Here is a 65,312-nt window from a genome sequence, read left to right as displayed (position 1 = left end):
AAAATGATTTTCCGAAATAACTGGCAGGACTGAGAAAACAAGCTGTGGAAGCCCTAACAGCGACAGCTCAACAGCCCGCAGTGATGATGTATGGGTGGTTCCTCCAGCGGTGCCCACAGCCCAACGGCTCCATGCTGCGCATTGAGGCCTCGCAGCTGTGCTGAGCCACATATGGAATACGTGCACCGACACACTCTTGCTAGATCATGCCTTTAATTTGTGTAGCAGAAATGCATTAATTTCCTGCCTGTTTCTTCCTCACAACCACGGATGAGGATGCTCAGTTTTCTCTTCACCCAGTGTAACTCCTGTCTGTATTGTGACAAGATACACTCTTGTACTGAGAGGTGAGTAAGTGCTGGGTGTAGGTGTGATAATGTGTTAGCAGTTTGACCATAAGTATACACAGATGCACTCACTTCAAATAGAATTTCATAAGGATGATAGCAACCTTTCTCTCCTACCATGAAAAGTATCTAAGCATTCAAAACCTATCTAGAACAAGTCACTTTGGGAAATCTAATAACTTGGGGGCCTTTAAATTACTCCATGTATAGGAGTTGATCATCTGCAGGTGAAATTTATTTAGAAATAATGTTTTCAGTAGCAAATGTGGGAAATCGGATTATGTGGCTAGGTTGTATGATCTTTTATAACCATCTAGTGAAAAAACTTGCACGATACCTCAACTGTTGAGGCAGTTTGGAGGCATTTTTTAAACCAGCCCCTTTTCTGTTGGGTTTTTTTTTGTGTGTGTGTGTGTTTTTTTAATACCTGCAGCAAATTTAATGTCATGAATATTTTATTTTTTAATATGTTAAAAATGGACTCTTGAGTGCAACTGAAAGTGCTAATAGAACTTCTGCTGCAAACATATCAAGTGGGTTGGATCTCAAATACACTGGGGCTTTGAGATGGCATGTCTCCAAGTTCACAACATTTCCTTTAGTCTCAAGAATGGTCCCTGCTTTAAATTACTCAAGCTCTGTTGTACAGACATGTTAACAGACATGTTGCACAAGAACAACAGAAAGTTCGAGATTTTAGATCGTTTGCCAGTTGAGATTCCAGTAAGATTTTACAGGCACATAACACATGAAAAAGTCATCCTGTGCATTATCATTGCTGCTTTATTAGAGCAACGCCTACGTGCCCCACCCTGAGTGAGGATTACAGTATTTTTGAGACTGTGAATATAGGAAGATGGTTCCACACGTTGGGTTTATTGGTTTAATGTACGACACATAGGGTAGAGAAAAGGAAATATCATCAGTATTCACTGATGGGTAATCACTCTAGGAAAAGATCCTGTTTCAGGTTGGTAATAAGTGTTTAGCTGTGTTTAGCACATCTGCCCATTTACAGGTTTACTTGGTGTTTACACGTAGTACTGCAAAAACATGACTTGTCCAAGACCTGGCAGGAGGCCCCTGACGGAGCTGGGAACCGCAGTGTCATCAGTCACTACCCAGTGACTATCCAGTACTTCTATTGCAGAAACACAATAGTGATGGATATTATGTTATCCACAACTTAATGATCGCAAACAGGAGTCAGACTAAAACCTTTCTCTCAAAAAGTGCACATCTGTTTCCCTTGAGGAAAAGAGGTTATCCGTGTGTTATTGATGCTGGCACGTTTATGGCACACTGTGGAGTGTTTCTCATACTGTTCAGTTAAGCTCACTGGTACATGCACATAGCTAGCAAGTTCATTGCAATATAGTTTTTATTAAACACTATAATGCTATTTTTTTTTTAATTCCTTTTGTGATCAGCATAGTTTGGGGAAACAAAATAAAAGAAAAATGCATAGGAAATTATGCACTGGGTAATAAAATTATTGAGCTCTATTTGCTGAACATACTGCTTCCCTTCAGAGAAACTTGTTTCCCCAGGGAACCTGAAGAAAAACGTGCTTCCTGGTTTTATTTTCTGCAATGTTTCTGTGATGACATTTTAGTGATTGGATTTCCCCCCTCCCCCAGTTTACACCATTTTGCCTGCACAATTGAAAGATATTCTTTATGTATTGTCTCATTCATTAATCCTATATTACCAGGAGAGCACTAAGGCTCACGCATCAGCAGTGACAGGACAAGAACATGTTACATTCTTCTATGGTCATCATCTGCAGTAGCAAAGCCAAAGTGGAGAGTAGAACTTTGGCTTTAGAGACTCCAGTTTGACCTTCATGGGTTGTCCTCTTCCAGAGTGACAGGAGCATCACAAAACTTCCATGTAACAGCTTGCTGGGCACAGCAGCTAGGCCTCTTCTCCCTAAACATTGCAATGAGTAACTGAGATGTTAGTCAACAGAGTCTTAATGCATATACATGTTACCTCCTTCTCTCATTTTTCTGAAATCTGTTGATCTTCTTTAAAGCCAAATCTTGACGCATGAAGTACACTCTGCACTGTCTGCATATTCTTTCTTGCCTAAGGCAGGAGGGTGGAGTGTTTTTATGTGCCTAACCACTAACTGCTGCAGAAATTTTTTAAATCCTACCCACATCAGCATGGGCCTAGGGCTGTGTTTTTGCTGGCTGCATTTCAGTCCTCACAAAATGTTCTGACTTGCTTATAGCCATGTAAATATATCAAGGGAAGGGCTTTATAGACAAGATTCCTGGAGTAAAGCCAGTTTACTACAACAAAACCTGTCCTTGGGAGATAGGTTCTGCTCGCATAATGGTGCAAATGTCCAGTAATTACAGTGAAGTCACTAGAATGACATCAGCATGAAGCTAAAGCTAAAGTAAAATTTTTTTGCCTTTTCTGCTTTACAGCTGGGGCTTGCTTAGACTATTCCTTATTTTTTACTTCAATTTTTAAGGTACCTGTCTTGAAAAGAAAAACTGACATAATTTATTGTAGCTGAGGGGCACTGCAATTTGCCATTACAAAAGATAATGTAAGAGGCAGCAGAGATCGGCTTCCTAGTTCTCGCTGCTGCATGTGTGAATAACCAAGTGGGTGAGGCACAGGGCTAATAAAAGGGAACAGCATAAAACTGTCTCTTACTTTTGTGTCTGCTCATGGGACTTTCTCTGACATAGTCATGCCAAAAATTACAGTTTGAGGTCTTTACGAGACTGTAACAGACAAAGGAAACAATAAACAGACCTTCAGTGTTCTTGTCTTTGCTGGAGAACTGATTGCTCATTATTTTAAGAAAATTCAAGCCTTTTAAATCCAAGCCCTTGCCCACACTAGTCCCTGGTACAGCTTTTGTCATCTGTGATGGTCTGAGCATACTTTGGTGTGTTTGGATTGTACTGGAGCTTGGAGAGTTGTTTCATTTTCTCACATACTTAATACAGAAGTTCATTTCATGCTGTGCACGTCTAACTCTTAGGTTGCTACTGAAATTGGTGAAGCTGCAAAAGCAGACATGGTTTATTTGCAAGGGCAGAGGAGCTCATTTAAGGGCAGTTGCCCATAGTCTAGACACCTTGGGTGGACCCAGTGGATTAAACTGGGGTACCAAACAAGTCACCCAGAGAGCAGGTAAGCACAGGTGGAGATGCACACCTTACCTTCTTCCTGGACTCCTGGGGGTTTCACTGTTGCTCTGAGTGTCCATCATCACTTCAGCAGCATCACTGGTTATCGTTTCGTTTTAGAACAAATAACCATTCTGCTGAGCACACCTCCTTCCCTACCAAACTCAAGCATCAGTGGGCAGGATTTAAAAATACACTTCCTCCCTGTTATTAAGAAACAAATGAGGTCATTTACCTGAGGCTAGAGAAAGCCTTATAAAGTAAAAATCTAGAGGGATGAAATACAAATGTGGCACTCATGGGAGTTTTCCATCTCTCGATAACTGCTCACAATAGTCACATCTAGAGGGCTGACATTTCAGTGTAGCTATGTTATCAGGCACCGACCACGCTTCTGTTGCAAACCAGGCTCACAGGTTAATACACTCATGTGAGAGCTGGCTTAAAGCTCTCTCATGTTTTTCTGTCGGTTAGTAACACAATGTTTTAAGTGTGCATAGTTGTTGTGATACGGGAGATATGTCTGTGTATTATTCATGCAAACAAAATCACGTCTAAGGACAGTTGCCTCAGGACTGTGGGCAGGCAATTCACCAAGAATTGTGAGCGGGTATGAAACTCTCACTTTTTAATATAAAGGTTGAAACAAGTTCTTTAAAAGTCAAAAGACTTAAGGTACTCACAGACAATGGAAACTCAATAAATACTTGCTTATCACCCCTCCTGTCAAAATGCTCTGCTATAGGGAAGGCAACAAGAATATCTTTCCTTTAGCAAGTAAAATGTGCAGTGAAGCTTTTTGACTTCTCATTTCTTGAGTCAAATATGCTGTTTATGCCAGTTACAGCTCATTTCAAAATGGATACTTCAGTGTTTGTGAGCTGTATTGCTTTTGTTCCAATTATTTCCAAGGTGATTTCAGTGCAAATTTTCTGTTCATGTTCATATCTGAAACAACTGTATTTTGAGTTCCTTTCTCCACATAGGCATACAGAAGGAGCTTTACTGATGAGTGTGGTAATATTTTCTTACAACCTAAATGAATTGAAGTTAATATTCTTACATTATTTTTACTGTTGTCATGTTGCATTACTGCAGAAGGGCAGCTTAGCCCTTGTGATGTTTGAAGTTACTGAGAAAGTTCTACTGAACTGGAGGGAAGCAGAACTATGCTATCCTGATGGAAGCTAGTGGAAGTGTGGCATATGGAGTGAGCTAATGGTATGATTTCCTGTGGTGCTGAGATACTGGAATTGCAGCCGACTGCATTAGCATGAGTATTCCACACTGTTTTTAATGTGTGAGAAGGCAACCAGTCTTCCTCTCAACACATTAAGGAAACTGTATTTCAGGTGAAGAACATTTCTCTTAAATGGAGTCCAGGAGTGCTCAACTGATGCTAAGTGAAGACAGAAAATTCTTTGGTCAACCACATCAGCAAGTGCTACCCACTTTAACTGGTGACATTTTCCCATTGGTAGCCCACATGGCTTTGAGGTTGTGTCCTGGCATCAGTGATCTCCATCATAGATATCAACAGTCAATGAACAAGCTCTCTTCATCATCAGCCTCTTTGATGGCAGCCATGCCATAACATTTCAAGTAACACTCCTGTAACTGGAAGTCTCCCAGTACATTCACAGCTGAAAGAGTTATTCTGGTTTTGATATTTTAAAGTTTATTGCATTTTTTCTTTGAGTTAATTACAAGCATTTTATGGGTACTGTATGCCAGAATAAGCTATTTCATCACTGTTTGGTGATAACTCAGCACATGGGTATGTATTGACAAGTTTTCTCTTGAAAGACTTCACAGGAGTTAGATCAGCAGAGAGGTCACCCTGGAGTTTTAGCTGTCACGTACCCTGCCTTTTCTTGAGTCTGTGAAACCAGGCATCACTAACCTTAAAACTGTCCATGTTGATGTCTGGATAGGAAGTCCTATGTAGGATTCATTTTTCTAGGATCAACAGTGCACATATGGGTGCACCCTACTTGATCATGTGTGATACATGGGTACAAAGAGTAATCGAGAATATCGTCATCTACTCCATGCAGTTTATTTTGTTGGGTGGCATCTTTCTTTTCCATTACTGTAAGGACTTCTGGGTCAGAATTTTTTCCCTTAAAGCAGAATTCTCACTTTCTAAAATCAAGCCCAGAAGCTGTGAAACTGCCTCTGGTCTAACACTTTATTGTCTTAAGCTTTTCTCTCAAACCTAGAGAGATGTGCATTCTCACAAATATTGCTATAATGCAGGAGCTAGTACTCCTCTGCATTACCAGTTAGTGTGCCTGTCTGTAACTGCTGATTTTCTAAAGATGTGTTAATATAAAAAAAAAAAAAAAAAAAAAAAAGACAATAGGCAGAGGTAGGAAATGGCAGAGGAGGATCTCTTCTCCAGACAAAATGTTTGTGCCAGTACCTGTTACTGGAAGGTCCTGGTGTTTTGTTGTTGCTTTCTCAAGGAGTTTCAGGTTCCACTTAGAATAAATGAATAGCTCTCTTCACCGATCTTCAGCTTCTCAGGTACACCATAGGTACGTCTTGCAGGTGAGAAGTACGAATATGTCTCAAAATCCAACACTGGTGAGATGCTGAAAGTTGATGCAACAACAGAGTCACCGCATAGCACTGCTGGGAAACCTGCGAGTGAAAATGCTGCCCTTTCTGCTCAGTGCTACAGGCAGTGAGCGTCCTTCAGTTCTGCCAGTCTTGTTATTTCAGATGTAGTATGGGTTTTTAACGGTCAACCCTGCAGTCTAATTTTGACATCAGGCAACAACCTGAGGTATAGGTCTCTCGACAGTCCAACAGGCAGTGGAGAAGTTCAGAGGACCTCAAGAAGCTAAAGAATTCATAGATTTTCCTTTTATTATGAACCTGAGTCCACCAAAGATACATTGCCATGCGTATTGCCAAGTCTCAGAAGCAGGCCAGAATGGTGAAGTCATTCAGTGATGCACTCTTAAGGCCTGGGCGTGTCACCAGAAGCATAGGAGCAATACCATTGAGGAAGAACAAAATAGTATGGACGTCACTTATGTATCTGTCTTACACAGAAATACTTATTCACCTTTTCTAGGTAAACCTATGTGCAAGAGCCATCCTCACAGATACAACAGAGAAGTTGCAATGACTTATCCAAAATGTGGAGGATCAAACCCCACACCCTGAATCTCCATCATAAACTCTATTGCTGCTATTAATTTTTGCTGGACATATTTTTGAAACAGCAAAACCACATGGGCCAATTTCATCTTTAGCTTAGCTGATTTCATGGGAACTGATGATTTTGTATCAACAACTAATTTAATTTAATTAATTTGTAAGAGTTTTTTTCATCTGCGTAACTTGGGTAAAAGGAAAGGAATAGTGGTAGGAAAAGTGGAATAAGATCAAATACTCCCCAAATGCTTTCTTTGTGGGAAGCAGCTAAGTGGGGGATGCAGCCTTCTTCAGTGTTTTGGCTTATTGAAACTATCACTAGCTCACAACTGCAATCTAAGATTCTTGTTACATTTATGCCCCACAGATGCAGCCATGTTCGAACTGATGCTGTAAGGATTAAACTGTGACTTAATGTCACTCTTAACCAAGAGGTGGTCACCAAATCAGGAGGCACTTTCATGAAGAGATGGGTATGTGTTCAAAACCACTGTTCACAGTATTTCCTGAATATTTGATGCAGAAATAGTCTGTGAATATTTCACATGCACACAGGTAGATAACAAACAGTTCTCTTGTATTTGATCATATGCTTGTTTATTGCTAAGTTGTTTATGTTGGGAGCAGTGCCTTGTGATTTTTTATTGTACACTTACTTCTATTGCTTCTAGATGCTGGTCTTTTTTTACTGGTTTGTTATTGTTCAGTTGTGCAGACACTGTGCATTTGTTTTAGGGAAAGCTGAAGGATTCTACTGACACTGCAAATAGCTACAGTAAACAGAACAGAATTCTAATAGTTCCTTTAACACCATTACAACCATAGTTCACTGTCCTCCCTCCTGTGAGCTGATTGCTCTTGACTCTGGCAGTTGCTTAGCCTGTTTCCATTCCATCTTCTTCCCACTTGGTCTCCGTCTGCCTAAGTTTTCATTATAATATTTTATTTGCATGTATTGGCTTGTTGGTTTCTTTATGCTTGGCTTGATTGCATACATTTGGCATGAATTAGCTACCACAGATGCTATTCTATCTGCCACGTTTTGTGTACTCAAATGGCGGGGATCGAACCTCTTTATTCTGGAGGATGGGGGTATATGTGTATATCAATGTCTCAGTAAGCATTAGGTTTTGGACATGGTTGTTTATTGGCAAGGGATTTGCTTCTAGACGTATTAGGAACAGCACTTTCCAATACACACTGTTAAAGAAATAATGTATGAAACTCTAAGTTAAGCACTGCCTCCTGGTCAGGTAGATGAGGTTCACAACAATTTGACACTGGTTGTCCTTCACCAGCAAAATACGGTAGTTTGTACCTGCAGTTACAGGTTTAAAGACATTTGCAAAACTTCCAGATTGTTATTATCCAAACAGTAATTAACCAAAGTGTCATGTAATTAAACTAGACCAGCATATGTTTGGCAGCTTTGGGCGGCACTAAGAATGAAGTCCCCGGTTCAGCACAGTACTTAAACATCCATGGAGCTTTAAGCATATGGATAGTCCTCATGAACACTAGTGGTAGTTCTCAGTGATCAGAGGTCTAGGAAACAGTATCTGAGGAAAGGAACACGAAGAGCTTACTCTGCTGTTGAAAACCCTGATGGCATACATGACAACAACATTCAAATACACGAAAGGTGATGGCAAGAAAGGAGGTAAATTACACTGAGAATGGAAGAGAGGAAGTGATCCTTAGCTGAAGTAGGAGATACTTGTTTTGGAACTTCAAGACATTTGGTAACCGCAGGTATGGTGAGATATGGACCAAATCACCTCAGGAGGCTCTGAAACCTCATGGAAATTTTAAAAAGTCTTTTAAAGAAAAATCTATTTAGAATAGTTAAGGTGGAGCTGGTTCTTGGGACAGAGATTGGACAAGATACCTAATTGAAGGCCTTTTCAGCCTTATTTTCTACAGTTGTATAGTTTTATGTGCTTAAATTTGCACATATACATCAAAATAAATGCAGACTCTCACAGAGTTCTTTATAGTCTTAGGCAAATGGTATTCTGTCAGAAGGGGGAGCAATGGATCAGTGTTCTTACTGGGCTCCTTGTTGGTGCTTCATCTTTCCAAAAAACGGGATTTAGTGAATTCAATGTACCAAGCTCCAGAAAATACAAACCCTTGCTGGTGAGGGTTCTTCACATTAGATCACCACCTATACTGTGTTTTATCCAGTATTTTTATCTTGCCATCATACCTAACAGAACAATTTTCTTAATACAGATTTGTTGTAGTGTGTGTATATGTGCGTGTGTGTGTGTAAATATTTTATTCTGAACTTTTTGATTTATGCTGGAAAGTAAAACATCTTCAGGTGGTGTCGTTAAAAAGCCTTCAGCTCACAACTTTAATCATGGATGTTATTAAATCAGAATCCAAAGAGCAGTTTCTTTGCAGGCACTGGCTAAGGAAGGCAGCCACCATAACATGCATCTGACAACCCTGTGATAACAATAAATTTACCCAGAAATATCCATGCCAGCAGGAATATCTGAAATACGTAACATATGGAGTGAGGATGAGCCCAGCGTGCCTTGATTTTAATAAGAGAAGGCTGTGTGTTATCACAGGTCTCACAAACTGAACTTCTGATGGAAGCAAATTAATGAGAATCTGAATCTCCGTGAAATGAAAATTTTGAGTAGCAACTAAAGTTTCCAGCCAATGGTCTTGCTGAGAAGAAGTGACACACGGCAGACCTGGCTTTTGGGAAAGGCAATACTTCTGTGCTTTGGATAAGAAACAGGATTTTTCAAGCAGTGACATGAAAACAGAGCTGGGCACAGTCAGAAGCTTCAGAGCCAAGTCAGAAATAACTGCCAGAAACTGGAAGCGGAGGAAACTTAAATAGCTTGGATCCAAGTTTTGAGTGTTCATTTGCACATGTCTTACTCAGAACTATTTAAAAAATAATCTGCTAGTCTGAAGTCAGTGTTCAAGCCCTGGTATAAGCAAAGCACCAAAAAAGGCTTCCTTTTTCCCCAGGGTTCTGCCCTACCAGCTGTACAGCTGGAGCACAGTGTACTTGCCATCATGCCACCGTTTCTCCATTTACTTTTGATTTGAAAAACCTTCTTGGCACTGGAAAAAAAGATGGTTTGTAAAATGAGAATCTTTTGCAGGCAACATTATGTGAAGGAGTGATGGAATCACTGATGATCATTACCGGGGAGAGCAAGTAGTAAAACAGTAACTCTGAGCCTAGGGGCCAGATTATGTAGAGGCTTTTCCAGTAAAGCCAGCTACTGCTCATTATCTTTCTCTGAATATTCCTTGTTTATATCTTTGTTGTTTTACTCATTGCAACTGAAATTGTAATATTCACCTTTTGCAAAAATGGTGAGCTATTCCAGGAGAAACCCCACTGTGCCAGGTAGTGTGACTCCAGCCAGTTTAAGATCATCTTTTCCTTGTAACCATTGGGAGAAATGTGTGAAAGAAGTCAGCAGTTAAAATGAAGAAGCATTCATGCCTAGCTCTATAGAAATATAAGCCTGGCTGAAAAGAAAAGCTTCCCAGTCAGCTCTGGCATATTGGAGAGCTACAGTTGTCACCTTAACATTGTCGTTTTGATTGTAACAATGAGCTACAGATTAGTTAGATGAATTGTGATAGATGCAGAGACTTGAGACATCTGAGTTCTAACTGTGAATGAACTAACTGTAAGACCGTCATGCATGAGAGCTGCATGATTTCTATAGAAATTACTATTATTCTTACTATTATTACTACTAATACACCAATACACATGGATAGATACTCCACAGACTGCATTGTACCTCTGTGTTCTTACAGAGCAGAAATAAATAATATCAAAGGACCACAGACCTGCACTGATCTGTTCTTGCTTTTCTGGGCCACAGATCTTCTCTTTGTTTATCAGTCAACAAACCGTTTTTGGTTGGAATTAGCATATCACTTGTGGTGTTGTATGACAAAGGTGTGTCAGGCTAGAGATCTACTTACAGAAGCATAACCTCTAATGAATAAAGCAAGAAGCTTGGGGAGGTATGGGGGAATGGAAGCATAATGAAAATAACCATGAATGATGCTGAATACTGCTTTTAACCCACATAAGAAGAAAGCTGCAAACTAAAAGATGTTCTAGATTAAAGAACAGTGAGGGATCATAAAACAGATTGAAAAACACTTGTTAATGAGCTGCCAGCTATGACTTTTAACTTCTATAATATCGCTGAAATATTTACTCTCATTCTAACTATTGATGAATGGTGTCTCTCTAACAACTCTGTAATTCCAGGCACAGTTTCCAGCTTTTATGTATGCCTGTTCATAATTAACTCAGAGTCAAGGCAATAAACAATGTGCAGTGTCTGGTTTATTTTAACCCTTGTATCTGTTTTTTCCAAATGGTTTCTGAAGGGAAGTGTTGAGTCTATGTTGTGACTGTTCCCTGTGGGTCTGTGTAGTGGGTTTGCATGGCAAGGTTTTGGTAGCAGGGGGGCTACAAGGGTGGCTTCTGTGAGAAGATGCCAGAAGTTTCCCCCACATACAACAGAGCCAAGGCCAGCCAGCGCTAAGACAGACCCACTGCTGGCCAAGCCTGAGCTAATCAGTGATGGTGGTAGTGCCTCTGGCATAACATATTTAAGAAGGGAGGAAAAACAATCTGTGCAAAAAATCTGCAGCGGAAGAGGGGAGTGAGAATATGTGAGAGGAAAAACTCTGCAGCCCCCCAGGTCGGTGCAGGAGGCCGGAGGGGCTCCAGGTGCCAGAGCAGGGATTCCCCGGCAGCCCGTGGTGGAGGCCATGGCAGGGCAGGCTGTGTCCTCAGCCCTTAACAGATCTTAACAGACTGACTCAGCTTCAGATCTGCTCAACAGTATGACTCCTTTACTGCCTGTTTTTAGGGTGCCTGTACAGACACCCTGCTATGGTGTTTGTAGCTGTTATTACTCATGACAGTTTAAAACTTGATGACTTTGGTTGTTCTACGCTTTGTATCTATCATCTTTGTTGAAGGATTGAAAGTCTGACGTGTAATCATTCAGTCCATCCACTTCATTCCATTTCCTAAGAAATGGGTTGATGAATTTGAAATGGCTTAAGATTTTTGTCATATGGATTAAAGACATATAATTAGGAGGAGAAAGCTACTGTAATGGTATACAAGTGATTTAGAACCTGTGACCAAATCCAGCACAGCCTAATTTGATGTCTTCCACCATAAGCCTCGCATACCTCTGTTGAGGAGGAAAGCATTTGCCCTGCTTTCAGATCTGTGTATCAAAGCTGTGGATGCAGTATTGAAATCAGAATATGAGTTCCTGGGCTGTATTGCTTTAAAGAACTTTGATCAAAGTTCTCTTTTTATTCAAGGTGCAATAAAAATGAAGTATTTTTCATACCCTCTCACATATTCTCCCTGCATCCTTGCCATAAGCCAGCTTTGGACTTTATAGCCTCTTTGCTTACTGAAAACAGCATTTTAAAAAAATCCTTGGAACTGTTATATCAGTCTTTTATTCTGGACTCAGCTTTTTATTGGTGCTATAAACTACTTACTTCTTATTTGCTATAATCCAGTTCTTCATTTTGTTAGTATTTACTGAGCTGAAGAGATTTTGGATGGGGGGGTGAGTTAGAAAAGGCGTACATAGTAACCTTTGAAACACATACTGAAATTGATAATGTAACTGGTGTAATAGCTGGCATTACTAGATAAATGAATATAACTTATATCATGAATAAATACTTATCAAAACAGGTGTTATGCACAACATACCCCCTCACTATAGATCTGATGGTGCGTTTGCTTGCCCAAAGGAGTGAATGGCCTTCCAGCAGAAGTCAGTAAAGACGGTGATCTTTTTTTTGGAAAAGCTAGTCAGGAAAGCTAAAAATCTTAGTGCTTGTAAATGAAAGCTTCATGTATTGAATCAAAGGGTACAAACAATGCACTGTAATTTAAATGAACAGTTTTAATTTTCTAAATAAAGAGTAGCTCAAGACACCGTTGAAGTGAATAGACCAGGGAAAGGTACTGAATTTGAAAAACTTCAGTACAACAGCACTCACAACTCCACTGCCAGTCATGTGAATTGAAATAACACCTTCCCTCCTGTGACCACAAAACTTGGGAATTAATAAATTTCAATAGCTCCTTGGTAAAAAGAGAAGATGAGGAAAATTTGTGAAAGGAGTAGAAAGAACACAGTTAATATCTCCGTCTTGAAGAGGATAGTTAGCAGTTCTTGAAGAAGGGAAGAGAGAAAAAAGTGATGGAGGCATAATTTCAGGAATGTAAGAGAATGTTTCCAAGGAAGAGACACCTCTGAAGAAGTATTACTAGCTCTCAATGAGATTAATGCATTCTTTACTTCAGTAATTTTTACAGTGTGAGAGAAAAGGGTCTCCAAGGCACTCCTCAACCTCAGTACTGAGAACATGTAGAAAGCTTCCAGCTGCCACGTGAGATACATTCTGGAGAGTGGTTGTACCAAGAGTCTCATGTCCCGTCTTGTGCTTGCAGTCCTGCAGGAGATCAGCAGTCTTCTAGCCATGTATAGTGGATAATACTATTTTATAACTCTGGAATGTATCCTCTAATAAAGGAGTGCCATTTAAATTGGGGCTTTGCAAGCCTGCACATGGCAGGTGAGGCTGTGTGCCCCAGGAAAAGCAGGTGCAGCATGACAGCAGCCAGGGAGAAGCATTCAAGCCTTTCCGAAGACCAGTTCAGCAAAGAAATAGCATGGAGATAGGAATAAAAAACAGTTTCACATGCCTTCATGCCACAAGCAGTTGTAGCAAGTGGTATAATGTTGCCTTCAGAACCAAAATAAAATCCAAATTGCTCCTTTACAGTTTGTGGTGTTAATCCAGATCTAGACAAATGGCAGCAGAAGGCAAGCATAATCCAGCTTTATGCTAATGGAAAGCAGTCTTTTAATTTAAATCTCTTTTGCAATACTAAGATAAGCGTATGTTTGGAAATTGATTTATAGTTTTGAAGCACCCAGAACAAAAAGCTGATGTAAGCTGAAATGCCCATCCCTGATATTGCCCATGGATCTTTACTGTGATAAGTGCCAGTCCATGCTAAATCCCTAACAATCAGTGGCAATAAACAGGGCTCACTATAGAGCATGTTCCCTTAGAGGGAGCGCCTCAGTAACCCATCAGGGACTTGTCATGCTGTTGTTTACTTTGGCAGTGAAAAGTGAGCACCACCCTGAAATGCTTGAGAGCCTAATCACAGGAAGTACCTTCCTAGCAAAGAAGGAGAAGGATTATGTTGACAGGGTCCATCTGAGGAAAAAAAATCTTACAGAAGTCTGTAGTCTTCCATTCAAAGTCTGACTCAGGAAATTTGCTGAATGGCCTCAGTCTTCATCATGTCATGGGCCTGGGGGATAGTCAGAACTTCCCAGGATTTACAGAGCACAGCTGTCCTAACATGTTTGTACCAACCCACTTCTTTTTCCCCTCAGAAAAGTTACTACCTAAGGTTGACAATTCCCTTAGAAATCTCGTTATTTTAAAGGAAAAAAATTCTGAAAGCCCCTTAGGTCTAGGACAGACTGTCTGATCAGAGATTTACAGAGAACAATGTGTAAATCACAAGTTTAAATCACTATACAGGTGTTTGCATATTCCAAGTGAATATGTTCACCACTGGGCTGGCCTTCTTTTGCTTCTCCACAGAAAATCAAAATGGCTTGATTTCAGTTTGACCCAGCTTTCAAACTAAGGGGAGACTACAGTATTAATGTAGTGCCAGCCAGTATCTGCTACGTCATTTGGTCTCAGGAGAGTTGAAATACAAAGACAGAAACTCAGAGAGACAAGTTACTACTCTTGAGTCTAAGCTGTGAAAATCTGGCAGAACTGAGTGAAAAAACAAGCTTCATGATTGCACAGGAAATACGTGTTTTTAAAATGTTTTTATTTGCCTGTTAAAGGAGTGGAAATACGGTTTTGTGCTTTCACTTCACACACACACACATAAAGAGTGATCCCAGAAAAATGTTATATGGAAACAATGTCCAAACATTTCCACTGTTCAGATTTGGAAAATCAGCTGGTTTATGCTTATCTTATAATTTCTGAGTTTAGATTGTACCAGCCTCATTTAGCAGTGACTTTCTTCAAGTTCTTCCTAGAACCAGACTACTGCTTGAAAATGTTAGCAAAGAGCGTTCATAAATGGGCTCTACGTAAGAAAATGTTTTTAGATTAAATGCACGGTTTTCTTGGTTTGATTCTTAGTTGGAGGGATTTTCATTTTAAATTATAAAAATCAAAAAGAAATGTTGAAAGATGTTCTAAAAAGCTTTGAATTATTATTTTTAAAACCATTTTCTTTGGGAAAATGTGTATTCCCAGTAATTCCTCTTACTGCCCTGGAAAAACAAGAGGAAAGGAACAAAAACATTTTCCACTTTTTGTCATTTTCAAATTCTATTGTAAACAAAAAAATCTTTTTCCTGTAAATTTTTGTTTACAATAGTGGTGTGAAAAACAAAATTGATGGAGAATTTTCAGCAGCTAATAATTTTGCTCCATCATTTATCTCCTCTACTGTAAACAATGGGGAGATAATCCTGATTCTGGATCTGTCTTTTCCCCTTCTCCTAAATGCCATATACTCTTGAGGAAAAACCCGTCCCTTTTTAAGCCACAGAAAATCTGCAGTAATGTTGCTGGAGTACAAAACCAGATTTGGCCCATTGCATTCAATGTTCTTTTTGTTTTCTAACTGAAACTTTCAACAAAGGCAGTTTCATGATCAACATACACATGTGCACAGGCACACCAACAAATGCAGGTATGCCATCCAGGGATTGCAAAAAGCCTATTGTGTGCAAACATAAAAAATGAAAAGCTCAAAAACTTTATATGGCTTTCTTTTTTTTAATGCCTTTATGTTTCCTAAACTGGCAGACTGGCATGCCATATAGACAAGTAAAGTAACAGACAGTAAAGATCTGTGTTAATAGAATAGGCTGAGCTTGAATCATCATTTACTTTCTACCCTGAATCCAAGATTGCTGGGTGCTTTCCATGTGTTAGGAAAAAGCCCCGCAGAAGTGATGAAACCAGACATACTGCACTTCATGTGCTGCATGTTCTATGCTTTTAACGTGTTTTCTGTGATCTGATACAGTAGTTCCCAGCCTTTTCCAACTTGCAGGCTTCTAAAAACTTTTAAAGGAGGGGAAAATCCCTCCATGGTGGAGCAGCATTGTTTGGCAATACACTTCTTTTACTTACCTCAGGTTCCTCAGAAAAACTGTAGCTGAAAATGGTGGATGAAATGTACTTCATCCACAATGAGCCCCAAAATGTCAGGTTACAAAACAGGATAATAAGCATATTGAATCCATTAAAATCTCCCTATACCTCAATTCCTTTTTTCCCTGGGTGATCATTTGCTTTTGTGCTAAATCAGAATCCTTGATAATTGAAGCATGTTCTCTTGGTGACCTGCAAAGCAGTATCATAGATAAATTTGCTAGAAGATGTGCTCATTGTTCTTGCTTCTGGTGCTGGGGTTCCCCCACTCAGAATCAGCAGCCCTGCTGTCCAAGAAGCTGAGCATGGCACTCTACACTTTATTGACACGAGTCTCTCGGGAAGCTCCCTTTTTCTCTTTCACCTGTCAAGGCTATAGTCTACATAGACTGCAAGCACCATCTCAAGTCTAAACCTGTCACATCCATTAAGTCAATGACTTTCGCTCCACATACTTGGTTTTGTCTTGGTCTAGGACAGGGGTCCTCAAACTTTTTAACCAGGGGGCCGGCGCGCGGATGAAGTGGCAGGCAGTCATCTGCGGCTGCTTGGTTTCCACCCCCAACGCCCGGTGGGGGGGGTCTGTAAATACCGGGGGCCAGATTGAGGACCCTGGGGGGCCGTATCCGGCCCGCGGGCCGTAGTTTGAGGACCCCTGGTCTAGGAAGACAGTAGTTGGAGTTCGTTATGGCAATGCAGCGTTTAGGATGAGCCAAGTTCTGGAGAAGACACAGTGCAAAATCCCTAGCATATTGGTTAGAAAATTAGGAGTCAGAAAACATAGGGATGGCTGCTAGGCCTTTTGGGATATGTGAAAGCTAGTGACACCTACTTATATTTAACTGTGCATGCTAAACCAATCTGGACTGTGTGAGCAAAGGTTTGCTGGCCACTGCTTATGCTCTGGGCCTGCCCCCAAGCTGCGCTGGAGCTCAGGCTGATGCTGTCTTCTAGCACAAGGTTGTGTGTAAACAATGTGGATAATGAGGAAGTCTATTAGGAAAGCAAAGTTAGATCCTGACAATATAGCTATGGCTAGAGAGCTTGGGGATGGGATACAGAAGATGTACCGCAAGCAGTATAGACTCTTGCAGTTCAGCTGTCCCTGCAGCAACAGCTCTGGTGGTGCTTTATTCACATATTGCTCCTGCAGTGATCCCCACTGCTTGACCAGCTTCCGTGGAGTGGGTATGAGCTATGGGTTTTATGCACAATCTTGTGTTTAATTTCATTCTCTGTGCCCAGGTGCTGTCAGATGTTCTTGCACTACATACAAACTCACCTGACTGACAGAGCATCAGTGGCACTTCTGTTCCTAAAGTCTCCTGAAAATCCTCTCTGGCTTGTGAAATAATCCTTGATCCAAAAATGATCCTTTGAAACTTAGTAGGGAAAAGGACTTGCAGGGCAGGAATGCAGCTGGGGAAGGGGAGAGCAAAACAAAACTGCACTTGGAGACTCTTCAGGCACCCTCCCATGCATTTCCCATCCTGCTAATGAGAATCCCTCGCTCTGTACAGGAGGCGAGTTGCTCCAAGCTGTAGTTAGGCCCAGCAGAGATTTTCCATCAGGACTTTTTGTTGATGCGTGTATTGAATTTTCTGTCAAGACAGCAGACAGAAATCAGACTTATTTGCCAGCACTTACTGTTTTCTGAGGCAGATCTCCAAGATCAGTGTTGTCTTCAGCTTTTGTGCTGTATGCACTGTTGTACTGCAGTTCTCCCTGAGTTGCTTTTTGTAATTGTGCTTAAACTTGCAGGCTTTGGACTGGCAGCAGGTAGAACTGGTTGAATTGTTTGTTTGAAATATTAATTGCTTGGAATTTTGACCATGGGTATGGCTGGTGAGGAATTCACAAATCAAATCCTGTTTTCTTTAGAGCTGCCAGAAAGGGGTTTTTTTGCATGCTGGCAGTTCTCTGTAAACAATTTGCTTTGACTTTTCTCCATTATTTATGTTGGCAACACCACAACGAGGTCATCTGGCATTGGTTGTGTCCCTTTGCTGCCTGGCTAACTGAAACATTTGATGTGCAATGTTAGAAATAATGCATTTTCTGGTGCATATGTTTTGTCTAAGACACTGGTGCTAGGACTATTTTAAGGGTTCACAGGTGGGCTTGCAAACAGTCAGTAGTTTTCTAAAAGCTAGGAGATAGGAAATTATTTGATCCTGTGAATCAGGCTTTGCATTCTCTTAAATAAAATATTCAAGGACTCAAGACCAAGCAGATCAGGCAGTGGGCTGATTGTAACTAGTGGCGTCAAACAAGAGACAGTCCAGCTCATAGCTCTGCTGCTGTATGCAGCATATGTTATAGGCAACTCTTACCTAGAGAACAAAGTGAAAGGTATTATTCATCATGCCAGCGCTGGGAAGGAGAGGAGTCTTAGAGACGAAAGTTACTTAGTTTAAACTTGCAGCAGTACCCCTCAGAGCAGCAGTGATCAGGACCATCTGCTTCACAGCTGTGTTCCCTGGCAGATGCTGTGGGTTGCTCAACAGCTGGAGTAGCTCCCTAATTGCCATGGAGGGGGAAGGGATGTGTGTGTGTGTGTAGCCAGAGAGAGAGAGGGAGAGATGACAGCAAGTCACCTTTGCAAGCAGGTCTGTTAGCATCCCGGCTTTGATGCCATTAAAGGTGAGTCTGACATGTGTGATAACTCCTGGCTTTGCCAGCCGTCTCCTGCTGTATAGCCTCACCTGTACCAAGATAAAATGTGCCAAAGCATCGATGTGCCTAAAAAGATGCATGGAGGACAGGGGGACTTTAAGAGGTCACAGGTGTTTTGTTTGGATGTCTGTTACCAAAGCTTACATTATCACGAGCAGTCTCAGACACACAAGACAGTGCACATGTCCATCCCCAGCCCTTGGGCTGGGCTGTTTGTTGATAGATATTAGGAAGTTGTATTGCAGAGCAGTAAGACAGTATCAGGGCCCTAGTGTCTGTACAGGCTTGTCTCTGAGCAGAGGTAGACAGCTGTCTACAGCTGCTGAAGAGTCCCACTCCTCCTGTCTACATGCTAATGGTAAGAGCAGCAAGCCCAAGTCTTCAGCCACCTCCTCCCAGTCTCTGCCCCCCACCAGAGCAGCCCAGGTTCACTGTACTCTCTGGACCAGTACAATTCAGTTTGTCCTACACTGTTAAGTGTTGTATAATGCTCTGTATGCATATATAGCTTTATTGTAATTGCTGTTTGCACTCTGATAAACCTTAGAAGTTGTAGCAAGCCTCCCATTGTGTGAAATGCTATATAAAGCCAGAAGGGGAGAGGAAAGGCAGATCTTAGCTGTACAGTTTTTATATTAATCAGAGCAAACAGCCAAGACATCTTCTCTTAATCACTGAAGTTACTTGAAACCTGGGAGATTGAGTTAGCAATGGTTTTTTGTGTCTTGTCATTACTCACCTCCCAGTACCCCAAAAGCAATGATCAGTACCCCACAAGGCTTTTATTCATGCCCGAGGTTACTCACAGTGAGTTTTTCAAGTGATGTGCAAACCGTGGACTCAGGGCATTGAGTCAAGGTTGTGACTCAGGAGGCTCTGGTTGGTTCAGTAGGTGCCTGGCTCCATTGTGTAAAACCAAGGCACAGGGGGAACTGCAGTTGCTACACAGAAATAGGTGTGGCGGCTTCTTCCCTGTGTGAACCATCCTTGTGTGGGCCTGCACTATTCCTATCAGCTTCTTGGCTGATTCACTGCCTGTGTGATTTATGCGTCGATTGAGACAGAATTAATAGACCAATGTACACCTTACTCTGTGCTCCACAGCTCCCTTTGAAGTTGAAGATAACAAGTTATCATCACTTGGCTGTTTCCAAACCATGAATGCACCTTAAACTGCTAGAGGATGGCCATGATAAAACCAGCTGGTTTAGCTTTGAGCCTTTATCTTTAGGCTCCCCTTGCAGAGTGAGGAGTGATTCAGATGTGCTGTAGCACAGCCTCCTTCCAGGTGCAGTAAATGTGCAGTGTAGAGTTCTGCCTCATCATCTCAGCTTCTTCGGTGCCAGCATCAGCTGCTGTAAACTTTTGGAACATCTTTCACCAGAGAAAATAGTACATTTGATCTCTATAGCTGCCAGATGGAGGCATCATTTGAAAGCTCAGAGTATGCAGCTTCTTCTTGTGCTGGGAATGGGGAAAGCAGCAAACTCTTCATCTGGTAAAATATTTCCAGGTACACTCAGCAGCAGCGTGACTCCATCTCTACAGAGACTCACCTTCTACACAAAAAATTGAGCAGGACAGATGTGGGATGGGAGGTGTTATCTCCAGGAGGAGCTCAGGACGCCTCCCTTGCTCTAACCACCAGTCCACACACCACCACTGTTACTGCAGAAGTGGCAGCTGATGACCTAAAGCTAGGTCTGCTGCAGTTCATTGCACTGTGCCAGCTAGACGTGTAACTTCCAGTGGCTCTGAATACCTGAGCCTGACCTACACTGACTTCAGTAAAATCTGAAGCAGCTCAGGACTTCTCTAAATTACGTCCTTGATGTTGACACTTGCACATTAGGAACTTGAATGAACTGATCAGTGTGTTTCATCAGGCAGCATCCTCAACTTCATCTTCTCCTAGATTAACCTAGATTTACCTAGATTACATTTTAAATGCAGTCACTGGTTCTCAAGATGTGATTTATTTTCAGTTTCCTTTTAAGGCATGTCATAGCCCACCACCACCTTCTTTTTCGTTCCAGTAGGAAGTTGGCAAAATGTCATGAAGAGATGCTCCATGAATACTTTGTTCTCAAGAGACATTAAACCAGTGTTTTTGTCACTGATGACATTACAGGGATTAAAATACTGTAATTTTCTTGTGATGGCTACATTTTGTTGATACATATATAAAGAAAACTGGTAGACAAAGGTAAAGGAGAGCAAAAATTGATCCAGTCATGAGAACGCTGCCTTAAAGTGAGAGGTCCCATCTCTTGCTCCAGTGAAATCTGTGTGCCATTCGAGCAAGTGTCTCTTCTACTGGTGGGTCTTACAGAGCTAGAGTAGTCCAGTGCGTTCAGTGTTGTCTTCTCTTGAACAACTTCTGTCTGAGCAGCCAGGCTGTGTCTGAGGCACGCAGCTGTGCATTGGTGCTGCAAGCAGACATAAAAAGAGATGACCAAAGTGCACGTTTAAAGTGCAATTCATATTAAGAGGAATATAACGTGCCACGTTCAAAGAGTGTGAAGTTCAAAAGGCTAAAGCCACTTTTATCCTTTTGGTCAAGGCTTAACCCAAGTGCAGTTTGGCCAGGTCCCAGGCTGAGCTCTACATTGCTTAATGACTTAATTACCACATGCAGCTTGTTTAGACAATAAAACGTCCTTTCATTAGTGTTCAGAAGGCAAACTCATGGATATTTTCTGCATGCTGAAAGGAAATTATGCTTCATAAATATTTGTTTGACTAAAGATAAATACAGATAGGAGATGCATTGATGAATTCTGAGGAAGTCTTGATGCCCATCAACAAACACAGAGCATAACCTTTGGAGTGGCAATGTAGTACTGTAAACCTTTGGAAATGTCCAGTACAGAACTTGAAAGAACAGAGTGCAACCTTGACAGTAGGCAGCTACAATCCCTCGAAAGGTCTGCAAAAATATGCATGAAGCATCAAGTTCTTTCCCGTTCAGTGGTACAGATCTGTTAAAATCTGTGTAGGGTGAGAGAAGCCAAGGTGAATACTGATTCTTATAAAGAAACACAGGGCACTTAATGACAGTGTCACATTCAGTAGGAGGAAAAATCTTTACACAGGGTATAGTTAAGCTGTACAAATATTTGCTGTAGGACACTACATACTGAAATGTTGTACAGATTCAAAAGCTGTTTGGACAAATTAATGGAAGATATCCATCAAGGAATGATTGAAGTGCTGCTGCTTTTGACTTAGGAAGTCTCCAGTGTACACCAGGAAAATATCTGCATATGCTTGTCCTGTTCACATAGTCTTTCCAGGGCTGTTAAAATGGGCCATGGTGGAAGACAGGGTCTTGAGCTAGATGGAGTTTTGCTTTGACTCGCCGTGGCTGCTCTTCTGCTCCTGTTCCTATCCAGTGAGAATTCTGTAGATGGTATACATTTATTAATAGTGCTAACTTCTGAATAGAGCATAAATGTCTATGAGGTTGGCAAGGCAGTTCAGACCACTGACTTGAGTGATTTTCAGCCAGTTTGTGCTAGCTGGGAGTTTAGCCCCTTGTACTGCAAGCAGTAAAATACGCTTAGCTTGCAGCCAGCTTTGCAGAGACACCAGCAGGTGCTGTGTAACTTCCTGCAAGAAAATGCCAAAACAGATCTCAAATCATGTGTCAGAAAGTACTACCCTAACCGTTCATTTTCCCTGACATAAGCCTTCACACTTTTGTCTGGGATCTAAATAGTTAATCTACCTAAGCAAATAGGTAGGAGCATTTTTTTCTTTCAATAAAGTTTGATTCCTGGAGGCAGATCTTTTTTTCCAGTGATTGTCAGATAATTGGAAGGGTAGGGTGAGGCAGGAAACCACGACACGCCTTTGTTGGGACTTGTTTAAGATCACGGGAATAGAAGAGCAGAAGACGGGCGAGAATAAAACAGGTTAAATAAAGAAGAGGTGAACATTTTTGGATGATCACTCAGATTCCACACACCTTTGGAAGGACATGATATAAAGTGTAGGTGGCAAATTTTGGTAGAAAGGAAACGGTTGAGGAGAAAAACAGATTTTCAGTTCAGTAACCAAAGTACTTCAGGTAAGTTACATTGCTAAAAAAAAAAGAAAAGAAAAAAGTATCCTTTATTTTCTGTCTTCCGGATTCCTTGAGGAACAAGGCTGTACGGTCAGGCAAAATAGAGGAGATTTTTCTATGGGGAATACAATGTAAAAATAAGACTGTGTAAGAGCTGTGCTATTTTAGTTTTGTGTTTGTCACTGAATACTGCCCTTTTAAAGTGAGTATCCAGTGAAAGGAGTATACCTGATGGGAGATAAGAAATGTGAAGGCAAGCTCTGGGTACATTTTTAATGCCTTTTGTGAAACTACCCTGCAAATAGATGAAGTTTAGCTGAATGTTCTCTGTTCTATAAGGGCACCAGCATGGTGAAATGCAGATCATCTGCTGGTTGTTTTTAAAACCGAGCAGATCTGAAGTGTGCTGGAGGAGTAATGATCGTAAATTGGAGCTTCAGATGGTGGGTGCAGGGTGTAATACTAAGGACTTGATCTCTAGTCCTGAGAATGCCTGGAACAGCTTCTGAGTGAAAGCTTGTGTTGCCATAGTCAAGCTTTGCTTTGTCTCAGGCAGGTGGGTTTATTTATCAGCAGTGACTCATTGATTATGAACTTTGAGCCACATTTTTGTCGTGGAAGATTAGGACGCACTGTAAGGTGTTTTTGAAGCTTTGCCACGGGAAGTCAGAAAAGTCTGATTTGAGAATTGGTTTGAATCCTTTCTGTAGCGGGTCTAGCAATTTGGACATAGTGGCATTAGTTAAAAGTCCTGTCTTCTTTACCTATCTTTGGACTGACATGTAGAGGTGACTCTGGGGAAGTTACTTGTCTTTCTGTAACTAATTTCTTCATCTGTGAAATGGCGACAGCAGCGCTTTCCTGTTTTGCAAACATTTTTTGTATAATACCAGATTGTTTGTCTCCCTTTCTGTGTCAGAGACAAAAAGCTTGTGCAGGTCAGAATGGCCTTGCTTTGGCCCGTTTCTCTTTGGGTAGCACAATTAAGTAGGGATGGTGAGGACACGCTTTTGAAAGGAAGGCACCTGGCAGTGCAGAGTAAACCTGGGCAGCACTTCTGATTGTGCTTTGGGAAATGGGTACATATTGGTGTCAAAGAAGCCAGAACAGCTTGTGGGCAGAGCGGAATTTGGTTCCTACAGCGCATCCAAGCTTTGGCTGGGCTTCTAACCTGCTTCCCTGGTATTAGCATCATTTTAGTGAGTCTACAAAATGAGCAGATTTGGAAGCGTGATTTGGTTGCTTTGACTCTGACTGTGTTGGGTTTGGTAGAATAACTGGAAAGGAACAGCTTTTAAAGCAGAATGAGAAGGTCAGACTCCTAGACTGTAGGGTAAAAGAGAGATAAGGGGCCATTTTTCAACCAGTTCTATTAGTCCTGGAACAGTGGCACCTGAAAGGCTTGATTAAGAGGAAGGGGCACCCTAAGAGACATTTGATATGACGGGAGACATGGCATTTGCTTTTAATATTGTCAGTGACATGGTTTGGAGGTATCTACTGAGTCTCAGAGTATTTGTCATCAAAGGGTTCCACTGACATTAAATATTATTAATTTCAGCACCTGCTGGTGCCTCTTTCTCCTAACGGAGTGTCTTACAGCAGGAGTCTTATTAATGGAGGGAGGAGAGAGCTGAAAGGATGTGCTCAGAGTGTAACAGCATTCTGACATGAAAACTGGAAGGACATTGTGGAGAAATAAAAGAATCTGAAACATGCCTGCTTTCATTTTCCCATTACAATATGTCTTTGTGGCTATTCCACTTGCTTTTAAAAAATGCCTGTAATAAGCTTTATTACCGTTGCACACAATGCCTAAATTCTAAAATAATAAGAAGAGTTTGAATGTCCCGTCTCAGATTGGCTTAGTGTCCTTGCCAGTGTGCTGCACTGCAGGCAGGTGGAACAGGGGGTGCAGAAGGTGGAACAGGGGGTACAGGAGGCACCCTGCAGCATCAGGCTTATGTGGAAAGCACAGATCTAAGCCTGCCTTGCAAAACTGAGCAGCTATTACTATCCTGGTTTTCAGTGCTGTACAGAGAGGAAGCAGTGTGCACAAATGTGGCAGGGCTAGACATCTCCTGGTTCCTGGCGCCATTAAAGTCTGCAAGTTCCCTGTTTTTGTGGGTGCCACAAGTGCAGTACAACCCCTGAGCTTATGTTAAAATGGCCATAGGGTTGCCCTGTCTTATGCTGCCTGCACTGTTTGAGAGTCATCCCACTCCACAAGTTCCCACTTGTTACTCAGAGATGATTGCAGGTGGCTCCTCTGATTCAACAGCGCTGCTGCTTTGCCACAGACATAGCCCACAGCTATGTCTTTGTGAATCCAGATAGGAGCTGGTGAAATGAGTCAGTCCTGACAGATAATGGAAATCCAGCTCAGTCAGCCTGCTGGAGCCTGGGCTGGCTTTTTCATTCATGTGGCAAACACACATACAACACAGATCAAAATGTACCATGTGCTGGGGCTGGGCTGTGGCATGTGGTTTAACCTCTTGCTGTTTTTTTTCAGATTGGTATCAAAGCAAGATACTCCCCTTTCTCAAGGGAAGGGAAAGATGTAGAAGATGCATTCACTCCATGGTGGTGCTGGCCTCTTCCAGCATCCACAACCAGCACCACTTCCCCAATAGTGAAAGGAAGTGGAGCTCTGGGGCTACAAAGCAGTAGGAGAGCAGTTTCGAAATACAAAGCTGTGCTCCCTGCCAAAAACACTGGCAAAGCCAACAGCGCTGACATTTAGACAAGAGCTTCCAGCATCTGTTTTTAGGGAAGGAGCTTGAAAGATGCTTTCGCTGTTGACACAATAAGGAAGAGCAGCAGAGATATTGCCTTTCCTTGGAGTGAGCGACCAGGAACCCTTCCATTGCAGGGGACAGTCACGCTGCTGGAGGAAGAACTCTCCTAATGCGTATAGCTCTGGTCATGCGTATGCCTTGGATAATCCCTTGGATAATCCCTTGGAAATCCCCAGTGTTAGCAAGCACTGTAAGGGTTGGGTAGTATCCTGCTGCCAGGTTGTGTAAGGACTTGGATGTGGTCTCAGGAGCCCCGTTTACAGGGCTGTTTAGCTAGGCTCAGGGTCTGAGGTGCAGCCAGGGAGGGCACTGTGAGCGCTCTCTTCAAAGTTCAGCTGAGTCTGTGACAGGAGGCTAAAGTGGCTTCACTGACACTGTGCCTTCTACACTCAAATTGCTCCTGTCCAGCCCTGGGAATAGCAGGAGCTGCTCAAAGACAGAACTGAATCTGCACTTCAGATATTCCTGCAGATTCTCTGCTGCATCCTGCCTTGTGTCATTATTTATGCATGGGCAGTACAAAAGTAGTATCGAGGGGGCTACTTGGTAGACACTTTGCAGAAGGATAAGTGGAATTATGAGGATCAAACTCAAATGGTAGCTGAATTGGAGGGCATGGTCTTGGGTTCTGCCTCAAGCTGGGCTCTAAAACTGGGATGAAATTTTGTGCAAAGCTTTTTTTTTAGACTTAGCCTGTTAAGTGTGTTGGGTTTGGTACAGCCATGCCTTCAATTTTAAAGAAGAGTCTTCAAATATAGTGAAGAGTTTTGGCCTATTATCACCTTGTGAGTAAATTAAAATCTCTTCCTTCTTATTGTTGAAACATTATCTTAGAGAGACTAGGAGTGAGCAACTGTGTATTTCCTTCTGACAGAAGTGTCTTTTCTAGCTGATGTTTCTTTTTTGCAATCACAATGTTTCTTTGTGGTATTCCTGCCTTGGAACATAGTCATAGGTCTGGTAGAGATTGTAATTTTGACTAGAGAGGGATCCAAGTCATGAAGAAGAGTATACACAGCATTCACAGCAGTGATTACAGTACTGTGTAGACTGACCTGAGCTGGCATTAAATTAGATCAGATTCCAAAGCTGCAGACAGAGCCTCCAAACCATCCCTGCTTTGCCTGTAAAGCAAGATAAAGCATTTCCTACCTTAAGTTCCTTGTTGCCGAAAATAACTAGTTTAAAGGTACCTCCAGTGTTTCTCTGCTTCACTGAAGTCAGTCCTGTGGCTTTAGCATCAATGTACTCTGAGAATGCACACTATTGCTGTCAACAGTATCTTTCCTCAGGTTTTTCTGGCAGTAGTGGAATGGTGCAGGTCGCTTACTCCTACAGCTGCCTGCATTTCTGTTCCTGTACTGTTGAGTCCTGCCCAGAGCAGATATGCAGAGTGGTGTTTGGATCCTGTGGTTCTGATCAAGCCTTTGCAGGGGCACAACTGGAGACCATAGTGTAGTGCCACAAAGTCTGGATATGAATCCAAGTATGAAATTCTCCAGCACTGAGTGGATTTGCTTCAATTGCCCCGATCTTACCTGTTAGCTTTACAACCCCGTCTGCTGTTTCAGCTCTGCTGTGTTGTGCAGCATCCAGTTTTGTAGGCAGGTGGTGCTGGTCTGTTAGCAGTACCCATATGGCTCTGGAAAGGCACAGCAAACTCCCTGACACAGATGTCTTCCAGGCAGTCTAGTCCCCAGCTGAAGGCAGAAAAGCGGTGGGATTTGTGGTAACTGTTGTCATCTCATACTATTCACAGAGCTCTGAGTGCAGCCTCTCTGCTTTCCCTGCAGGTGGCAATGTCATGGATTCCGTGAAGAAAACGAGGCAAGATGGATCAGAAGTTACTGAAAGACGTAAGGAGAATATTTTTTATTTTGAAGTCACACACCAAAAATCCCAGAAATGGATTTTTGTAAGTTTTGTAAGGGACTGAATGCTGACCAGGGGTCCAGAACTAAATACTGCACCTGTCCCTGGTCTCTGCTGAAGTCAGAACAAGGAATAGAACTGGGCAATGTCAGACATTTGGACACATGTAGCATGAGCTGGTTGTTTAACCACAGATGATTGCCATGTAGTAACATTTCCAGCCAGTAGTGCAGACATTTGGATTCTTCTCCTACCTCTGATATGGCCTGTGTGGCCCAGAAAATATTCTTTAGATATCTTGTTTGGCTGTGAGTAAAACAGAGGATAAATTTCCTGATGGCATTATGGGAATTAGCTAGTAGGAGGTTAGTAAGGGGTCTGACCATGGACTTTGCTGTTACAGCAATGGCTGTGGTTCAGAAGTGTCAGAAATAATACTTCCATGTTTTACAGGGATCTTGTAAAGAAAAAGTCTTTCATGACACTGATGTTCTTAGTTACTGTAGAGTTAGACAGGCCTGCAAACAAACACACAGCATTGTGTGCTAATGAGAGTGCAGCCCCTAGGCAATGTGATCTTAAGGAACTTTTCTTTAAATGAGTCAATCTTCTTTGAATGAGTCATGCTCTTCAATGGAAATTAAGTAGAGCATTGGTCTTGTTTGGCTGTATTAATATGCCATTACCTCTGCACCCTTTTCTTTCCTCAGTTATTACAGAGACGGTAACCACAAGACTGACATCCTTGCCACCCAGTAAGTAGTTGTCAGACATTACGTTACTTCTGCTCAGTGTTCTGTGCCCCTCCACGTGATTTAACTGCATTATTTCTGTAAATTCCTGGGTACAGCAAGTCTGAGTGCAGAAAGACTTGCACCCAAAGAGAAGCTATTTTCAGAAATGTCTCTCCCAGAATACTTGTTAGTGGAGAGAAGTAGTATGTGGGGAGCCATCAGGGTATTGTCAGAAACAGAGCTGCACAAAAAAGTCCACTAAGACTGGTAGACCAGACTCTCCAAGGGCTTAAGCCCAGATATAGGGTCTCCAGTGGTGACTGTCTTTTGGGAACAAGGGTCAAAAGTGATGGGTCTGCAGCCTCCACTGCTGGGGCTGCAGTGTATTTCCTTGTCATCTTATCCAGCTGACAACAGTGAGTGAATCTTTTCAGGTAATATCACATATCATGGGCGATTTCTACCTCTGCAGGGAAGTACAAGTACCAAGTAGGGAAGAATCCTACATGCTCTTTATACTACTGTATTCTTGATTAGCTTGCTGCAGCTGGGTTGGAAAGGAATTGCACTATCTCATTTATGATGAGAGTTAACAGGAACATCCTTCAGTCCATGTATGGAGCAAAACTTGAATACAGACTTGCTGGGTCTACAGTGTGAATCGTTATGTGCTCTGCCAAGACATTTCTCTGCAGTTCTGATGTCTCACCAGACATGAAGCTATGCTTGTAGTGAGTGTGAGGACAGCTTTGGTTACCTCCTGCCTTGCTCTTCTTACCCTGAGAGAATGTCTCATTTTGTGCTCATCTCTTCCAGAAGGAGGGAGCAGCAGTGGGCTCAAAACATCATCCCACACTGGAGGGAGCGGAGTGGAAAAGAGGTCTTACACCCATAGCAGCAGCTATGTGACTTCAAGTAAGGAATGAAGACATTGCACAGTGATGAAACAGAGAGCGAAGGCAGCAGAAATGGTCTGAGGAGAGATTCAGGGCAGGGAAGTAGGATGAGCCAGAGGTAAGGAAAACAGGGTATATGAAAGTAGAAGTGGCAAACACGCAGAACAAAGGTATTCCTTCCCTAGATCTGGGTGTGAAGATAGGTGAGTAAATGGCAAAATTCCCATTTTCCACAGGGAAAGCTTGGTTTCAGGAGAACAACAGCAAAAAATGCCATTCCCACCATTGTTAAGAAGTCATTCAGAAACCAAATTTCCCTTCTTTCAGGATTTCCAAATCACAATCTTTCTGACCATTCTTGTTCAAATTACAGTTTTGATTAATCTTTTTGTTGATCTTGCTGAGGTTAGAATATCATTAAAGAATTTCCTAGAAAATATTTTCTTGTGCATGTGTGTCCATGACGTTAGCACTTTCAACAGTATGCCAGATTTTCAGGACATGCTAAATCAGTAAGTGCTGTGTACTCCATAAACTCAGGGTTTTTCTCTAACAGCTTTCTTTGCCCAGCTGTTAGATTGTCATAGTAAAGGCTTCTGAAATATAAGCTTTCTAGCCAGGTTTCTGGCACACCCCTCTCTCTGTCCCCAGTGAGATAGACGGTATAACTATCTTTGTAGAAAACATCCTCCATGCTTCAAAAGAGCTGACAAACCAAAGAGAGTGAAGTTTGGAAGCTCAAGAGCAAAATTAGCCATACGCAATAGATCTGACAGACACCTCCATACCAATTACAGGCCAGAGTGTGGAATCATTTTGCCTCAGGGTAATTGTGAAGTAACTCCAGTGAAGATGTCAGTCTAATTGTCTGGACTAGCACCAGTCTGAGAACTGAACGCAACCTTGCAAACAACTCAGATGACTGTTCGGGATTGCCATCTTCCTTGTTATCTCTTTTCAGTGTGTGGAGGAAAAGAAAGGAATCTGAGATAATGAGTTCTTTAGAGATAATGAGTTCTTGAAGTTTCACAGACCGTTTTCTAATGTCTGCTTTCCCACTCTGCTTGCAGAATGCCTCTAACAGAGGCCTACTTGTCACAGTAGTTCTGCTGAATTACGTGGGAAAGTTACAGAACAAAACAGGGGAAAGTTTGCAAGAAAACACTTTGTTGAGGTTATAAGGGCACAGTCTTTTTGCAGGAGCAGTAAACAATACCCAGTCTGATCCTGCTGTCAGCATGGATATGTTGTACTTTATTACCGGGCTACCTTTTTGCTGTACTCTGATCATACTCCAGCATTAGATTTCATAGAAGAGTATGAACGCATTAGTTATGGCGGCTCAGTTCTTTCTCCCACAGCACTGATGTGAATTAGGAGGTAAATTCTTTCCTCTGTCTAAATAGAACAGCCACTAATAACCTCCATGCTGCCTTGGGCCTGACACAGACCTCCATAACTTCTCCAGAAAATGAACTGACTAAGGCATGACTAAGTGAGAGTGTGGATAGCTGCTTTGGGAGGGAAGTGGACTCATCTCTGCTCTCCTTTATTTCATGAACTGTATCCTTCAGCACTATGAGTTTGGTTTAACAGTCTCCCAATTTCTGTGGCTTGTGTCATTTAACAACGGAGTTTACAGGTGAATCTGTGTCTGAACTAAAACCCAGCACCATCCAGAACAGATTTATTCCTGCTTAGGGGAGGTGGCTCATTCATTCCCCTAGGCCAAAACCTGCTGTCATATATATCATTGACAATATCTTTTTCTTGAAGCCACAAAGATAACCAGTACTCCTCTCTGCACTGAATATTGAGAACTCAGGACATCCAGAGCGTGCATCCAGAGCATACCTTCAGTTTGCTGAGGGCATTTTGTTTTGCCTATAGGTGGAAGTGGTAGATTGAATTCAACATCGTCATCCTCTGGCTACAGACAAACCCAGTCTCCCAGCTCTACTCTCACCAAATCACCTGGCTCAACATTTGAAAGAAAAACCTATGTCAACCGTCATGCAACATATGAAGGTATCACAGAACATGCCATGGAAAGGAGGCAATGTGTAGTGCACATTGTGAGGTCGCATTAATGCAGGATTGTCCCAAACAGCACAAGAATCCCATTGTGGTTTTGCTAGGAAATAAGCCATCAGGGACACATTTTAATGATTAAGTCCTATTTATAGTAATGCTCATTCCTAAAAGGAGTTCTGGCACATTTTTGTTGAAAGACATTAGCAGCTCTTTCATGTAATCCTGCATAGCTCTTTTTTAAAATGGAAATGTTTGTTGCCCACTGGGATTAGACAGTTACCAGGAAGACATGTTTTTAAAGCTTTTAATGATCTTGTGCAAAGTATTAATGAGCATCTTTCTGTTCTTTGCAGGGAGCTCCAGTGCAAACTCTTCTCCTGAGTTTCCCAGAAAAGAGATTGGTATGTTCTTTTTAGAGCTGTTCCTTTGAACATTATGGCAAGGCCATGTGAGTTGGTGACTACAGTGGCTTTTTGCACATCGCTGTGTCTTGCTCTACCTATGCTGCCTCTGTATTGCGCAGCCAGTACAGCTCCATGATTTCGGAAGAGTTACTTGGGATTTACATTAACAACTGACAGCAGAGTCTCTAGCTGATACATATTCAAACAGAGGGTGCATACCATATATCTGCTGCCCTCAAGTGCTTTTGTGACACTCTCCATGTGGCATTAGACACGGACAGGAGAACATAGATATGGGATGCTTCGTAACATTTCCTCCCCTCTGCACCCATAGCTGAGAGAACAACTCCAAGCAAGAAAGCCCAGACAGGATTTTGAGCCATTGCTGGATATACTTACCCAGTAGCTCTTTTCTAGGTTTCAACATGTTTATATGGAAAGATGAACTGTCTCTCAAGTGATATATTCTACACTGAACTTTGTCAGCAGGTATGAGTTTGCCCTGTCCAAACTCTAAGCTACTGATTTTACTCAGTGCAAATAGTGAAAAATATGGTCAGGCCATCTTTCTGGCTCAAAGAGGAGGCAGGGTTTCGAAGTGTCCAACCTTGGCTGGTGCGCTAAACAGGCCTATTGGCTTCCTTTTGGCCAGTTGGAATGGGAGATCACCGTTTATGAACAACATTTATGTGTACAAAAAGAAAGAGCAGTTGGTCCAGAAATGCTAAAGGTGCTAGTGATTCTTTAAGACACTTTAAAGCATAAAAGTGGCCTGGTAAAAACTTGAAGCATTCAGTTCCCCCAGCTGTGCCACAAGTAGAGGTTACTGTCTGAGTCTGAGCACTCTAAGAAAGTTCTATGTGTTCATTTTCAGTGAGGTCACAGACAGTAAAGCCTAATACTGCTTTTCTTTCATTGCTGTTCACAGCATCTGCCTCCACAAGAGGGAGAAGCCAAAGTCGAGGTGAGTGATACTGTTCTTTTAGAAGCCTCCATTGCTTTCTTCAGTATGATTCAGGCTATGTTAAATGGACCTATTCTGTAGCTGGAATCAACCAGTTTAAGTGTAGAGCAGTCAGATGAGGTATGTGGTTTTACACCACTGCAGATGTGAACCATTTATCTGTAAGCAATTGCTTAAACAAGTTTGGTGTAAAAATTGACCTTAGTGAAGATCATGGTGGTTTGGACTGTGTCAGAAAGGAGGATCTACTTGGGTACCTGGACATCTGGGGGCATAGGACACAGGCTTCTGTCTTGTCTGTTCACTACCATAAACTCTGTCCATCCATGCTCTGTGACCCACCTCTTGACATATTTACAGTAATTGTATTCATGTTACTCCTACTGCAATCTATCTTGCAAACCATAAGGCCATACATACCCCAAAATGATCTTATGCTGGTAGTAGAGAGGTGGTGAGGAAATTATGGACTTGCTGTGGTCTGTTTAGCCAGCTCACTGTACAGCTCTGCATTAAGGCATTCAGCTTCTCTAATAATTTATTAACAGTGTTGGGGAAAGAAGGATTATATTGGTCTGTAAGAGTGTAATATCTGTTCCCAGTTGCTTGAAGAGGAAACTATAATGTCACTTTATCCAAGTTTATTTTAGCAGTGGATATAAATCAAAGTGTGCTCTTGCGCACTTCTCCTGGAGAGTATCACAGTTTCCAATTATTCTACCTCAGATCTTCACAGCCTCCTCTAGCACACTACATACCTGAGCTCCCAGCAGAACTAGGCCATACATAATAAAACAGACACCAGAGAATCAGCTCCAGCTTCTCATATTACTTCAGAAAATAATTCCAATCCATCAGCTTCTCCACATGAATGCCAAAGCTAGTGTTTCTTTTATAGTGCATGCACTGTCAGATTTCATCTTGAGTAGCATATATTGCATGTCCTGGCTGGCCAGTTTGCTTGTGGGTAGCAAGCTTAAAGGCTTGCCCCAGCCAAATCACGTTAACTCTATAGTCTCTTGGGCTGGACAGTAAAAGTCAGTAATAAAATCAAGTACCTAGCGAGAATGTTGGCTTAAAACTGGCCTGGTTACATTCAGTGAGTCAAAAGACAAGCCAGCAGGTTGTAAGAGACTAAATCATACAGCCCATTGTAGAGATGACAGTGTGAATTTTACCCAAGTAAATTCCCAAGTAGGGATTTTGTGTATTTAGTAAGCTTCTTTTGGCTCTCTCAGTTTTTGTCCAGAAGGACAATAATAATAATAATATTTGTAGTGAGTGAGAATATCGATATGATTGAGGACTGCATAATTAGGCCTTGCGTATGTCTGGCAGTAGCAATGTTATTGACTTCAACGGAGGCTTTCAATGAGTAAAATATGGCTGTCTGGAATTAAAAGTATCAAAATGTGACCCCAAAACAAAAAGTCACCCAAACAAATTTACAACCAATCCACATGGGCCACGCGTGCTGCTCAAATCAAGCAGCAAGACAACAAGATGGAACACAGACATAAAGAAGGAAGGAATTAACTTCAACCTAAATATTAATTCCCAGCCCAAGACACAAATGCATCTCACTCTATATTCATGATCTGCTTTTTCTCTTCCCAGAGAGTGAAATACGGGTCCGACTGCAGAGCGCATCTCCCTCTGGCAGATGTAAGTGCCATGGATTTTATTCCAGGGGGATCAGATATAATATAGAGGGTGTTGTTGCTCTGGGTGTGTCTGCAGCGTCTTTGGGACCCAATCTTTATGATGACAGCAGCATATCATTCTTTTTTTCCTGTTAAGAATATTCATTTGTCTCCCCTTTTTGAACAAGGAAGGATGCTGTGGGTTAGATGGCGGTCTTGCAAGGATGTAGTTGTACTTAGTCCCAGAAATGAGGCCTTGAAGCTTTGTTATTAAGTGGCATCCCCAGAAAGTACAGCTTCTTGGACAGGTAGATTCTACTGAGTGGTTTAGTGTGGGTAAGATTACAGATCAATGAAACAATGGCTTTTGGGTGAGCCTGGACACTTGCTTTTCTTTCCAGGGACAGAGTTGGATGATGTGAAACGTTTGCTGAAAGGAAGTCGGTCAGCCAGCTGCAGCCCTACTCGATCGCCATCAAGTACTCTCCCGATACCGAAAAAGGCTGTGGTGGAGACAAAGATGGTTACTGAAAGCTCTCAGTCAGGTACTTGGCAGAGGATGGTTAGCAATGCTGGAGCCATTCCAAATATTATTTGCCATAAAAATACCCAGTTGCTAAGAACAACTGAGTAAGAATATATGGTCTCTGTCCCAGACAGTGGTGGCAATACAGAAAAAGGGTCAGAATGCTGGAGGGCTGTCCAGATGTTGACCTAACAAGAGCCATCTTGGTAGCTTTCTAGTGTCTTGTCTGATTTCCTTAAAAGTAAGCCAGTTCATGCTGTCACCAGCTTTAATTCAGAGGCACTTCTGGCAGAGACAAAGAGCTCTAAACAGATATGTCTTAAAGTGATTTGATCTCTTATCTCCAAGCACGATGGAGATAGCACTGAAGACAACATTTGGGTTATTGTTTGATTTATTTGCCACACCACATGGTTCAGAGATCACTAGAACTCGATAGTAATGTAGTACTTAAAACACTATAACCAGCTTTTATTATTTATAAGCCTTACCACAGGGCTTGAGGCAGTGGTATTCACATTCACTCCACTGCCTTCCACCAGTATCTAGGAACAAGCAATACCTTTTTTTCTTGCACATGGCTCAAATCCTGTCCAAAACTTGGAATTCTACTCCAATGCACCAGTGAACAAATCAGAGCCTTATGTGGGAAGTAAGTCATATGTTGCATGGGCCAGGATGATTTATTAATAGAATGGCGGACCGAAGTGTTTTATTCTGGTATCATAGCATCTACAAGCAATGAAATCTCTTCAAGGTGTTTTATGAATGATTATGCTATCATGTCAATCTTTACACCACTGGTTAAAAATCAGCTGGGCTGTAATCAGCTGGCATTTGAGATCAGTTATACCATGTTAACCTGGAGTCATTGTGTTGACTCCACTAGGGTAAAATTTAAGGCAGGTGAAGTTTTGTGCCATGTAAACCTGCAATGCATGCTAAGCCTGGTCTCATTGAAAACTACTTCTGTTTGTTTGGTTTTTTTACAGTGTCAGGGACATACGATACAACCATACTGAATACTGCCCTCCCTTCATATATGTGGTCCTCCACCCTGCCTGCTGGGTCTTCCCTTGGTGGTTATCATAACAGCTCTTCCTTGATCAATGCTATGTCTCACTCTACAGGATCAGGTATGTTCCCTGGACTACCCAGGCTTGAAGGATGTAATTTCACTGAAACTGGGTCAACAGCAGTGCTTTTTTTTGCACAGCAAGAAGAACTAAAATGATGGAAGAATCGAGATGTCAGGGGACATGCTTGAATTTTCTCTGGTTTTCTGTAACTTGCTGCTCTCTGCTTCTACACTGACTGTATTTGAAAGTCCTTCTTTGTGAGAATCTATTGTCCTGACTGCCTGATCTGTTGCTAAACTTTGGTGATAATTTTATCAATACGGTCATGCTCACGTTCCCTATCAAAACTAGTTTTAGACTCTAGTCGACATTGGATCATCCTGGCCCATTGTAAGAACTTCAGTCCTCATATATTAAAGATGTGATTAGTAAGTGCTGAGCGTGCTTCTATCTCGCAAGGCACACTTCTAAATGCCAAGGGTGCTGCATTTCCCAACCGCAGAGAAAAAACGCAGGAAACTTTATGGTAACATACTATTAAAAGCTTTGCTTTCTGATACAGTCTCACGATTGCAACTTGTCTGATGTAGGATTTTCTCCCCTTTGTCAGTTCAGTAAAAGAGTGGTGTGGTGTGAAAATGTTTAAGATTTTTCCTCTGTGCAATTATTGTGCATTTTTACTAATTGCATTTCCAAGTGACTCTGACAATTTCTGTGACTGTGCCACTGACCTTTGGGTGCTGGATTTCTGATTCCAGAGAAGTAGTAACATTTTACCTCCTCGTTTTGTAGTTTTTGGTGTTCCAAATAACCTGGCTCCCAGCAATCATACTCTGAACGCAGGCCTGAGCACTTCCTCTACAGGTCAGATTTTTCTCTTCTTCCCTTCACAATTCCACGGTCAAGGCAGACAAGTACACTCTGTTTCTCTTCTGTGCCTCATCTCAGTGTCAGCAGCTTGTATGCACGTCCCAGTTATTCATTGGTTGTGGTGGATTTATTCTGAGTTGGCCCTGTATAGTTGGTGTTACCTCCTGGCTATTTTTGTCTGGGAGGCAGGGAAAACTAGAGGATTTCTAAGGAGAATAATTTATCTTTTGAAAGACAGCTGTTAGGACAGCCTGTTTCTTCCCTAGAACAACTCAGGGTAATGTCTTAAAAAATAAACTCATGTGTCAAACTCCATAAAGGCCCACTGGTCCTCTGTCAGTTTTCTCTGTAAATTCCCTTTGATTTATCTGGCTCATGGCTTCTGGAAGACTCTCTTCAATGTCACTGAACCACTTCCTTTCGGTCACATACACTATGTCTGCACAGCACAGTGCCATCATGCAAGGTCTCTGACTGGGCCTGCAAAGAGAGCAGGGTGTATGAGAGTGGTCTGTACACTGCACTAATATTGCCACACTGATTCTGTTACCAAAGGTGCCACCTTCCAAGCCATTTGCTTTTCTCTGGACAGTACTTTGACACATACTGTGTGCAGTTATCTCCTTAAATTTCCCAAGCGCCCCACCTGCAGAAATGTCCATGCAGCCATGAGAGTGGCTTCACATTCTATCTTGTGATAATTTTAAAATGGTCACTGTTATTGTCCTGGGCCAACAATAACTTATACAGCAAAATGATCTAAGCAAAAATACAATTTGTAAGGAAAATCTTTGAACAGAAGTGCTTAGGCCAGTGATGACTCCAGCTAGCTGGTGAATTTTCTTGGGAGAGGTTGTCATTATTCTCATAAGTCTGGTTTTGTTTTTAGCCAGAATACCACCTGCACTACAGGACTCCTATAACCCCCCTTGCGATCTTTTTCTTTGCAGTGTTTGGAGTTCAAAACAACCTGTCTCCAAGCTCTTCAGCCCTGAACCAGAACGCTACTGCAGCCTCTGCAGGTCAGCAACAGTTTAAGCCTGGAGAAAGTGTGAGGGTCACCAATGTGTGCTGCCTCCTCCCACCTCTACTATAGTGACTAAAAAGTTCATATTGACAGAGACTCCTGCATTACCATCTTCTTGTGGGGAGCAATGTGGTATGAGGGGATATTGAGGAACATTTCCTCTGCTTTGCATGTGCAGGGATAGCTCCCTGTGCTATGTAAGCACTAGATATTCGCTTGCTGGGGGAGCCCTTGCTTGTTTGAGTTGTCCTAGGTACCCTGAATAAGAAAAGATTTTTGAAATGGTGTTCAGCCCAAGGCTGGTCTGTGTAGATACCTTGTTATCCTTCATCTCTTCCATTCTCTAATTTCTTCATTGCAGCATATGGGATGAAGAACACTTCTCAGAGTAACACCGTGGCAAGTACTGGTGTGTCTGCCTCAGCGGGTGAGTGTGTCATTCACAGTTGTTTAGGCATGGCCTTGTAAGGCATATCATGATAAAAACAAGTTAGAGATTCAACCAGCTGTGTGACACTAATGCCTGGCTCCTCAGGAGCATGACTTGTCACTAACCAAGTCTCATACCAGTACCTTTCTGAAAAGAAAGCAAATGAGCCAGAAGCTAAAATGAGCAAATGAGATGGTCTGATTCAGATCTCTCCCACTCTGTGGTAACTTGGATGATTTCATTGCAGCTGTTTCTGCGCAACAGGCAGGTAACTGGATAGAAGATCGCATGTGTGAAATTGTGCTTCATTTGAAGCCAAAACACATGCAAGGTTGATTTTAGACATCATTTTGCAGTAGTACCAGCCTCAACCAGTCAAAAATCAAGGAACTGATTTACACATAATCAGAATATTTTTTTTAATGAAAGAACCTGAGGTCTTTCTACTGACTTTTTGTCCTTGAACAATTTGGATTCATCTTTTCCATCTGGCTTTTGCAACTGAGAACAATAAATTAGTCTTTTTTTTGTGTGTGTGTAAGGGAAGCCAAGTTTCTTTTGCAATCCAGGGACTCCCAAAGATGAGGCTTAAAAGTAGATGTGAATACCACAGAAGTTATGATAACTTTTCTAACACAGGTTTACTCCAGGTTGATGCTAGAGCAATGGAATAATACCATTCTGGTTGTTTTGATTTTCAGTGTGTCAATTTGTGTGCAAATTCAAGTATACTGTTCCAGGCATATTTGATACTGCCTGATAGCAGAAGGATGACCACACTGATGTTTTGAGCCTTGTTTGGCCTGGGCCAAACCTCAGTAAGCTACAGTTCAATGCCTCATAGCCATGCCTGGCTCTCAAGGATATGGAGTGCTTTGTGCTTGACAGAGTAGGTCTGCTAAAGGTGCTCCTCAGCTTGAGCTGTGCTGGCTCTGATAACCCTTGGATGTCTCTCTCAGACTGAGTTTCTATGATTCTATAGTAAGTGTGTTTGAGAAGCAAAGAGGTCATTGAGCAAATAATTTCTATATGTAATTGATTCCAGATGCTCTCCGTTTTTGGTAGCGGTCACTCCCCTGCTAGTGAATACACATCTCTAAAGACATTTAATGACACACACTGCTCTCCTCTTAGCTTCAGTAACCAGTGTGTCTCTTACTGGGTGTTTATAGTAGTGGCAACCCCAATCACAATGCAAGTACCTGTTTTAATGAACAAAACTGCTGTGGCTTGTAGTTATGACTCAGTGGCCCACGCTCATCTCCTCACCTTTCCCATCTTTTACCAATATTCCAGGGGGAACTGTTTTGAGCTCCCAGGGAGATGATATTCTGCGCAAAGACTGCAAGTTCCTGCTGCTGGAGAAGGAGAATGCCCCAGCAAAGAAGGAGATGGAGCTTTTGATCATGACAAAGGACAGTGGCAAAGTCTTTAGTGCCTCTACCACTGGGCTTAATGGAGGTAACTTCTCTTCTTTGGGACACGTGGATAGGCTGAGGGCAGAGAAATAGAGACCGATCATAAGGGGAGTTCTGAGTTCAGGACACTACATCTGACTCCAAGCCTTGCAATCCAATCAAGAAACTCTGGCAGGCAGTTAGCCTTTAACTATGCCAGCTGCAATCTAGGTCTAGCTTTTGCATCTGAAGCTCTAGAGTTTGCCTTGGAAAATTTCACAAAGCTCAGAAGCTTTGAAAGCAAAAAGCTAGATCTGGTTTAAGCAGGCAGAGCTATTGTGTCTTCCCAATAAAAAATGTGCCTTTTGCCAATGAATCAAAGTAGGCCTGATTGAACTTCTGGTATAATGTTTTTAATTACATTTGGTTCTTGTTCAGGATCCTTTGTAGAAGACACCTTGAAGAAAGAGAAGCAGGGATTTTCCTCCTCTTATGCTACAGATACTGGCCTAAAATCAGATGCAAATGGTAAGAGTTTGTCCCTGTGGAAATGCAACAGACCTTTCTCCTTCTGCCTCCATTACTATCTTTCCCTTTCAAGCCCATGCTCTAAGTTTAATCATGCATATAAAGACTATTAAACCCTCTTTTTCTGCTATTAAAACAGGAGGACTGAAATCTGTGCCAACAAGGGACAAAGCAACCTATGCAGGTAAGTGATGCAATTCAGACATTCATTGAAAGAAGCACCAAAGCACAATATACAACAAAGCAATTGTCCTTGAGTGACATGAATCATCTCTGTGCAATGACATCAGACGGAGGGAATGTCCAGGAGGCTACTCTGTCTGTAATGAACAGAGCACTTGCCAGAGACATTGGTACCAGTGATTTGATTATGGATGAGTGGGCAGTTGGGGTATTTTTTAATTGCTGGGGAAAACTGGATAGCTGATAGGTGGTACAACTGCATCCTGCTACCAGGATAGATGTATGGGAAGGAGAGGGCTCAGACAGACCATGCTGGCTATTGCTGTCATTTATGGCTCAAAACTGTACAAAAAACTGACCCCAAAGGGATCACATTTTTCATCTGTTATTGTAAAACACACTGAGTGTTGTCCCCTGTTGGAATTCCTATTAGGAATGCTGTTCCCAGCTTCCACCAGGACTAGAATTACACCCACTGTGTGCAGAGTGGGATGTAAAGATTTTTCTCCATATTCCCTTGTATAATGGATCAGACCTTGGTGTCCTTATTCTAAGACGTTCTTGACTCTGAAGTCAAGGAACTCTTCATTAACAAGGAGACTGTCCCTTCCCTCTTCCAGAAATACGAAATGGTGATGTGGGGGGTGCAATCGGATCAACGCCATCCTGGTGTCCTTGTGGTTCCTGCTGCAGCTGGTGGAAATGGCTCCTGGGTTTGCTGCTGGCTTGGTTGCTTCTCCTTGGATTGCTTTTTGGACTCATTGCTCTGGGTAAGAAATAACTGAGGAACAAAACATTGAATTGGATAGAAAGAGAAACAGAGGGTGTAAGCTGGCAAAACAGCCAAGTACCAGAGATATCAAGCCAGAGAACTGAGGAGTACCTTCAGCTTGATGGTGACTGCTGCTAAGATACTACAAATGAACAAAAAGGATAGATAAGGAATGTAAACCTTTTATGAGAGGTTATATAGCCTTGGGGTGAGTATGATAGGAAAACTCCTGAGATTTGAGGTCTTACTTTTCCAATTCCAAAGCTGCCATATAAACTCCAGATATCCCTGCTAGAAAAAAGATGCAAAGAAGAATCTTGCAAAACTCAGTGGCCATAGCTATTTGAAAATGTTGCCTTCTCCCTGCTGTTAGATTTAGGTATTTCAGACATGCATCTGTGGCAGCATGTTCCCTAACATTTTCCTTTAACCTTCCAGCGGAAGAAGTGAGAAAGCTGAGATCTCGTGTGGAAAACCTGGAAAAAATCAATGGCGGACTCCTGACGATTAACCCAGGGAATTCAAATATAGAAAAGGATGTTTCAAGAGTAGACTTTCTTCAGGGTATTTCACCCTCCTCAACCTTCCCTTATGAAAATGAAGAGTCAGTCTGGTTGATGGTGAAGAACAGACTGAACAAGGAAGTGGAACGAGGTGAGCAGAGTCAGTCTGTGGTACTGCATGAGACCAGATTATTTAAAGGGGAGTGGGAGGATTTGCTGGCCCAAGGACCTAAAGGCCAGGGCTTTTAGAGTGCAATGAAGTCTGTCAAAAATCGTGCCCTCACCTGTCCTCACAGACAGGCTGTGCTGGAGCTCAGAGTGCTGCCACTAACACTGGTGGTGCATCTCTTAAAGCCAGCAGAAAAGGGAGAAGAAAGGAGTGGTGGGTATGCCATTCTGTGCCAGGGTGTATCGTGTTTGCTGTAGCAAGTGAGTTTTCCATTTTGAAAGAACTACACAGTAAAATGAACCCATGCTTTATTTCTCATGCTACCTTTTTTTTTTTAGCAAGGGAAGGATGATTTACTTCTGTTTAGCAGATGCCTACATTCTCCCAGCTTCAGAAGTTTCATGGATTACAGAAAGCAAGTTTCTGAGGAAACTACTTACAAAGCCATGCTGTGCTTGATAGCCTGTGCTGCCTGCAGCCTTCAAAATCTGAATAGAAGGACCCTTGTACGTGAAGAAAGTAGACATTCTGTTGTGTAATGCACTCTAACAGCCCCTTCACTTCCTGTTACAGGCTACTTCCGAGGGGAGAGAGGAGAACCTGGTGAGAAAGGTACAGCCATATAACCCTTGCCTTCCCTTAGCCTACTGCTTGGCTCTGGCAATGCATAAGTTTGGGGTGGATGTTGCTACAAGGGGCAATTGGTAGTGTGAAAGATGAAGCTGATTTACACAAAGAATCATAGAATCAGACTCATTTAGGTTGGAAAAGATCATTGAGTCCAACCCTTAACCTAACACTGCCAAGTCCACCACTAAACCATGTTCCTACATCTACACTTCTTTAAATACCTCCAGGGATGGTGACTTAACCACTTCCCTGGGCAGCCTGTTCCAATGCTTGATAACCCTTTCATGAAGAAATTTCCCTAACATTCAATCTAAACCTCCTCTGGCACAACTTGAGGCTGTTTCCTCTTGCCCTGTTGCTTGTTACTTGGGAGAAGAGACCGACCCCCACCCGCCTGCAAGCCCCTGTCAGGGAGCTGTAGAGAGCAACAAGGTCCCCCCTGAGCCTCCTCCTGGCCAGGCTGAACAGCCCCAGTTCCCTCAGCCGCTCCTCATCAGCCTTGTGCTCCAGCCCCTTCCCCAGCTCCGTTGCCCGTCTCTGGACACGCTCCAGCACCTCTGTGTCCCCTTAGAAGTGAGGGGCCCAAAGCTGAACAGGGTGTTCCAGGTGCGGCCTCACCAGCGCCCAGTACAGGGGGACGGGCACTGCCCTGGTCCTGCTACAGTGTAAAGCTAGTTTGCTGCATAAACCATAGAGGGCCCGATCTCATGCAGAACTAATACAGGAGACCCAGTCTTGCGTTGTGCCAGTGTGAAAGGCCAGATCCTGTTTGCCATTAGTGGGATGGGTCTGATTCTGCACCATTCAAGTGTGAAGTGTCCCTGCTCACCCAAAACTCCTTCATGTTTCATTGAAGGTGGGAAAGCAACTCTAAACAAAATGAATCAGTAATCATTGGAAATGTCTCCAGGATCTCCCCTGATTATTTTTTACTCTTTTCTCAGGTGACATGGGAATGCAAGGTCCCAGAGGTGAGTCTGGAGCTACCTGCTTTCTCAGGTAGATTGGCAGCCTGCCATAGGGCCTGGGTAGCAAACGAATTCTTGTTACTCCAGAAGTTAGAGAAGCTGATGCATTCTGTAGTTCAGATATTGTTGTGATGGTTGGATTTTTTGCTTTTTTTCTGGGCAAAGACAACTGTAGAATTCACAGTAGAAGAGATAACAGACCTCACTTTGAATCTAGAAACTTCTTTCACCTGGATGAAAGTCATTCCTGAACCTGAGCTCTACCTGATTTAATCACAGAGTGTTTCAGAGGATTTTGTGTGGTGTGAATGATTCAATCCATTGCATAAACACAAGGGGACCAATGTGGCTGGAGATAGTAGAACTTGTAAACACGCCAGGAACATAAATTCATTTTTATGTGAGGGTGAGAGCTGGCCAGAGTGATAAACAGGGAAGACCTGTTCCCCACTGACTGTCTATTTCTTTCTCTCTACAGGAGAGCGAGGACTCCCTGGTGTCCCAGGTGGGCAGTAATACAATTCTCCTTTGAGGGGGAGTGTTAGTAACATTATTTAGACAAGAACAAATTTTGCACTGCAAACCTAGCTGAAGGTGATTCTCTAAAGAGTCAATATTTAGCATACACTAAGTCACTTGATCAGTACCTTGGTGCTGCGCTACAGACATAGCTTAGAGACTTTTGTTACAAGCAAGGCCTTAGCCTGACTTCCACTTAGTCGAACATGCCTGATTGGGGGTTGTGAAGATCCCAACCTACCCCTGACAGAGTCCCACAGCTGCATGAGCACTTGGCCCAATTTCCTTTTGCTCTTATACGTATTGTGTTCTTCTAAAGAGATCCCTGTTCAAGTACCCACTTTTCCAAGTAATATACCCTTTACCCCAGCTGATGAGTCTCAAGGCTTCAGGTTCCCTTAATTTGCATGTTATTCTTTCATGGAACACAGACAAGGACTCTGAACACTTTGTGTGTTTTTCTTTCCAGGCATTCCTGGTCCAATTGGGCACCAAGGACCAGAAGGACCAAAAGGACAGAAAGGCAGCATGGGTAAGCATCTCTATCAATGCTGTGAGTCTCTTACAACTGATTGACACGGCATGGGAATAATGACACCAGGTTGGTGTGATCATTGCCTTCCCCCATGGAGGTGGCCACTCTTGCCCAAGGCCTCCCATAAAGACATCTTTATTTACAAGGCATTTGTTTCCTGTAGGTGATCCTGGCACAGAAGGTCCCATGGGCCAGAGAGGTCGAGAAGGGCTACCAGGGCCTCGAGGGGAGCCTGGGCCACCTGGATTTGGAGAAAAAGGAGACAGAGGTAGGGTCTAGGTGTACCATTCTTGAATAGGCAGAGATGGACAAAAGCTAGAGTATTGTCCCAATTCATAAAACACTTCAGTGGTAGAATTTTATTTGATTATTCAAATCCAGATTTCATTTCAACATTTCCCAGCACAGAAAAATCTGGCCTAAGGGATTTTTTTTCCCAAACTTAAAATCGGTAAACAAGGGTTGTTTTGGTTTTCCAGGTCTCTCAGTCATGTTTGAGTTTGGCAGAACCAAAACCACTTAGTATCAAGGTCATCTTCTTCCCTGTTATCCAAGTCACCAAAGCTGGGGGATTTATCTTGCTCATCCTAAATCCCAGTGAGATGGGGTTTTTTTCTTGGACAATGCATGCTTGTTTGGGTGTTTTGCACTGACAAGCAGATTATTCATGACACTTGCCAGAGGAAGAATAACACAAGATGGGATAATGGAAAAATGGGATCATAATTGTATTCTACAGTATCTATTCATGCTCTTATTCTGCAGGTGCTGTTGGTGAGCCAGGTCCTCCAGGGCCACCTGGTCCCCCAGGTTCTGCTGGCCTTAAAGGTAAATATGAAAATGGACAGAGAGAGCCTAGCAGACTAGTTAGGAGTAAAGGAGCACTCTAGTCTTTCTGTTTCACTTGTGTTACGCTACAGTAATCAGAAAAGTGAACTAGTAGTCCTCATTTTAGGTAAAATTTAGTTTAGTAGGTACACATAACCTTTAGGCCAATAAATTCTTGGAGATTCTTAGTGAGAATGGGGATTGGCAGGGAGGTTTCTCAAAACACAAAAAGACGTGTGATGTTTCCAGCTGTTTTTTCTCTGCTTTCAGAAATAATAAGGTAAATTCCATAGCCCTAACAGGCTTCTGACAGAGTTACAGCTCTACAGTCCATGTAACTGTGATAAAAATTGAACTATAAAAAAAATAGTCCCAACATCTCAGTCAAGATGGAAGGTTTGAATCACTTTACCTTACTTTAGGGAAAACCACTTCCTCTATGTCACAAGAACTAAGCTGTGCAGATTTGTTGTCCCAGTTTTAAGGATGCCAGTGATGCAAATTCTCACAGTAGCTGTGGGAATTCCAATCTGCTAAACACCTAGTAGATTGTGGATGCTGTGGGGCAAACCAAAAGAGATTTGTTCATTTTCTAATAGTGGTGTTACTGAAAGAAAATCCATGTTCCTTATTCACAGGTCTGATGGGTTCTCCAGGTCCACAAGGTCCTCCAGGTGAGTGCTGCATTCATTTGCTTTGGCATAGTGATTGGAGAAAACAAAACCAAGAGTGATAATTTTTCATAGTTTTTCTTCTTCAGTGATGTATAGTGGTGAGTGGGATGAATTAAACTCCCCCATCTCATTTTTTCTGCAGGTCCTCCTGGCCTGCAAGGATTTAGAGGAGAAGGTGGCCTCCCAGGTGCTAAGGGTAAGCTTCTCTTCCTTTCAGCAATTACCGCAGCAGCTGATGTGCTTTTCTAGTACTTCTCTGAGTAGCAGACTTGGTTTGAGCATGTAGCATTTTGATGCTAGGGGCAAAGAAAAGCTTAAGGCTGAAGAAAGGGGAGGGAAGCTAAACTTAATGACTGCAAGCAAATATTGAGAAATACAAGAGACACGGAGGTAATAGAGCAGTATAGGTGAGGAAACATGGTTGGATGATGGAGCTGTATTGAAGAAAAGGAATTTCCAGTTTGAGTTTGTCTGATATCAAAGAATCTGTATGATTGTTCTTGATGCATGAAGTTTCTTTCACTTCCGACATCATTATTATTCTTCAATTATCCGTGTATCTTTCAGGTGAGAAAGGAGCCACTGGAGCCCCTGGACCCAAAGGTGTGTTGATGAATTAGATATCTTTTGTGCATATTTTCTTTAGTTTCCTTTTGATATGGATACTGTCCATGGGTATTAACCCTATGCTTCTTTTGCTTTTTCTTCTGTGCTTTTGTCGGAAAGCAGATTTTATCTTCTTGGATGTAAACATTTTACAATTACACAATCTCACAGAATCCTTCCGTTTTTTGTACCGCAGGTGATCAGGGTGAGAAGGGTTCTCGTGGAATGACAGGTTAGTGGATTGTTTTCCCAGAGTAACAGCCTATCTGTTTCCAAATATGTTTCCTCTGTTTCCTGTGAGTTTCCAAATAACAGCATAGCCCAGCCATTCCCAGTTAACTTGAAAAAGGGTAATGATGTTATTTGTTAAAGGAGGGGGTTTTTTGCACCCAAGTTTTAAATAGATCCACTAATCTTGGTAGTAATCTTTGTATTTAGCTTTAGGGAAATTCTCCTTCAGAGGCTATGTATTCACATCACTTGAGCTCTTCTAATGCTCAGAGACAGTCAGTCATGAATCATAAGGCCTGAACATCCTGTCAATGCTGTTTTTCGATTGCAAAGCACCAAATATTGTTGACAGTCATAAGCTTTATCTTCACCAAGATTTGTTTGATTCATTTTCATACCATTTCACTACAGGTGAACAAGGCTCAAGAGGAGTGCCTGGTCCTCCAGGAGAGCCAGGGGCTAAAGGACCTGTAGGTGGGTAACAGAAAACAGCTGTGTTTATAGGTGTGGCAATGTCATTTCCACCTAGAGTGTGTTTCTGTGAGCACAGACAAAGAAACAACATGGGAGTGGAATCAAACTGGTTGTGATCCTAGATCTTTTCTCTAGATAGCTAAGATTAGCTTGTATACTTGGAAAAGATGTTCTACAATTAATGAATTCACTTGAAAAAGTGAATGTTTTCTGGATCTTGAGTAACTGCAGCCAAGGTTTTTTCAGACACAGTATGGTGAAAAGCCACTCTCTTGTGTTTAGGTATGTGCTCTGCTTAGGAGGAGGATGGATGGCAACTGTGATGCTACTTCAGCTGTCCCTAACAGTCTCTTTTTTTTTTTTTTTTGGACAGGACAAGCTGGCCGTGATGGACAGCCAGGTAAAAAAGGTAAGGGATTCTTTTGAGGTAGAAGTGCATGTACTTTCTGATTTGGCTGGAGGCTGATTTGTAAAAAGGGTGGGAGAAGATAGCAGCAGATTCAAGTTCTGGGATCTTGCTGTTTCAGAAGCACTGTAGAGTCAGCCATGGAGCTGAGACATACAATGGAGCCGGCTTTAAACTTGTGACAGAGTTCTTCTCACTACAGAACTCTTCTGTCATTGATGTTCACCTCCCAGACACTGAAACTGAACATGGCTAGTTGGCTATGAGGATACAATAGGTAGAAAATGCTGCAGGATGGCTGGTGGCCAAGCTTGAAAGGATTGGTAGATTGTGAGTCAGTGACTTCTGGCTTGTTAATGGTGATTATATCCCTAGGTGAACCAGGTTTTCCAGGACCCCGAGGCCCTCCAGGACCCTCTGGAGATGCAGGACAGCCAGGTAAAAGCACAGAGAACAAAAGTACTTTTTGCTCAGTTAGGAATACAGATGTCTTTGTCAACAATTTCCAGTCTTAATTTGAAGTTAAGGCTAGCAGAAGACCTTTGCATTGTAAAATGGTCATGAAAGGAAAACACACGGGGAATCTAGAGCCTTTGTGATCTCAGGATTGCATACACTGCAAACAAGAACATCAGCTGCTATGAGCCAGTTTACATACCAGGTGCTAGGCCAATATACACCACTTGTGGACTGTGTACTGTAATTTCAAGTAAATGTAATCTTTTTCTCCCTGTCTATACTTTCCCTACCTGAAATTTGTTTAGACATCTTAGAATGTTTCCTTTTTTCTGCCAGGTCTCACAGGACCCCAAGGACCACCAGGTAGGCTTTTCCACTGTGTTCCAGTTTATCAACGACACACTTTGATACGGGCTCAAAAAAACCTTGTACTTTTCCCTCTGCGCTGCTTGGGGCTTCCAGAGAGATATCCCAAGGTTTCTGCATCTCCTTTGGGTATTGAGTATTGAGACAGGTTTTGTGGTTGTTGTGTAACCTTTGAGCAATTCAGGGCCTTGGACTGTTGAAAATATGCCTCTTCCTAAAACATAGTTTGCAACAAATAAGATGTTTCAGTTCCCTGTGCATCACTGGAAAGTCCTAATCAGCAGCAGAAACAGAGGGGAGAGGATGTAGCAACAGAGGTGGAAACAGAGGATGTGATGTCTCCAAGCAGAGGCAGTTTGGGGAGCAAGTCACCAGGGAATTTATCCAGGAGCCTCAGGACAGGGAGCAGTACCTGCAAGGAGCTACAGATAAATCCAGGGAGCAGTGCTGTCATCCAGGGAGCAGTGAGAGAAGGGAAGTCCTTATCTGTTCCCAGAGATGCTACCAGCTCAGTCTACAGTCCACTGTGAATTCTTCCACTTGCTGTCAGGGACCTGCTCGTAAATGCTGATAGCCAGGGTCTTGAGTAGGGAACTCTTTCCATAAATCCACAAGTGAAACTCAACTGGGCTACCTAGAAAATATAAAGCAGACAATATTTGTACTAACCATTTAAAAATGTTTGTCTACCTCATATCAGGACTTCCAGGGAGCCCAGGCCGACCAGGGTCTAAAGGTGAGTTTTGTTTCTTTCCTAATACTCATTTTCTCTCTAAGCACGTCATTTTAGGGAGGGTTAGCCGCTCTGCTGACCAGTCCCTGAATCAACAGTGGCATCTAGTGGCTTTGGGAAGGGAAGGTCTGAGAAACAGCTGCTAGCCAAAGCCCCCCTGAGCACACACAAAGGCAGGGCATCTGCTGAGGCACTCAGCATGACAGTTCTCCTGTGAGAAAACCTTAGCAAACGTGGTTCTGCCCTGAGCAGCCCTGGTGGCTGCAATGTAAGACGTGTGTCTGCCTCGGATAAATTAAGGCTGTTTGCCTGTGCTGGCAGATGTAGTGCTTGGGAAGTTGATCAGAGGATCTCTCTGGATTAGCCGAACTCTGTTGTTTCCCCCATGACCTTCTAGTGCTATGACTTCTCAGACAGGAGATCAAGGGTAAAGAGAACAGAAATCCCGTGCTTAATAAGACGATGTCATTGAGCTAGTGACAAATCTTCCCCAAAAAAGAAGTTCATCTTTTGTTGCTTTGTTTCCTTAGGAGAACCTGGAGCTCCAGGAACAGTCGTAAGTGCTGGTATGTAGTGCTGTGAGAGTTCAAACACTTCTGCTTTTGGAGGATTTTCTCTTTTTTTTGTTATGCCTCCTAAATACATTTTGACTGTGTGTCAGACTAGTACTGGGACTCCCTGTGTTGGGAGCATACATATGCTATAGATGTGAGATTCCTGAAGGATAGATTTGTTACACGTTTGCTGGATGCATGCATATATGTGTTTGTGTTTCAGAGGGTTCGTCAACTATTGCTCTGCCAGGCCCACCAGGTCCCCCAGGCCCAGCTGGCCCTGCTGGACCCCCAGGTGTTCCAGGTGAGGCAGCTGCTCCTCTGCTGTGCTTTTTGCAGGCAGCTTACACTACTGTGCCACTAGTTCTCAATTTAATGTGTAATGCTTATTGTCTCTGCCAGGCTGGCCTGTCTGAGAGGCAAGATTGCTCAGGCAGGACTCATGGTCCTCACCCTCCCCTGCAGAAAGACCAAGATCTCAGGCTGAGTTAGAAAGGCAGCAGCCTCAAGGAAGAAATGGGATATGATCGTGGGAGGGGGGAGGACAGAAGAGAGGGCTGAGAAGATGAAGAAAATGGGAACGCTGTTCTGGTCCACACACAGAGACTCTGGCTATGCCCGAGCTTGGTCCTGAGACTCCTCTGCCCCAGGTCAGACGCTGCCCTCCAGCACGCTGGTGTCAGGCAGCAGGGTTCCTGAGCCCTGGGTCTCCTCCCAGCTGTATAGTTGGAGCTAATCCTGGGGCTGGTTTGGTAGAGCTAGCCTTGATTTGCAGCGGGGAATGCGAGAGGAGGGTTAGGCCTATTCCATTTCTATTGTGGTTGGTGACATTTCCCCAGTCTAAGAGGCACCAAGCACTTTAATTGCCACGTGATGGAAAATAAGTCTCTTCTCTGGAGCTTCAAGTAATACATGGGACATTGATTAATTCATACCCCATAGCAATTCCATTTACTTGTGCAGACAAATACTTTATTCGATAGTCTTCGCTCTTATAAAAGACCTATTGATTCTTTGCCCCTACTGTCAAATACAACCAGGAAAATCTAATGCACTCTATTTTTTCCCCTTTGAAACCAGGTCCTGTTGGACCAGCTGGTCTCCCTGGACAGCAAGGTACCGTTCTCCATCAGCTTTGATTCTGCTTCTTAAGAGAATGGAATTCATTAGTTTTCCTTTGTTTCTAATTCTCTCAGCCCTTGGTACAATCCCTCTCTTTTTTATTTGCAGATTTCTTCCTTTCAGTTCATTTTGCTGCATTATTTTGGTTTAATTAATCTTGTGAAGAATTTCTATTCTTTTTTTCTTTCCCGGGGGAAGAAGAGGGATGGTAAGAGCCAGTGTGATGTGGATGCTGCAAATATATTTTTTTTTTCCTTATGTTATTCTTTCCGGAGGCTGGTATTTCTCAGGCACTTCACAAATGCAGTTGCCTTTTTGTGGTAGGAAATCTAGTCCAGCTGGATACCTCCTGCCATTTTGAAAGGTGGGAAAACAAGCTATGGGTATCATGTCACTGTGAAGCCACTGCCAACTGGACAGACATCTCTTTGGAAGGCCCTGAACAGAGCTGGCTCCTAAGAACCTTTCTTCGCCATTTTTCTATGATCCTGTTAAGAGCAAATTGTGCAGTAATTTCCACATTTGAATACAGTGTCCCTCAGAGCCAGGGACTGAGTTCATGCTCCCAGGGCACATAAGCAAAATCTGAACCTGTTGTCAAGGAGGTGAGGAGTGGGTGCAAAACGTCACCTTCTCTCAGGTATATAATTCGCTTTCTCTCTCTCTCTTTTTTTTTTTTTTTTTTTTTTTAATCCCTGAAAAAGGTCTACGGGGCGAGAAGGGATCCCCAGGTGAAGCTGTGATAGAAACTATCAAAACAGAAGTCTCATCATTAGCATCTCAAAGTAAGTGGGCCTGCCTTTCCAGTCCTTTGCCTGGAGAGGTGCCAGAGACCTGAAGGCCTGTTCACAGCTAGTAGGAGATGCCTCTGCCTCTTTCCCCTCAACCTGACTAGGAGAAGTGTGTGTGTGCATGTTTGATGGTAGGACAGCAATTCCAGCACCCCTTCTGCCCTCCTCATCTGTGCATCCCAAAGTGCTTTCAAAAGGTGGCTTCAGGCCCATGTCACAGAGAGGAAAGCTAAGGAATGGTGACAGGTGAACAGTCCCTACCAGCAGAGGTGGTCACAGAGCTGTGAGGTTACCCTGGCCTTTTAGCCACTGTGTTTAGCACAGGGCAGTTCCCTATGTAATACAACCACAGAGCCATCTGTAAGAGGAGAACCATTTTGGAAAGGCGTGTTAATCTGAGCAACGGAAATCAAAACCTATCTGTGAATTAGAGGATGAATTCACAGGGGAGCAAATGCTATTTTAAGATTAAAATAAGTGGAGCAGAACAGAATGGTTTAGTAGCATCCCAGGGAAAGTGTTTGCTTGCTCTATGCAATTCTAGATGTGTGTGTGGTGCACTTACAGTCAGTAATCCTAGGGTCTGGGACCTCTGCAAGTGTGCAGGAGAGGCAAGGTAGAGGAGGGCATAAAATCATAAAATGGTCCTTGCCTGATCACCATCTGAATGGGGTCATGTAGATCCAAACCATGCTTCAGTACTGTCCCATCCCCCATTTAGAAGTCTTGGATCTCAGCATCACTGAACTTTGAGTTTGTGCCTCAGCCTGGAGGTGAGGATACATCTCCAATCAAGATAGCACGGTGCAACTACACGTTAAATAATGGCTGCATAACGCTCTCCTTCCAAAACTTGCCCCTCTTTCAAAGAATCTTTCCTCTCCTTGAAAGTTCTTTCCCTCCTTCTCTAGCCTTTGAGTCCTTTGCTGTTTCCTTCAGCAGCCATTACTCTCCAGAGAGATCTCAGCACTGTATTTTGCTTCACATCCTAACCTGCATGCTGGCAACTGAACACCTCTCTCCCCTCTCTGCCTCAGCTTTGGCTTAGGTCACCAAGGTCCTGCCTTAGTCCACTTTTGTAATAATTTGTTTCCACAGCAGCAGTAGCTCCACAGCAACAATTTTGCTTTTTTTGTGTGTGTTTCATTTGCACAGTGCTTGCAGATTTACAAGGGCGAGCAGGACCACCAGGTCCCCCTGGGCCACCAGGTATGTAATATAGCAGAGCTCTGTACATAAGCCGGGGGATGCTAACACACATGGCACCTTTCTGAGCCATGCAGTTTGCTGATTGTTGGAAGAAGGGTTTGCCGGAGTCAAGAAGACGCTCAATATGAGTTATGCATCTTGCTCAACTTTGTTAGTTTCTAACACTACTTATATAGAACCGATACACATGCATATTCGTAAAGCAGAAATATAATTGGTTAGTAGTCTCTAAACACGCGCAGTTCTCACACCCCTAATTATCATGACTAAAATAAGCATTCTATCCATGTAGCTAATTGTGTTGCTGTGCTTCAGCCTTGTAGTTTGTTACTCCCTATTTTCCCATACCGGTCCCTATCTTTCTTGGCCCTGCACCTGCTTTCCCAGCAGCTGTATCTTGTTACAGCCACGGCCTGTTGGCACAACATAATGACTTGGTCTCAGGATTCAAGAATAGCTCGAGGCTACCTTTCTTGTTAACTTCAGCACAGCAACTTCAGTACAATTCCGATTACAGGCCTATTCTAATACCAGGCCTGGATTGTGCAGATCTTCAGAGATTCTAAGGCCATGCTTCTGCAGCCATTCTTCTGCAGCTGATTAAATATTCTATAATACCCCCATTTCTTTTGTCATCAGGTGAATCTGTGCAGGGACCCCCAGGACCTCGTGGCCCCCCAGGTAAGAGCTTGTTTCTCTGAAACAAACTTGGAAAGTGGGAATTTTTTCCAGTGCCTCTATCCTGTGACTTGTGGTGTCCCAGGTGCAATCTTGGCTGACTTTACTGGAAGCAGAATTTCACACAGTCGGTTCCTACTAACACAATTTCACTGCAATACGGTTTCACAGCAGCAAGATGCTGCCCAAGAGAGGAGATTTGCTTTAGCAGAGGTTTGCTAGTCAGAGTAGTAATTCATTAAAGCCATACTTTTGGGGAAGACACCCTATATGTCTTACTTCCCAAAGGAGGTAACTGCATTCAATTCTGTCTTTACTACTTACTTGTCCAGCTTTGGCTTCCAGCTGGGGACAGATGGAATGGTTCTTATCATGAGGAACATATCCCCGCTCCACTTCCTGTAGCACAGATTTCCTTTTCACAGCCAAGAGAGGGGAGGTGCAGGAGAACATGAGACAGGAGCGTAATCCCATTCCTTGCTCAGTAGTGAAGGGAAGAAGGTCAGGTGTGTGATGAATTGAACCTTCCCTTTCGATGTAGTGAAGGCTGGCTGGGGTAGGCACTCTGTCCCACAAAGAAAGGAGATCCTTTGTTGTGTGCATGCAGTGGTGGCAAAAGATAATGAAAAATAAGTAACAAACAGGGATAGATGTGTGTAAAGAAAACAATAATACTAGCCTACACTTGGAAATACTTGAGCTGCAGCCATGGCTGGAGATGTAGCAGCTCTGACATGCATGTATGTACATTGCTGAGGGTCATCCTTCCTGAAGTCCTTTTGTCTCCCTTTTGCCTAGGAGAAGGATTGCCAGGGCCTCCAGGCCCACCAGGGAGACCAGGATCTTCCACGTCCACCTCAGGTTGGTTCTTTTCCTCAGTACCTTGCCTGTGCCCTGGGAATGTCCTGACTGTTAGGGTTCCAGGGAGCACATCCTTGGCTAGGACCAGCTGGAGCCAGAGGAAACTTGTGTCATGTCCTGTCACATGTCATCAAAAAAACTTTTTGTTCTTATTACAGAAACATTCCTCACAGGCCCACCAGGTCCACCAGGCCCACCAGGCCCGAAGGGAGACCGAGGTGGGTATAGCCTGTATCCTCACGATACTAGATGGATCTCAGCACCTCAGACTGAAAAGAAGGAAGGAAGGGCTTGGAAGCAGAAAGCATTCTGCCTTGTTGTGGCTGTAAGAAAGCTAGCACAGTGGTCACTAAATAGGACTCCAGCCTGCTGCCATAAAACAAGTCAGTCTGTCGCAGAAGTTTATTAGCCTCCAGTACTTGTCTCAAGGCAATTGCTGTATTCATATCCCAGCTTTGCAAGCCCATTAGATCCTGTAACATTCAGAGCTTCAGATTTGCCGTTAAAGGGGAAGAATCTTTTTGCAGCCAGGCAGGACTTGGCTAAGCCAGTGCAAGGAGGTAGTCCTGTGAAACGTAGCTCAGCTCTCAGCCGGCAGGAAAACCTACTCCCTTTACCCATTTTTGCCCTGCCAATTGAAGGCCATGATAATATTCTGCAGTGTGGGCTGGGATGTTGCAGATCAGAACAAAGCAAATGCTAACACCGGTCCTCTGCTCCCCTGTTCACAGGCGAACCAGGTCCACGAGGATTCACAGGTAAGACTTCCAGGATATATCGGTGGGGTGCAGGGTAGCTTGTCTCTGTATATGACTGCTCCTCCATTTCTGTGTCCCATGCAGGAGAACCGGGTGAACCTGGCCTTCCAGCATTCTCCTCTCATGGTCAGTCTGTGTCCTCTTTCCTCCTTTGAATTCGTTGTCCCTAGGCTGAAACCAGGGGGCAAAATCCTGCTCTACCGATACTAGCTTAGTTTTAGTGGAGCCAGGATTTTGTCTACACATTTTATTCCTGTGAATCTCTGATTCTCTTTCTGTAATTGGCAGGTGACAGAGTCACTATTCAAGGACGTCCAGGACTTCCTGGCCCACCAGGCCCACCTGGACCCAAAGGTGAAGTTAAAAATCTTCTTTCTTTCTTTCTTTACTGGTGGCCTCACACAGCCAAGAGTGTTTGAGACTAAAGGATGGAGCAACCGGGTCCTTTGGGAACTACAGTTGTGCCCACCTCTGCCTTTTCAGGCAGAGCAGGACCATGGCAATAGAATTGCTCTGAGTATAAAGCACACGGGCAGGTCACAGAAGGCTCAGGAGAGCTACTGTGGCCTCTTCCTTCTGCTGTTCCACAACAAGCTGCTAACTCATGATAGTAATTACAAGGGCTAGCTAGTGGGCTTCTCTGACAACATGTAACTCAACTGTTTTACCCGACCAAGTATGCAACATGCAGTGACACCCAGTACAATTGTCTGTCTCTCTCCCTCTGGTTTCCAGGTGATGCAGGTGTCCCAGGTGCTCCTGGCATCCCAGGAGCATCTCGAGGTAAGAGGCCAGACCCCCGTTGTTCTGATACTATCAAGAAATGCTGACATCCTGGTAGAGATTTTGAAAAAGCTCCTTTTGGGTTTTACAAGTGTGGGTGCTGATCTAATGCTGTTGGGATCTGTTGGGATTTCAAAACCTCTTTTTGCACAGCCTGACTTCAGATAGACAATTTAAGAATTGCAGGTTTTCTGTTTCCAGCTTGCTGGGAATCTTTTGAGCCATTTTTTCCTCATGGGACATAAAAGAAAGGGATTCCAGGTTGGCTAACCATGTTGCACAAGGGATTAGGAAAGCTGCGTTGAACCTTCTAGTGGAAAAACTTCTGATAAGAACAAAAGTGCTGTTTGCTCTGTTTTACTTACCCTCATGTAGATCCATGTGAATTAAGCTGCTTTCATTCTGAGTAAGAGCATCTCTGTATGCAGGGTATTAATGCAGTTTCAGAAAAAGTGTGTATGGGTCAACTTAAGTGTCCGTGTAAACAAGCCCTCGGCTTCTCCACATCATGTCCTAGGAACACTACTTCAGGGTTCTGGGAAGACAGACACAAAGAGCATGAGGTGTCACTAGACGCCATGGTGCCAGGAGTCACACTGGGCCCACCTGTATCTTGATGGAGATGAATGAGGAGGTCCTTGAGCTGGTGCTGCCCGGGCTGGCTGGGATTGGGAGCAGCAGGACAGTGAGTTCAGCCTAATGAGCTGGAGTGCTTTATGGATCTCCATCTGTATTTCTGCACAGCATTGCACTCTGGTGCACAAACTGACCAGGTCTGTCAGTACGAAGCCAGGGAGGTCTTGGCAGAGCTGCTCAGGCTGAATTACAAGATGCCAGATTAGTTGAAGACATTATACTGCCTAATAGCTCACCCTTAGACTGTGTTTAGAGATAGAGGGAAGCCCCTCCATAGTCCATTCCTAAGGCTTTTTCTAGATCTGTGGGAAGGGCTCACTGCAAGCACACTTTAGATTGCTTGTTCTAATGCAACCATGCCGAAACAACTCCTTCTCCCTACAATACTTTCTGTAGGCGGATCCAGACAAATTCAGGGACCCCCTGGACCTCCCGGGCCACCTGGACCTCCCGGTCCAGGCGGAAGTTCATCTCAAGAGATTCAGCAGTATGTCACTGACTACCTGAAGAGTAAGTATAATGAGATTTTGCTACAGATCAGCAGATGCATGCCTCAAACTCTTTTGCTCCCCGAACCCCTTTGTCACTCTCCCTTCAGCAACAGCAGCCCTGCTGCTCTGGGATTATTTCTGTTGAATGCTGTGAAGTGCTGTTGCCCACTGTGGCCTCTGCAGAACTGTCCTGTCGGTCTGCTTTTTGCCAGGGCAAGAGGGTTCAGTAATTGTGCACGTGGCTGTTACCTTCCCTCTAGTGATGTGGATGTATCTTGGGCTTCCTACCTAGGTGACAATGTAAGGCATTATTTGACTGGTGCCCAAGGCCCGCCAGGCCCTCCAGGCCCACCTGGAATCATCACTACTGCAGATGGGACGAGCTTGGATTATGGGGAGCTGGCTACCCGCGTTATGAGCTATATGACAAGTAAGCACCCCGTCGGTAAGCTCTGTACTGAGTCGCTGTCTTGGCTGAGCTTGTGCAACACTTAGGAGGTGAGAACCAGAGGAGGAACAACAGGCTTTAAATAGCAGCACCCCAACCCTGTTATTCATCTTCTGCAGTCTTGGCCCAGGACTCCACACAGCTGAGGCGGTCTCTGGGCCTTGTCCCATTTTAATGGTTCAAATAAATAACAGTTGCTTCTGTTTAAGAAGTCTCACATTAAACGTTAGCTGTTAGACCCTGTAATGTTCCCAAGACCCAAACAGAGGTGACTCTTTGGTGTATGTGGTCTCAAGTGTTCTGGGACTGTCTTGTATGCTTGGGGCTGTCCTAAAGTAGATGAAATTCCCAGAGCTTTTGGAAGTAGCCTGAAATCTTAAGTCAGAAGAGCACAGACCACGCAGCTTTTGAGACAACCAGGATGTGTGAGACAGCAACTGCTTCATGGTTGGGTGCATGGGAAGCCCATTCCACCAGTTCAACTGCATTAGTTCAGCTTTCCTTTGTCCCTGCCTGACCCATCTTCACCTTGTGTCTCACCCTGCCTGATGTAAAACCTTTTCACTCCCACAGGCTCTTCAGATCACTATCAGTCATTTGCCAGTTCAGTATCAACTACATCCGTTTTGTACCGAGAACTTCTGGACATGCTGCAGAGTAAGTGACCCTCCAAGGAAACATGGGGGATGGAGGGAAAGCATCCCAGTAGCCTGGAGATCTGCCCTTCCCTTCCAGTCTCCTGCCTCCAGCTGGAGTTACCAGCAGCTGCTTTGGAGAGCAAAGGCCTGCCATAGCTGCTGCTGAGCGTCCTGCAATGTCTCCTTCCAAGTCCTCTGAGACAGATTTGCGTCTTGTACTGGACAGATTGCATGCTTTCCAGAAGCTGTGGTTGCAACTCTTCAGTTTCTCACTTTGTCCCCTCCCTTCCCCTCCTTGGCTCTCTAGGTGGCACCTGCCTATGTCCCTTCTTTTCCGTAATTCCCCGCAATGTTCCCCAACCTCCCACTAAACCTTGGACTTCTACCTTCCAGCTCTCCCACTCTCTTGGGGTTCCCCCCATTCCTTCTTACCCACCCCAAAGCTTTGCTGTGTCTTTGTTCATAAAGTGAGTAGGATACCCAGCCCTGTATTCTTTCCTATGCACACTCTTACTGTGGGCTAACAGATAAATCACCAGGATGTCATTTTGCTGTGCCTTAAGGTGTAGATGCTGCTGGCCAATACTGCATTCCTCCTGTGTGCTGCAGTGGAGACTCAGATTCCATATTCCAAACAGACAAATGGCTGCTGAAATGCCACGGACCTCAGCACGGTCCTTCCCAGCTAAGCCACTTCTTATTCCCTTTATCAAAGATATTGTCCAGAGTATCCTGAAGAAACAGAGCAAAATGACGTCCCTATAGCAATCCAAGTTCTCATCCTCCTCATACCCTGGGTTGTAGGAGGTTCCCAGCCCTGTCACAAATGTTTCTGGCACCATACAGGGGGCAGTTCACATTCAGAACAGGAGGAGGGGAAAGGAGCTTTGCATCCATAGGTTTTGATGGTCTCCTTAGTGGTGGGGGCTGAGCTCAAAGGCTGGGAACTCCTCACACCCAGTGTATTTGCAGCAGCTGCACAGCCTTAAAAGATGCATTTTTCATTTCCAGGAGAAGAAATTCGTCAGTATCTAATTGGACCTCAGGGCCCACCAGGACCCCCTGGACCAGGGGGAGATGGCACTCTGTCTCTATCGCTGGATTATGATGAGCTGACCAGACGGTTTATCAGCTACTTGACAAGTAATGGCATTTATTAGTGTGCATTTCCCTCTGTTCTTTCGGGAGCTGGGCAGAAAGCTCATGCTGTCAGTGAAAACTCTTCCAGTGTCGACTTTGTGAATCCCTATGTATAGAGACCTTGCCACAGGGATTGTGAGAGACTTGGGAGAGCACAGATACCCTGTAGCTAAGATACTACCCACAGACACTAGTAATGAGTTCTTGCTTTGCTAAAAACTGAGCTTAGGAACATAATTTAATATCAGCCATCTTGGAAGTCCCATCAACACCTTTAAGCGCCTTTATAACCCTTTTCTCACTGGCTCTGTGGCCAGGATATATATCTCTGTGGAAGTGTTGATCTATGCCCACTTTCTGTTACGGCAGGTCCAAAAACAAGCTCTTAGAAGTTTAAAATTAGTTGAAACAAATTCCACCTCTCTGCTGTATTTTCCCATCTGTAAAGGGGTAATATGGCAGGTAAGAACTGTTGGACAGAGAGGACTCTGGAGCATCCCTAACAGCACTGCTAAAATGTCTAATCCTGGCAGCAGCAACTATCTGCTTCTGCTTAAAAGCACAGGTAGTTCGTCTCTCTGAACTGCCCTTGGAGACCAGATCTCACTAATGGGCTGCTCCAGACATGGTGGTAATTTCCTCTTTGGCTCTGGAAGCAGGAAACTGCTGTTTAACAGCAGCACCTCAAGAGCTCAAGCTGCATTTTATCAGCAAGGACAGTTCATTAAAGCAAATCACAAAGGTGCAGTTTTTCTCCAGAGCTGCTTGCAGATAGGCAGACACAGGGAGAGCAGCACACGCATCGGCCAGGGGGTCACAGCTGAGCTGTGTGTTCTGGAGCCATGTCCCCATGTTCCCTACCCTGTCCCCACCCCGTGTCAGGGGTTCAGAGGGTGTGCAGAGCTTTTGCAAAGTATAGAGGCCTGTTGCTGCCTGTCTGCAGGTGCCCTTGTGTAGTATTAACAGGGCAAGCTTTAACTCCAAGTCCAGAACAAGGCTTGAGCCCTGGTTCCCAGGACAGCCTGCTGATGGGAACACTCCACCCTGCACAAGTCCCTCCTGCATTGCTTGGGAACAAGCCCTGAGCCTGTCTGCTCACACTGTAACAACCTGTTCTGATATGGCACTCCCCTTGAATCTGTTTGATTTTGCAGGTTCTGGGATGAGCATTGGGATCCCTGGACCACCTGGGCCTCCAGGGACACCCGGTATATCTTACAGTGACCTGACAGCATACTTGCGAAGTAAGCCGACTTCTTTACTCCCCTGCCACAGGTCCCTATATGCCCCCAGGATTTTATTTTTTTTTTTTTGCAGCCTTAGTCACAGAATTCCGCCTTTTGCATATCACAACAAATAACCCTCCATGAGACTCTGATGGTCCCTCTGCCATAGCTAGCGGCACTGCTACCTCTCCTGCAGAGAGCAGCAGCAGGGTGCTGTCCCAGAGCCCTTTGTCTTCTTGAAACTCTGCAGCATAAACAAATTTCTTATGCTGCTTCTAAATAGTAGATTTCAAAAATAGGGACTTCTACGTTCTTTGGGATCTCCTGACTTCCCAATGTGATGTCTACACGCAGGGAAGTGAGGTGCACCAGGAAGGCTGCACCAAAAGGTGCTGGGGAGAAGGAAGTGCCTTATACTTGGCTGTAGCTGGCATTACCTGTGTTGTCAGGGAAGATTCATCGGGGTTGCGGTGGTTTGGGGGACTCCTTTTCTTCCCTTGTGTCTTACAGACTCCGAATTCAGTGGCCTTGTGGGGCCCCCTGGTCCTGCAGGGCCCCGAGGACCTCCAGGGATCCCTGGATCACCAGGCACCTCTCTGGAGGACATCTCTGCTTATCTACAAAGTAAAGCACTTGTGTTTCTTACAGCTGGCAGGGAGATTCTGTTTGTAGATGCTGGGGGGGACTGAGACTGAGATTTAGCTTATAAGGGGTGTGACTCCCACTGAGAACAAGGTCACTTAAAAAAACCCAAAATACATCAGTATCAGCTGCAAAGGGATGGGAGCTGGGGTTGGAGCCTTTAAAATTTCAGGATCCCCAGACATGTATGATTTCCTTGTCCTCGCTCGTGTTGGGAAATAATTCTTGTTTTCTCTCAAGATGTGGGATACTCCTCGCTCTCTGGACTCCAGGGCCCACCTGGCCCTCCTGGCCCTCCAGGACCACCAGGCTTCTCAGGAACTGGCCTCTTGTCCTATGCTGACATCACCCACAGTGACGAGTTCAGGAGCGAGCTGATCCAGTACCTGAAGAGTAAGGGAACACCGTCCACCTTCCCTGCGCACACCCCGAGCCGTGCTTCGCCTGGCGCGGGCTGCTGGCCCTGCCGCAGCTGAGGCCATCCTGCGGGAGCGGGAGGCTTCCCCGGCCTGGGGCTGCAGCCACACCTTCCCTCTGCAGCCAGGGCTGTGCAGGACTGCGCTGCACTCCGTAGGCTTGTCTCCTCGCAGTCTGACTGCAAGGCAGAAGTCCCTGTTGTGAGCCAAAAGGGACAGGCGCTGGGCAGTTACAATTGGCCTGTAATGGACAATGAGTCCCTAGTAAGGTCGCCTGCGGAGTTTTGCCATGGGAAAAGCATTTCCTTTGACGCTGAGCCAGCTGTGCTAGCTCTTCCACTAGCAAGTCATCCAGGGCAGCCTCTCAAAAACATGGGGATCCCCTTTGGGGATTTTGGGAGGCTGGTCACAGAATGATTGTTTTGGCAGAGGTGCTGGAATTGGCCCGAGAGGAGTGCACCCTCCTGCAAAATCACTGGGCGTGTTTCCAAGGTTGGGCACCCAAAACTGTGGGAGAGACAGGAAGGAGGAGGGAGTCATACCATCTGTGGAGATCAGGGGTGACCTATGTGCTTGCGGCCTGAGAAATGGCCCTGGAGGAGGGTTACTGCGACGATCGATGGGACAGAACATCACACCCAGGGCGGTAGCACAGGGCCTCTGCCAAGTCTGGGGGACCAGGTACCCCAGTGTCCCTGAACTCCCCCTCCTTGTATTTTGCAGGTGATGAAGTTCGAAGCTACATCTCTGGGCCGCCTGGGCCCCCTGGCCCACGGGGACCACCAGGACCCAAAGGAGATAGTGGCTTGGTGGCTGGGTCTGTGTCTTCATCGTACCAAGGGTTACGGACTTCCGAGCGGTTACATGAAGGATCCCTTGGTGCTGAGGGTTCCCATGGGGGATCACTGGGCACAGGCAGCTCGTATGGCAGCTCCATGAGCAGCATGTCATCGTACAGTGCCTCGATGGGCAGTGATGGCACTTATGATGCCTCCATGGGCAGTGATAGGTCTTTTGATGGATTGCTGACGGAGGAGGAATCGCACAGATCGGCAGGTTCAAGCAGATCCTACAGCAGCTCCTTCACTGGTTCCCTGGATTACAATGAGCTGGCGCTCCGTGTGTCAGAGAACCTACAGAGTGAGTGGCATGCCTGCTCGTCCCGACCCTCCCTGTCCCAGCCCACACCTCCTAACCCCTTATGCCTGGTGCCACTTCCCCCCCCCTTCCTGCTGCCTACTGCTCTCCCTTACACCTTCCTGCCTCAGCATCCGGCCAGTTTTCCCAGAGCTCCTTTCAAATGACATCTTTAATTCCTCAGGCCGAGGCATTCTCCAGGACCTGATGTCTTACACTGCACGGGGACCCGCAGGTCCCCCAGGCCCTCCTGGTCCCCCTGGCATCAGCAGGGTTTTTGCAGCCTATGGCAATGTCACTGAGGACCTCATGGACTTCTTTAGAAGTAAGTGATGTATTGGCTCAGTGTTTGTGGCTCATGCATATGAGATGTCTCCAACCTCTTACAGACCTAGTGATCTTTCCACCTTTGCATGCTGCAAAAATACGGTCAAGATACAAAGCTGGAGGCAGATAGTCTTTCCCTCCTCTTCCTCTCTTTCTGGGGAGGTGCAATCTCTTATTAGGAAGGACATCAGGTTTTCCCACTACTTGTAGGACATTCATCCCAAACCCCGAAGGCCACTGTGCTTGCAGCTCCTGTGGCTCATTTGCATATAGGTGGGCTGGCACATGTAGAGCAATGTAAGACAGCTCCTTGCTCTGTTCTCAGATTCCCCTCCCTGAGCGTGGGCCGCCCGGCCCTGGTGACAGACAGGACACCCAGCGAGGGTGGCGGAGCAGCGCTGGTGAAAGGAGATCACAGCCTGCCCCTGGGATGTTGTTGGCTACAAAACGTTTTTTAAAAAACTTGCTCTCAGTCTAATCCCATCTAACCTAGAGAAACGTCCTTCCAGCGTGACTCACTGCTTCTCTTCCTAAGCACAAAGCCCTTTGTAACTGGTTTGTTCTGCTCATTCGTCCTCTGCTTCATTTCCCTCTCCAGCATACGGGACCATCCAGGGGCCACCTGGGGAAAAGGGCGAGAGGGGTTACCCCGGACCCAAAGGTAAGGCTTGCCCTCCTCTCCCTCTCGAGCCCTGTAACACCCCGGAAGCAGCGCTGTGACCGCAGAGACAGTCGGCACAGGACTGCTCAAGGTCACCACCTCCCCACGGTGGAGGTGGCACCGTGCAGCAGCCTAGCTTGGTCTTCCTTACCCTGGCCTGTCCCTGTTCACGGACCAGTGATGCTCAAGGAAAAACTTGGTCTTCTCATTCCTTCAGGTGACCCCGGACTGGTGGGCCCACCAGGACGCCATGGGCACAGGGGACCAAAAGGAGAGAAAGGGGAGAAAGGTATGAACATCTGCCATCCCCAGGAGAGCAGGGTTTGCCTGTCGGGGAGCGCAGGGTTCCCCAGGCACCAGCCCGTCTCTGGGAACCGCTGGAAAACCCACATGGCTCCATTTTTTGTTTGTTTGTTTTGGGTCTTTTGTCTTTTTTACCCGACATGAACTTTTAAAATAATCTTCCTTTTACTTTGTTGTCCCCAGGTGAACAAGTGTATGTTGGCAGAAGAAAGAGAAGAAGCGTTGGGGTTTAAGGAAAGAGGCAGCTCAGTTCTGCACTGGGCAGTGTTCCCAGCAGCCTATAGAGAATTAGCCTGAGTCTTCACTGCCTTAATGCTAAAATGTCCTTGCTGATCAGCTCTAACCACGTAGACTTGATAGTTCGGTGTCACTGCAGAGATTTGAATGGCTCTTTTACGCGCCCAGCATGGCCATAATGTGGGTATTTTGTCCTGTTGCTGATGTTTGGCTTTGCACCCCCAGTTCCCAGGCTTGTATGTCTTGGGGCTGACAAGGGCTTCCTGTCTCACCCGGTCCAGGCTTGTATTACTCCCAGCTATGTAAGAAACCTGGTTTTTTACAGCTAGCCACCTATCCAGCAAAAAGAAAAAGAGAAAGCAATCCCTCCCCACCAAACACGCGATTTTTCAGAGATCAGGTTCAGCCCGCAGGACAAAAGGCCCTGTAAGAAACCCTGGGACTAAGCTCACAGCGCTGGGATTTCCCCGCCGCAAGCTCCGATGTGCCAGCCCTGAGCGGAGGACACGTTGAGGCAGGTGCTGGTGGTGCTGAGTGGGGCTGTGGCTTGAGGGTCTGCACCGACGTACCCCAACCAGTGACGCGCTGAGCCCAGCCCTGCCCACGTGCAGCTGCTGCAGCGGGGCGAGTGACACAGGCAGCAAGAGCCGGGCCCTGGCTTCTCCCCGTGGCTGCTGGTGGCCCCCACTGCAGAGCTGTCACACCCCTGGGCTCAGCACCCGCCGCCACCCCAGCCCGTGACTCGCTGTGGGAAGCGATGCCCTCCCAGCTCAGCAGTTCTGCCGTGCTCTAGCGCTCCGCGTGCATTAACGCCAGCTCCTGAGCCCCGCTGCCCCAGCCAAACTGTCCCGGGGGGCTGGGGCAGCAGTGGGGTGCAGCACGTGCAAGTGCTTTGCGGGGAGCCTGGGTCACCACGCGCTTTGCGATGTCTGTTTATAGCAGCACAGCGACACGTGACATGCACAGGGACCGAACCGAAGCACTTTTACATGTAATTTGTTGATCTTCTAAAAAATATTTTTTTATTTTTCTTCTGTTTTTGTTTTTTTTTTTTTTTTAATGGGGGGGGGGGGGAATAATTTTTAATGTAAACAGCCCCATTAAAGTGTGTTTTTCACCCCAGGCTTGCCTGATCAGCATTCTGTTGGTGGGTCGGTACCAGCTGCACTGTGACGTGGCTTTGGTGGCTGTTTTGTGTCTCATCGCTGGGACGTGGCCCAAGCAGATGCCAAGCTGGAAGCAGGTGTCAGCGGTTTCCAGTCACCTTAGCAGGAGCCTCTGCACATCGTCCCAGGGTGCCACCAC

At 44.2% G+C, this 65,312-nt stretch overlaps 1 protein-coding gene across 1 annotated transcript; it reads left to right on the top strand.

Moving 5' to 3' along the window:
• The first annotated feature begins 27,293 nt into the window (after positions 1–27,293).
• COL17A1 (collagen type XVII alpha 1 chain) lies at positions 27,294–64,167 on the top strand. Its single transcript, XM_037400684.1, has 56 exons — positions 27,294–27,345; positions 28,072–28,116; positions 28,912–29,010; positions 30,882–31,019; positions 31,379–31,426; positions 32,358–32,393; positions 34,011–34,058; positions 34,438–34,581; positions 35,555–35,698; positions 36,434–36,505; positions 37,462–37,533; positions 37,900–37,965; positions 39,265–39,429; positions 39,804–39,893; positions 40,033–40,077; positions 40,697–40,846; positions 41,287–41,502; positions 42,094–42,132; positions 43,095–43,121; positions 43,597–43,623; positions 44,107–44,169; positions 44,336–44,445; positions 44,952–45,000; positions 45,639–45,674; positions 45,817–45,870; positions 46,242–46,277; positions 46,477–46,512; positions 46,923–46,985; positions 47,359–47,394; positions 47,767–47,829; positions 48,187–48,213; positions 48,917–48,952; positions 49,480–49,515; positions 49,727–49,807; positions 50,584–50,619; positions 51,330–51,410; positions 52,572–52,625; positions 53,265–53,306; positions 54,108–54,164; positions 54,323–54,382; positions 54,896–54,922; positions 55,007–55,048; positions 55,211–55,276; positions 55,658–55,705; positions 56,738–56,851; positions 57,125–57,262; positions 57,854–57,937; positions 58,930–59,061; positions 60,213–60,302; positions 60,795–60,908; positions 61,167–61,319; positions 62,066–62,482; positions 62,664–62,804; positions 63,405–63,467; positions 63,685–63,756; positions 63,954–64,167. Exons 1-56 carry the CDS (start codon positions 27,294–27,296, stop codon positions 64,001–64,003), a joined length of 4,530 nt encoding a protein of 1,509 aa, XP_037256581.1. The 3' UTR covers positions 64,004–64,167.
• Positions 64,168–65,312: the final 1,145 nt, after the last annotated feature.

This window comes from Falco rusticolus, chromosome 9 (assembly GCF_015220075.1).
Source record: "Falco rusticolus isolate bFalRus1 chromosome 9, bFalRus1.pri, whole genome shotgun sequence".
NCBI classification, from domain to species: Eukaryota; Metazoa; Chordata; class Aves; order Falconiformes; family Falconidae; genus Falco; species Falco rusticolus.
The sequence above is the reverse complement of the archived record's forward strand: the minus strand, read 5'-3'. Positions and strand labels throughout refer to the sequence as shown.

What these genes read in the sequence shown, in the direction of transcription:
- COL17A1 (XM_037400684.1), top strand. Translation starts at nt 27,294, where the DNA reads ATGGATTCCGTGAAGAAAACGAGGCAAGATGGATCAGAAGTTACTGAA. An exon ending in CGCATCTCCCTCTGGCAGAT is followed by an intron (nt 34,059 to 34,437) that starts GTAAGTGCCATG and finishes TTTTCTTTCCAG; the next exon opens with GGACAGAGTTGGATGATGTG. An exon ending in GGGTTACCCCGGACCCAAAG is followed by an intron (nt 63,468 to 63,684) that starts GTAAGGCTTGCC and finishes TCATTCCTTCAG; the next exon opens with GTGACCCCGGACTGGTGGGC.